Raw genomic sequence first — 72,089 nt, forward strand, 5'->3', positions numbered from 1 at the left:
GTCGAAAATAGGTGTTTCACATACTTGCAGAATGACTACAGAAGATATCTTTATAACTAAAAGTGAAACGCTTGGGATGTAAAATTATCTTTAATTTATTGCAATAATCTTAACAATAAAAAACGAATAATAATTTATATAACAGGTTCTGTGGAAATTACCACGCAAACAAACAACTTTTAATGTTTATTTTTTAAAGCCAAGAATATTGATATTTGAAAGTGCTATGTCGAAGTAGCTGTCGTTAGGCCTGTGATTCGAAAGACAATTATCCATATTATAAGAGTTTGTGTCGGACTAAGGGACACGGAATCTGAATACAATATCCATAAAATGTTGAGATTCATCGTGAACGGCAGAAATAATTTATATAATTCAGTGTTTCATTGTTTGAACAAACAGCACCGCCCGCACAAATTCTATGGAGAAGCTATATGTCGATCTCACACCTTACCAAAATTTAACAAATTTATAATTTCACTATTTCGTATATTTCAGCAAAATATTCCTGGGCACAATTTGTCACTCAGTGAGATAAAAAATTATTGTACCAACTAAGCACTCAAAATTATCTTCTTAACATAACAAGAAGAGAAGCTGTACAAGGAAATAATATGCTCACACTCAGGTAGTTACAGTTGCGCAATAGAAGGAGAAATATCTTTGGTACAAATAACGGATGTAAGATTCACGTTGCACTAGCTGCAGCACAAAAAAAATGTCTGTACTTAACTAAATTATTGTTAACTGTCTTTTCAGCGTGTATGTGGGAACAAATGACTTCTAGATAGAGCTGTTTGTGCATTTTGTTAAGTTCACAGGGAGGAGTCGTCTTGGACATTCAATTCAAAATTCAGTTGTTAAGCCATTGCAAAACGTTGAAGAATGTCTCACTGCTGAGTTTTTTGTACCATTTGATATAGTAACTCACTTAGTGGACGGATGCAAAACTAAATCGCAGGGAGAAAATTAATAACTGTCATCAGCTACAATCAGTGTTTATGACAGAGTGTTGTATCGAGCGATGAAATTAATGTTGAAAATATTACCATCACGTTTGAGATTGTATGAAGTTCATTGCTTCTACGTTAAATTGAATAGCTCGATAACTATGAGAAAGTAATGCTGAGAAAATTGCAGTCACGTTCGAGATGGTAATTATTTGGGCCCACAGTATAAAAAAATGCAGTATATCTCTCACACGAGATAGGGAATCGCGAATACTTTTCAATTAAATGTAATTGTAACTGAACCGAGCACGGTGTGTATTGTAGTATTTGCAGTTCTGCATGCTGTACACTATGTGATCAAAAGTACCCAGACACCCACAAAAACATACATTTTTCGTATAAGGTGCATTGTGGTGCCACCTACTGCCAGGTACTCCGCATCAGCGACCTCAGTAGTCATTAGACATCGCGAGAGAGCAGAATGGAGCGCACCGCGGAATTCACGGACTTCGAACTTGGTCAGGTGATCGGGTTTCACTTGTCATACGCCTGTACTCGAGATTTCCACACTCCTAAACATCCTTAGGTCCACTGTTTCCGATGTGATAGTGAATTGGAAACTTGACGGGACACGTAGGGAAACTCGGGGCGGAACGGGATACTTAATGTTTAACAATTTCTATAAAATAAGGCAACACAAGGAAACACTTCTTAAAGTAATAAAAAAACACCTTGTAGTGTAATCTAATGTACCTTATTTTAAAATCACTTAAAACAATTCATTTTGCACTTTTTACAATTTTTCAAAGAAAGTCTTGCATACTTCCCGTTCCGCCCCACTCACGGGGCAGAATGGGATAAGGGTACTTTTTGTTAAATTATTGCATAAACGTTGAATTTGAATTACGAATATCGTATTAAACTATGACAAAATGTAGTATAACAGGCAATTCAGACTAAGGAATGTGTGATTTGAACAATTAAAGAGTCATTCTTCAAAGTAAGAAAATATTTTAATGTCATTCTGAAAAATGTATAATGCTTAATAACCACCAAACCACGAACTACTAGCTCTTTCGACAATAGTCACAAATCAGTATTTCCTCTTCATCTTCACTGTCTATGCCAGCACATGAATTATGTGGCCACTCTGGCACGCGACCCAGCCCTCATTAGAAACGGAGTAGAAGTCCCCACAGTAGAGACAATCAGTATCCTCTCTCTCTGATTCTCTCTTCTCCATCATCTTCTTCCTTTTATTTTTCTTAAGGTCTTTGATGTCCCCTGTTTTTTTTTTTTTTGGGTGTACAGTTTGATTTTTTTGCCTTAAGTTGCATTGCACCTGTCATCTCTGTCCTGACATTGTTTATATTTGTGCACCCGCCTCCTATCTGTAGGCCTACTTTACGTGCGACAGCATTCTGCAGTTCCTTCTTATAAGGAGAATCTGTTAATACGACGGCTTTTCCTTTTCGTCTTGTAGTCCCTCGAGTAGTTTGACAGATTAGTGGGATTGGAATGACAGCCTCGGGCGATATCTGGAAAGCTGAGTTGTTCGGCGAACATAGCTGGTTGGGAGAGTCTGGCATCCATGAACATTCAGGCTGGGTTTGATTTCTACTTGCATCAAAATATGACGGGGCAGAACAGGACACTATCCCATTCTGACCCGTACCGTTCCGCCCCAAGAGCACTTTTGAGGTTAACAACTTTTACGGAGTGTAATAACCGACGTATTTAAACGCATTAAATAACTAAAGTATAACAAATGCCATGCACTTTAAGGGAATGTGTCATTTTAGGGTATACAATTAACAATCAACAGCTTACCTGGCGTTGAAATTCACCAAACGTTAGAACAACGCAAGCGGTAACGTGGCGGACAACAATTCACTTAAATCTCGCACGTCAAACTAAATCAGAATGCCTGCCCTCACTTCCCTTCCATTCGGAAAAATAGTTACGTGCCCATACAACAGGTTGCAACACTGTCCAGTCTAGAAAAGAGCAATTTCCCATTGTGTCCCGCTATCCCGTTCTGCCCCGAGTTCCCCTACAGCACAAAAGCATACTGGCCGACCTCGTCTGCTGACTGATTGTCACGGCCGACAGTTGTAGAAGGTAGTAATGTGTAATAGGCAGACATCTATACAGACCATCACACATATACTCCAAACTGCATCAAGGTCCACTGCAAGTACTATGACAGTTGGGTGGAAGGTGAGAAAACTTGTATTTCATGGTCGAGCTGCTGCTCATAAGCCACACATCACGCCGATAAATGCCAGACGACGCCTCGCTTCGTGTAAGGAGCGTAAACATTGGACGACTGAACAGTGGAAAAACGTTGTGCGGAGTGACGAATCACGGTACACAATGTGGCAATCCGACGGCAGGGTGTGGGTATGGCGAATGTCCAGTGAACGTCATCTGCCAGCCTGTGTAGTATCGTGTGTAGTGCTAACAGTAAAATTCGGAGGCGGTAAGGTTACGGTGTGGTCGCGTTTTTCATGGAAGGGGCTTGCACCGCTTGTTGTTATGCGTGGCACTACCACAGCACAGGCCTACATTATGTTTTAAGCACCTTCTTGCTTCCCACTGTTGAAGAGCGGTTGGGGGATGGCGATTGCATCTTTCAACACGATCGAGCACCTGTTCATAACGTACGCCCTGTGGCGGAGTTGTTACACAACAGTAACACTTCTGTAATGTACTGGCCTGCACAGAGTCCTGACCTGAATCCTATCGAACACCTTTGGGATACTTTGGAACGCCGACTTCGTGCCAGACCTCACCGACTGACGTCGATACCTCTCCTCAGTGCAGCACTCCGTGAAGAATGGGCTGCCATTCCCCAAGAAACCTTCCAGCACCTGATTGAACGTATTTCGGCGAGAGTGGAAGCTGTCATCAAGGCTAAGGGTGCGCCAACACAACACTGAATTCCAGCATTACCGATGTAGGGCGCCATGAACTTGTAAGTCATTTTCAGTCAGGTCTTCGGATTATTTTGATCTATCATGCTGAAAAGTATCTGAACGTCCTTAGCTGCCTTCCGCCTGATATACATGCAGCCCACATAACTGGAATATTGACTGTAGGCGTTGGGCTCACATCCATATAAAAAAAATCACATCAGTTCGTAATGGCATTTTTAAGTTAAAAAATATGAGCAACTAGCTGTTCACGAATAGCCTACACATTTGTTCCTTCGTGATATATAGGAAGCGCGAGAGATGAGTTTCGAACGGCTCGGAGGTCCACGTGCCATAACCAGTATAGTGAAACTACTAGTGATACGTAGATGATGTTGATGTTTTCAGAGCACCTGAGACTGTGAATCGCGCTTTTTCTAACTGGTTAGTTTATTGATCAGTTTATACAAAAAAAAAACTCGCCACAGGAACGACGGTTAGTAGGGAAAACCCTGTAGAGAACAATAATGATTCGAATTATGATAATCCAGACGTCCTTAAAAATCTCTTACTAGGAAGCAATTTAGAACTTACAAAGGATTACTGAATGATAAAACTCTAATGATGGTGGTAACATCTTTGAAATTTTACTTATTCCAATAGAGAGCGATGGCCCTTGTAGTCTGGTCCCTTCAATCCCACAAACCAACCAACCAACGTATTCCAATAAAACGTAGTTCACAAACGCAATATCGTGGTAGTCACATCACCATTGACTGCCATATAGAACAGTGCCCTCTCGTGGTCCTTTGTGGTAACCATTTTGTATAGCTAAACGACTGTACCGAAAAGAGACAAGAGGACCTGCAAACAAGTTACGGTATGTGGACTGCATACAAGTCAGTTGGAACGCATTTCGGGTTGTTTGAATGCTATTGAGCATGATACTACGTGTCTGGTTAGATGGGATGTGTTTAAATGTTCTCTGTATCTGAAAACTGTAAGCTTAATCACGTCGTTGCATTTAAGGATAAAACAATTTACTCTTACTTCTGAAGAAGACAGCAGTTACGTATCTGTGGGATTTACATGGCCGCAAATTATTTAGCAACTGATATCCTACAAGCTGATTAAAAGCAGACAGTATCTTGTAAACTCGTTAAGGGTACGAGACACATTTATGAACGAAGTTCTACAGCAGTGATACTTTATAAGTGCGTCAATTTTGAAACTACTAGCTATACATACTTTGTAGTGAACAAAAACTTATGCAGTTTGCATTAAGCACGAACAATACCTACGGGGGTCACTGCAAAAGCCATAGCAACTATTTTTTGTCTCGCAAATGGTAACGAATTACAAAAAATTCTAGAATATGCACATGGAAGGTTTGTTCATACTTAAACTTCATATGCAGGGAGATGGATGAACTCGCATACTGCCTTAAAAATGTAGCACGAGAAAAAAGACGAAACAAATTTCGTCGTTTCAAATTTGTTTTACTGACAATTGCAGTTTACACACTACTACAGGGCAGGAACATGGATCTGTGACATCTTAAGGTTTCCTCGAAATAGTCTCCAAACGCTTCCATCATACACTGCCAACGCTGTGGAAGAAGCTGAATGATGTTGGCATTACCATGAGTAAATCGTCAGATCACACGCATCACTGCTGTGGCAATCTTGATGTGTTCGAAAACACGTTCCACGCAATGGCTCTTTCAGTTCTGGTATGCGGTCATAATCGCAAGGTGGTAGGCCTGGCGAATGTGCTGGATGCTCAAATACATCCCCATTCCACGAGTAGATTCCGCACACACGCTGCCATATGGGCTCTCTCGTTAAGTTGAAGAACTAATGCATAAGTCATAGGCTATGATGACCATTAACTCGACAGCAAAGGGATTGCGATGAAATTTCTTTCTGCTTGGTGAACCTGGATGACGCCATTCAGCGGACTGGCTCACAGGCCCTGGTTCAAAATTCCTCCAAGGCGACACTTCTCCCTCTTCGTGACGCTCTAGACGAACACAAGTGCTTGTCCAGTTTAGTTCACTTAGTGCACGAGGCACCACTCGGCAGTAACTTTACGCATGTGTAACTCGTCGCGTAAAATCCCGTATATTGTTGTCTTCTCAATACAAGTATGGCGCTGTGGTTCCTTCAGCGTCCATCTTCTGTCATTCCTCAAGCACTGGGCGGTCTGAGTACGAACACAATCCGTACACACACTGACAGGACGCTCGGATCGGCACATGTCGGCCGTTGCAGCTCTCCCACGCCTGAATGCATCTACCTACCGAGCAACTGTTCAGTACGGTGGAACAGCATTTCCTACTGGTTGCATTGTCGCGCATTCCTTTCACGGTGAACTGCAATCTTTACGTAAGGATTTCGGAATACCAGTGCCTTTATTGGTTTTATACTTACTGACAAGAAAACCTGTCTAAGGGATACACTTCGATTCTGATCTGCTTTGAATAAATTAAAGAGTAGAACAAAAAAGACTTTTTTTATACGTGCTCTTACAGCCGTTAAGGAGACAAAACACGCCCTTGAAAAAAATTGAGTAACATTTCTAGATGGATATCGTTGAAATGGTAACAGATATAAGAAAAACTTCTAATAAACGTTCCATGGTTTTTAGTGTATGATACAATGATGCACCCAGATTTGTCGAAGAAACCATTGTTTCAAAACCACTCCTCCCTCAGTATTTTGTTTTTCATTTCAATAATTGACTAATGGCATTTATTGTTCATTTGGAATATTTTTTGTTTTCAAATTGCCACCCTTTCAGATTCAATTATGTTATGTTTGAAACTGGTTTCGTTACATTATTGTTAATCTGTACAGTAATAAGGAGGCGCAGAATTGTTCGAATCAAAGTAAATGATGGATGCACTTTGATTTTTTGCAACAAGCACCTCGAACAATTTCGATACGACATCATATATGATCGAATTTGGTATTAACGATGTTATACGTGTCCTATTAGTCAGCTGTCGAAATGAAAAATAAATAGTGTCGGAGCGGGGCAGGGAATTTAGAAAAAATAGCTTTTCAACTAATCTGGCACTGTTACAACGTACATTAAAAATGGTAGAACCTATATTTGAAATTCTTCTTACATCTGTTCAACGGTATTCATCCAGAAATAGTACCCTTACTTTTCTTGAAGGGATGTTTATCCCCTTAACGGCCACGTGGGCACGGTAAAAAAATGTGTTTCTAAAATTTTTAAATTAATGTCTGTGAAATCTTATGGGACGTAACTGCTGACGTCATCAGTACCTAAGCTTACACACTACTTAACCTAATTATCCTAAGGACAAACACACACACCCATGCCCGAGGGAGGACTCGAACCTCCGCCAGGACCAGCCGCACAGTCCACGACTGCAGCGCCAAAGACCCCTCGGCTAATCCCGCGCGGGAAAAAATGTGTTTCTTATTTTGCTCTGCACTTAAACATGTCCAAAGCCGATCAAAATCGAAGTGTATCCTATTGTCACGCTAGATTATGAAGACCATACCTCAGACGGTGAGATACGGTGTCGCACAGAATGGAACTGCCATTCTGCCAGAGGCGAGTCAAGATCCTGCGTCAGAAAGCATTACAGAGACTGCGCAGGTGCTGACAGAACAGCGGAAGCCTGACGGACAGGCCGAAGCTGATCCGAGTACAGGGGCCAATCCAACCGCAGTAGTCGGTACGTTGAACGAGACAGACGTAAGTCGGAACACGATACACAATTTAAAACAAGTCAAGCAGCTGAGTAAACTGTTTACGAGTAAACGGATGTGAGGTCGAGCTCAGAGGTGAACTGGGGTTAGATGACGCATGTGTGTCCGTCCACGCAGCTTCAGCTCTGTCTTCAGCTCTATGGCTAATACATTCAGTCACAATGTCTGGCGTGGTCGCCTGGAAGTCTGTCGGCAACATATGTGGCCACATGACCTGCTGTGGCTGAGATATCTGGAGAAAGTGTCAGCCAGGGCAACACTTAACACCCTGTACACCGTGATGGGTGAGGACAGCACGGAAAATATGCAATCTTGCTTTGTCTTACTGAAAGATAACTTCAGGAGACCTTTAAGATAGGGCACAGCCGTAAAATGTAACAGAACAGAAATATCACGCCTAGTACTCAAATGAACGTCTATACCTACGAGAGGAAGTCGTGTTTTGTAGCTAATTACTCCAGTTTCTGCAGCCGTATGATGAAGGCGAATCCAATCTTGCCCTCCTCCCAGCCTCAGCACCGAGATACGTCGATCGTGATCTGTTCCACAGTAAGTAAATTACCACGAGGTAATATCTATGAGCACGAATGCAATTCACTCAACTTACTGAACGGAAGTGGTACGTTATTGTTTCTACATTTGGGCTTTCTCATTGCAAGACAGAAATTGGCTGTCGCCTCTTCTCTCTGCCGAAGCTGCTAGGGAAGAAGTTAAGTTATCTGGGGACTGGGCTCTGGATAGCGATGTTTTGTGGCACGTCTTTTGATGTGAGTTTTATGAGCTGTGTTAAAGATGAGCGTTATCCACGTTTTCGGATACTGCCATTTATTTGACCAGCCAAGACGGTCCGCGGCTAGGAAACCGACATTGTATTTCCTTACGCAAGTATTGGCTTAAAACAATATTTGCAAGTGGCATCTCATCGGATAACTACGATGTCCCCCATGAATGATCACATTTTGAATGAAGGTTAACACAGTGTAATTTGTCTACTTCGTGCCCAGGAGCTATGTCTTCAATACGAGGGTTGGAACTTCGATAATGGCAACTATTTATTTACAGCTCGTACAAAATAGATACGTGTTTCAAAGTCTTACTGATCTTCAGAGTAGTCACCAGCATTGTGTATAACCCGTTGCCAGCTATGTGGAAGTCGTAGGATACTCTTAGCGTTGCCAGTTGTAATGACAGTTCGAGCGGCGGATTTGTAGCAGTTCTGAAGTGAATGCCGTGAAGTCTTTCCTTCAGTTCGAATTGAACTTTCGAGGGCTTAAGTCAGGGGAGTGCAGTAGGTGGTATAGCACTTGGCAACCCCATCAGTTAAACAAATTAGTAACAGCTTATAGAGTGTAGCCGTGTATGGAAGTGGAACATGGAAGATAAATGTTTAGACAAGAAGAAAATAGCTTTAGAAATGTGGTGCTACAGAAGAATGCTGAAGATTAGATAGGTAATCACGTAACTAATGAGGAGGTACTGAATAGAATTGAGAAGAAGAGGAATTTGTGGCACAAGTTGACTAGAAGAAGGGATCAGTTGGTAGGACATGTTCTGTGGCATTAAGGGATCACCAGTTTAATATTAGAGGGCGGCGTGGAGGGTAAAAACCGTTTTCTTTTTTTTTTCTCCATCAGTCTACTGACTGGTTTGATGCGGCCCGCCATGAATTCCTTTCCAGTGCTAACCTCTTCATCTCAGAGTAGCACTTGCAACCTACGTCCTCAATTATTTGCTTGACGAATTCCAATCTCTGTCTTCCTCTACAGTTTTTGCCCTCTACAGCTCCCTCTAGTACCATGGAAGTCATTCCCTCATGTCTTAGCAGATGTCCTATCATCCTGTCCCTTCTCCTTATCAGTGTTTTCCACATATTCCTTTCTTCTCCGATTCTGCGCAGAACCTCCTCATTCCTTACCTTATCAGTCCACCTAATTTTCAACAATCGTCTATAGCACCACATCTCAAATGCTTCGATTCTCTTCTGTTCCGGTTTTCCCACAGTCCATGTTTCACTACCATACAATGCTGTACTCCAGACGTACATCCTCAGAAATTTCTTCCTCAAATTAAGGCCGGTATTTGATATTAGTAGACTTCTCTTGGCCAGAAATGCCTTTTTGCCATAGCGAGTCTGCTTTTGATGTCCTCTTTGCTCCGCCCGTCATTGGTTATTTTACTGCCTAGGTAGCAGAATTCCTTAACTTCATTGACTTCGTGACCATCAATCCTGATGTTAAGTTTCTCGCTGTTCTCATTTCTACTACTTCTCATTACCTTCGTCTTCCTCCGATTTACTCTCAGACAATACTGTGTACTCATTAGACTGTTCATTCCGTTCAGCAGATCATTTAATTCTTCTTCACTTTCACTCAGGATAGCAACGTCATCAGCGAATCGTATCATTGATATCCTTTCACCTTGTATTTTAATTCCACTCCTGAACCTTTCTTTTATTTCCATCATTGCTTCCTCGATGTGCAGATTGAAGAGTAGGAGCGAAAGGCTACAGCCTTGTCTTACACCCTTCTTAATACGAGCACTTCGTTCTTGATCGTCCACTCTTATTATTCCCTCTTGGTTGTTGTACTTATTGTATATGACCCGTCTCTCCCTATAGCTTACCCCTACTTTTTTCAGAATCTCGAACAGCTTGCACCATTTTATATTGTCGAACGCTTTTTCCAGGTCGACAAATCCTATGAAAGTTTCTTGATTTTTCTTTAGCCTTGCTTCCATTATTAGCCGTAACGTCAGAATTGCCTCTCTCGTCCCTTTACTTTTCCTAAAGCCAAACTGATCGTCACCTAGCGCATTCTCAATTTTCTTTTCCATTCTTCTGTATATTATTCTTGTAAGCAGCTTCGGTGCATGAGCTGCTAATATGATTGTGCGATAATTCTCGCACTTGTCAGCTCTTGCCGTCTTCGGAATTGTGTGGATGATGCTTTTCCGAAAGTCAGATGGTATATCGCCAGACTCATATATTCTACACACCAACGTGAATAGTCGTTTTGTTGCCACTTCCCCCAATGATTTTAGAAATTCTGATTTAATGTTATCTATCCCTTCTGCCTCATTTGACCGTATGTCCTCCAAAGCTCTATTAAATTCCGATTCTAATACTGGATCCCCTATCTCTTCTAAATCGACTCCTGTTTCTTCTTCTATCACATCAGACAAATCTTCACCCTCATAGAGGCTTTCAATGTATTCTTTCCACCTATCTGCTCTCTCCTCTGCATTTAACAGTGGAATTCCCGTTGCACTCTTAATGTTACCACCGTTGCTTTTAATGTCACCAAAGGTTGTTTTGACTTTCCTGTATGCTGAGTCTGTCCTTCCGACAATCATAACTTTTTCGATGTCTTCACATTTTTCCTGCAGCCATTTCGTCTTAGCTTCCCTGCACTTCCTATTTATTTCATTTCTCAGCGACTTGTATTTCTGTATTCCTGATTTTCCCGGAACATGTTTGTACTTCCTCCTTTCATCAATCAACTTGTAAAAACCGTAGAGGGAGAAAAAGAGATGAATACACTAAGCAGATTCAGAAGGATGTAGGTTGCAGTAGTCGTTCAGAGATGAAGAACCATGCACAGGATAGGGTAGAGTGGAGAGCTGCATCAATGCAGTCTCTGGAATGAAGACCACAACAACAACAAGTAAAATTTAGTTATTTACTGTCCCAGATGTTGCTGTTTTATATGCCAACAGTGTACTGTCAGATCGACTGCCTAATTCCCCACCATTTACGCAATATTTTGGATAATTGTGTGAAAGTTATCTCTAGGAAAGATTATGTAGTAAGCTAGACTAACATGCGTGAAAAAATGCAGTAACAGTATTGAGAGAAAAGACAAATGTTAACTAAAATGTTTCTTTTATTTGCACATACCTACAACCTTGTGTCCGGGGCAAGTGTAAATAATTCCTGATTCGTTTTATCTCAAAATATACTTGTCAGGACAATAACGAATTTATAGTCGATGTCCATTCTGTTGATATGCTCTATGTACTGAATCATACATACGTTTCAGAGAAAAAGGGAAAGTGTTTGCGATGTGTTAGGTAGTGTGTAGAGGGCTGCTTCTGTCGCCCTTGTCACAGTGCTACCCGTGCAGGCCGGATGCCATATTTCCCGCTCGCTTGTATTTCATAAGCGCCATCACAACAGCGTCGCACGTTTGAATTCCAAGAGGTGTCCTGTCAGTCGTGAAGGAAAAAACTGCCTTGAGTTATCGAGACAACGGCGGCCGGATAAACCAGCGCGCGTCACAAGACTCCGCGCCTGCTAAATGTGCGAGCAGTTCGCATTCATTCTCACCAAGGACGGCACGGCAACCGCTCGCATACATGTATCTGAAGTCTCGTCCCCATCCGTGGCGCGACACAGCAACAGCAGCAGCCAGAGGAGACTTCTGGCAACCTCACGGTTGTGTAAAAGCCTCGTTGAGAGCATCCAGCAAATGCTCATTTTTCTCAACTGCGAAAAAAATGTTTCATGGGATGCAGTTTGCCAACAACTTTGGGGCCATGAAACCTCGTAGATCCAGCCGCATCTGATATTTCTTTTCGGCCCTACAAGTATAGCGATTGCTAATGCATGAGGGAAAAGTATCAGGTAATTGTTTTGTCATGTGAAGTCTGTTCAAAATCGATTCGAACTTTTCTTACCCGACACGTCCTTGCGAGATGTGTTTGACAGAACTATCTCCATCACTAGATTTTAGTTTAACACACTGTTTGTATCTCTGTTAGTTTCTCTGTTATTGCCGTTTCAAAGATAACATCGTGTTCATCGAAAAATTTTGTGGGAAGAGTGCTATAACTTCAAATGTGGTGCAAATTTGGGAAATGCATGTAAGGAAACGTTTGAAATTTTGAAGCCAGATTACATCGACCGTACTCTTGACTCAAGACAATGTTTCTCGGAAATGGCCGTCAATTAATCCTCCATCGCTAATGCCTTCAACATTTACTGATCGTGGACATATCAAAAATCTGGTGCGTGTCGGTAGTTTGGCAGAGAACATGCAGAAGTAGTTGGAATCTTATTTGGTGCACATTATGAGATTTAAACCGAAAAACGTGACATGCATCGGGATGGAGTTACATTTAGACGCCGTTGTGTGACAGAAGAGTCGGAGAAGCATTGAGTGAGAATTGTAGCAAGTAGACGATGATGTAACATTCATCCAAAGGATCATCACAGGAGACGAGAGTTGGGTTTATGATTAGGGCTTAGAGATAAAAGTCCAGTTATCACAGTGGAACGGCTACCGGTTTCCATACCCAGAAAAGGCAATCTGGATCCAACGTGTAAACGGTACTCACAGTTCTGCTCGAATTCGATAGTACCGTATATTTAGAGTCTGTGTCTCAGCGTCAGTCAACCCTCATTACTACACAAGTGCTTTCCATAGGATGTGCAGAAAAATGCATAAACAGGGCTCACAGTTTTGCAGCTCAAGATTACTTGAGAATGACGTCAGTCCTCTCAGCTTTGTCATTTAGCGAGATTTGTGTCAAAAATCGGGTGACTGTTATGGCCACCCACTCTCTTCCCTAGTTCTCGCTTCGCGTGTCATATTGTTGTCTCCAAATTAGAATCAGTGATTTTTTCGGCCGCAGTAAAGGAGAATTTACGACGTCTGCTGAAATGCCTTCTGCGACTGCATGACGAATATGGAAACACTACTGGAACAGGCTTGCAAATAGAGGTAGGGAGTTATGAAAATATGTAAGTTGAATAACGGTGTTATTCAAAAAAGTCCGGTTATTTCGTTAACATACTTCGTAAAAATAATTACTGAAAATATTACACGTCTGTGACGATGCAGAATACGTAAATATCGTGTATGTTTACGGCTTCTGAAATGACAGTGCTCTAGCTACTGTCGGTTATTATCGGTGCTTCACATACGCTGAACGTTTTCATTGTCATGGTCTTTTTTTCAGTGTTTAAACACATTCATTGAGATCGATTGGCTGTCATCACGTATCGTCCGTATGATCAGTGAGTTTAAAAAAATGTACAGGAATAAAAGTATTTTAGTGTAGTTCTACAGTTAGCGTTTCTGCATGTCTCGATGTTGTACAAATAAGATTGTGGCGAAATACTACGCGCAGAGCGCTTGTGCCCATCTGTTCTGCAGCATATGCAACATTTTGCGACCTATCACGCTTTTCTTGTTCATTAGCGATGATTGTTATACCCTCGTTAATGTAAATATGTAGATACACGCGTCTTCCACACTCAACAATACCATACTTGAAGAGTTTGTTTACGTGGCCATCCTCCACAGCAAGCACAGCAGTACTTGTTTTGTAAATAAAAACCGCCTTTCCTTGCTGCACCGTGTTTTATTTCTCACAGACGCGTTTCTCTTTTTTCACTTTAAGGCATCATCAGCGGGATAGTTCTTCACATTTTCCAAACAGGATGAAACACATAAAGGACTCGCAGTAGTTATGTCTTGTAATCGCATTTTTCGATCAAATGTCTATGATTAGTGACAGGAGACCGATTGTACATCACAACAATAAGAGCAAACAAGGTAAGTGGGACGAAAAAAAGTTCGAAACATAAAACATTCTTTTGTTTCGTAAACAGAGCTGTAGTGCCACCCGCAACATGTGACCAGACGAGAGGAAACGCGAAGAACTATCCCACTGATGATAACTTAAAGCGAAAAAGGCGAAACGCGTCTGGGAGAAATACAACACAGTGCAGCAAGAGAAGGAGGTTTCTATTTACAAAACATACAATATTTGTAGTCGTTGAGAATCGTTGTGCATGTTGTCTCAAATTGCAGGCAAACGTTTCCTCGTCATATTTTGAGACTACGAGTATTGCGTTGTATCAGAAAATGTGACTGGGTAGTGGAGGTCTGTATTTCTTAAGAATTTTGTTTTTACTTTGCCAACTGAGATTTCATTAGCAAACAGTCTTCTTTGGAACGCCCGATGTCCTTAAAGTGAGCCTGGTGCCAGATATGAAAAATTGGCCCATCTTGGCCAGCGCTGTGTCAGCAGCGACGACAGCGCGAATCCGTTCCTGCTGAGGACTGAAGACAAATGTAAAGCATAAGCTCTTTTGCTCCGAAACAGAGCTGAGTAAAACGTGATCTCACTCCAACTAACAGCACCGCAGCCTGACAACATTTCTGACCACACCAAATAGAAACATTCAATCCAGCAATGTTCGATTAAATAAAGGTTTGAAATAATAAAATCCTAACCTCAATTAATATTAAATTTGAAGGCAACAACACCCTACGATTAACAAAACATACGTAATACACAAATCACCAAGTTCCCAATTAGTAATAACAGTTGCTACACATCATTGGACACTTTAGCGGCCACTAGCCAAGCTACGCCCAAGCTACTTCTTAAACTAGTGCTCTCTCTTAATATTCTTTAACTTCAAAGGCAATAACATCACTAACATCTAAGGCCTTAGTCATTTATCTTATAATACCACTAAAGTACCACACGCTTGTCCGTTGTTCTCGACTAGGGGGTTAGCCGGTTCGAATCCTCGTGGTGGAAAAAAATTTTCACTGCCGGTATTTGGCCGGCAAGGGAAGGAGAGGCGGTGGCATAAAATTCTTGATCGCCAGGATTTGCGCCAACGTCCTGGTTTAAATACCAAACCTCTTCCCAGTGTCTGCTGGACGGCATGTGATACTGTTCATGCTGCTCCGTCCGCCGCTATTCAAGAGTAGTAGGCTATGTGCCGGCACCGGGTTTCACCCTCTCCCTTCTCTCATCATCATTATCATCATCACCACACACACACACACACACACACACACACACACACTAGTATTACAAGTATTGTGTAATGGAACGTGTTGGAAATAAGCAAAGAAACAAATATCACAAAACTGTCGGGTGATAACGTCTTAAGCTTATCGGGACTAGCCGTAGCTTGATCTAGATTTTCAGAGCAGCAACTTAGCCCTTTGTAACTAGACATGGATTAGCCTGGTCAGCACTAAAAATAGAACCCCAGCAGAGGCAGCAGTTTTGCTAGTAATCCGCACCCTACTCTAATTCATCACTAAAAGAGTTAGAACGGCTCTCACTGTGGGATTTTGTTCCTGGGAGCTCGTAATAGCCACTAGGCGAAACGGACAACCTCGGTAAACAATGCACGTACGTTGTTCCTTAAACTAAAGACTGTGCCGGCCGGGGTGGCCGAGCAGTTCTAGGCGCTACAGTCTGGAACCGCGTGACCGCTACGGTCGAAGGTTCGAATCCTGCCTCGGGCATGGATGTGTGTGATGTCCTTAGGTTAGGTTAGGTTTAAGTAGTTCTAAGTTCTAGGGGACTGATGACCTCAGAAGTTAAGTCCCATAGTGCTCAGAGCCATTTGAAACTAAAGACTCGCCCTTGCGTTCAATAACATAAACAACTGCATGAAGGAAGGTTCACATAAAAGCCAACAAAGTTTAAGAGACAAAACACAAGACGAAAATATTCAAGGCACACAGTGATCAACAGTGTCACTACTTAAAATCGATACTCTGACAGGTGTTCAGTAACTATGTAATACCAAACCAAGACGAGAATTCTCAAGCTAACGCTGACACAAGGCAACATCATGACCAGATAGGCACACGTTGGTTCAATACATACAGCCAACAAGATTAAGACAAATTCATAAGACAGAGGCAGCCAAACTGTTCTCTCGAACACGGTGACCGCGAACTACACATCCTCGGACAGCCCAGACTGGAGTACACCAGACCGAGTGACAATTCAAACAACAGTGGCGCAGCCAGTCTTAATGATGGCAGGCATATTCTACTATAGTTTCTCAAGATTCCACAAAGTTCCTTCCTTCTCCGTCAACAACATCACTAATCTTATCATGCAACGATGATATTGGGAACAACTACAGGATTTTCGTCTGATTCCAAAAAAAAATGTTCAAATGTGTGTGAAATCTTATGGGACTTAACTGCTAAGGTCATCAGTCCCTAAGCTTACACACTACTTATCCTAAATTATCCTAAGCACAAACACACACACCCATACCCGAGGGACGAATTGAACCTCCACCGGGACCAGCCGCACAGTCCATGACTGCAGCGCCCCAGACCGCTCGGCTAATCCCGCACGGCGTCGTCTGATTCCATGAAGTCAACGAACTTATAACAAAATAGCCAATATAAAACACCAGATTGACAAGTTGTTAATAACTGATCCTCCACTTGGTTTGCGTGCTAGGGAAACAAGAAAACGTAATCGTCACGAATCACCTACAACACATCATTGCGGAAACACAAGCAAGCGAGCCAAAACCAATTTCCCAAGAGTGATACATGACTGACTGAGAACACAAACACACACCAAACTCGTTGCAGAACTATTCCGAGATCAGCTTGTCGCCGCCTGCAACAGAAAACTAACACTAACCTACAGCTGACGAAACATTACAGATGCTAACCGACACTTTTGCTATAGAAAGCCATGTGACACCTGAGAGAAACACCTCGAAAGCACTGCCACTTCAAGGAGGATACTTCATAGCGTCTGACTCGGTTTAGATTTCATTGCGCACTGGTACAATCATTGGTGTATGAAATCGGTACAAGAATTCAATCAATTCCACTAGGACAATGATCTCAGTTTACAGCTGATAGTCCAAACCATCAGACAATTTACTATTCGTCCCTGATCATCCAAATATCTCGCGCTTCGCTAGAAGTGATGCCTAAACCGGTCGATAACACACACGCTCACTGGTACAAAAATCGGACCAATTCTTCATGCGATTCGCACGCGAAAAGAAAACGCAAATACACCTTATCACCAACCACGCAACATTGCGGAAACCAATTTCCGAATACGCGATACCAAATTAACTAGGTGCAGACACGCACATTAAACCCACTGCTAAAGCACGCAGACCACAGCTTCCTGGACCATACGACAGGAAGCAAACTAACTAAAGCTGGTAGAATGCAGTGAGTCAAGGCAATACTTTATCCATACGCAAATAAGTAAGCACATCATCGAAACACTCTAACCACTTCTCTACTTTGGAGAATGCTGAATAATATGCAGTTCCACTTCGCTGAACATGACGGCACGATGAGAAACTGTCACAGCAGCATCTAAATAGGTGACTTCACACCTGCGCGAGTTAAGGAGGAAAACTTATCACCACAACCGGTAGAAGAGTTCCATACTGAATTCATCTCTAACAAGTGGTTCAAATGGCTCTGAGCACTATGGGACTTAACATCTGAGGTCATCATTCCCCCAGAACTTAGAACTACTTAAACCTAACTAACCGAAGACATCACACACATCCATGCCCGAGGCAGGATTCGAACATGCGACCGTAGCGGTCGCGCGGTTCAAGACTGAAGCGCGTAGAACCGCTCGGCCACCAGTGGCCGGCAATTCATCTCTACTGTATTTCACAAGAGAGAAGACACCATCTTTGGCGTGCTGCAAGTCTAGGGCGGCGGGAACGGCCACGGGCAATGCCACGTCAGAAGGGAGCACCACGCGTGGTCTACGGCTGGAAAGCCAGGACCTCTTGGTGTAGTGCGGAATATTGCGTGGGTTGTTTGTGTACCATCTCTAGACCATGCTGAAATCATGTCCAAACAACAGGCTTGATATTAGCAATTTCGACGTAAAAACTGCGAAACGAACACTCTGACTTCTACACAAGTAACACATGAAGAACAAATCGTGACACACATTGCCCACCTTCTACTCAAACTGGTTTTTTAACCTGCGGCTCGTGACGTCATTGTTACAGAGTCAAGGGCGTTCGTCACAGAAAGCCGGTTACATTTGCATATAAATCATTTATAGGTTTATGATGCAATCTGGTTGACGAATGACTATTCACTACGTATAGAATTAATTAGTAGTGACACTTCCGCAAGGCTGTGGAGGCCCTGCATTCACTTGCAACACCCCGCACAGAACACAGGCAATATTTCATTCACTTCACTCGTACACTAAATCTAAATGGTGTAGAAAGGCGAAACAGCCATCAATGTGCTCTGGAAAAGCTAAAGAAACCCTAAGAATACATAATCTTTTAATCATCACTAAACCGGAGCTTCTGTATGTAAATCTTTTAAGAGATGGTTAGCTAGCGGACTCGGCTGTTCGACACAGGATGTAAAATTAAACACCTTTCAGCCGTCTAGTTTCCAAATTTGTTTTATTTGGCTACCAGTTCCAGTGTTTTACTACACCACTTAAGGCCCTTGACCAACGTGTAGGAAGATTCTACCGCGGTTCTGATCAAAACAAGGGCCAGAAATACTGGTATTAGTAGACTTTTGCTGTAGCGATCACTTCAACCATACTAGTATTGCTGGCCCCTGTTTTGATCAGAACGGAGGTAGAGCCTTCCTGCTCATTGGTCAGGGGCCTGAAGATGGGATGGTAAAACGTAGAAACGGGTAACCAAATAAAAGAAGTATGCAAACTAGACGGGTGAAAGGTGTTTGACATCCCAAACCAAAGCTTTGTCGGAGATCTCTAACGTGAGACAAAATGTCGCTAATTATGCTTCGCTCCGCGTCGATATGTAATACGTCGAGAAACAGATCACTAGCTGTTCAGTTAATCTGATATGTTTTCTGATGACCTTCTTTATTTCTGACCTAACAAAAATTTGAGATATATGCTTTTTAATCGAATTACTAAACAGTCCTGCCCATACTGGGAGAAACAGAATGTCGATGTAAAGAACTACACAGAAATGTTTTTTAAACAACACAGCGAAATATTTTGTATATTAAACACCGAATTACAGCGATGGGCTTCATCCGGACTCAGCTGCTAATAATAAATTTCTAGTGAAAATGTCTAAACTTACGAAAATATAATTTTGTGATACAGCTGGTTTAAGATTCAAGAAATGGGTTTTATAAGTGGAAGAGACTTGGAGACAGCGGAACGTTTCAAATAGATTATGTAATGGCTAGTCAGAGATTTAAAAATCAGATTTTAAATGGCAAAGCTTGTGAATTTGCGTAACACGTGAGTTACCTGCACATGGATCTAACGAGCCGTAGAAGCCGAAGTGAGGGAAGATCAGTTTGGATCCGGAGAAATGTAGGAACACGTGAAGAAATACTGACCCGATGATTTAAGACAGACTGAAGAAATGCAAATTGAAATTTATACATATGCATATGTAACTGAAATCTTTTGACAGTGTTGACTGGAATACAGTCTTTTAGTAAATTCTGCAGATATCACTGATAAAATTCATGGAGCGAAAGGTTAACTACAGTTTGCACAGAAAACAGATTGCTATGAGTCGAAGAACATCCAAGCGAGGCAGTAGTTAAGATGGAAGTAGGAGCTGTAACCTATTCCCCATTTCATTCTGGCTGTACATAATGCGAGCAGTAAAAAATATTTAGATATTTAGGAAATGAATTCGAGGTCAGAGAGCCGATGACAAGATCAGTGGAATGAAATGGATTACCTCTTAAGAACAGGTTATTATACAAACATCAATAAAATGGAAGAAAAGTACTTGACTGCAGGTGAATTAAATTCGCCGATGCTAAGGGAATTAGTTTAGGAAAGATGATACTAAAAGAAGTAGAAGAGCTTTGCAATTTGGGCAGCAAAATGACTGATGTCCGAATGAAGGTAAATGTAAAATGCCGATTACCAATAACAGGAATGCCATTTGTTGAAAAGGGAAATTTCTTAACACTGGAATGTAGAGGAAAGTGTTAAGTCTTCTTTTGAAAGTATTTGTCTTGGGTGTAGCTATACTGAAAGTGTACGTGGAAGACAAACAGTGTAGGCAAGAGGAAACCAGCGGCTATTGTAATGTCGCTTATAAGAGTACTCAGAAGACTAGATGGGTAAATATTGTCGCTAATGAAGAGGTACTTTATCGAGTTGGTAAGAAAAGCGTGTAATGGCACAAAAAGATTAAAATAAGCGCAAGCTTGTAGGCAACATCCAAAGGCGTCAAGGAATAGACAATTTTGCAATGTAGTGAACTGTGTAAGCGTACGTCTGTGAGCGGTGAATAGTCCAGTGAAACTATCAGAAAAAAAGCCTGTACCTTGCAAAGGGTGGGGTAGAAGATTTTATTTTTTTAAATCGTTCATATTGTTGGAAAGGTTAGAAAACCAAGTTTTGCCAACAAAATTTCTCTTGGGAAAACTTTCTGCAGTCAAAAAACTTCGAAAATTTCGGACTTTTTTCAGTTTTTTCAAAATATCTAAGTTTCATTTGCTCCTATCACTTTGACGTCTATTTTCTTTTTTAAAGAGCACAAAATTCTCTACAAATTTGATAGTCACCATTTTTTTCTACTCCCAGTATCTAAGGCGCTACAGCGCGTCACAATATACCAATTTTTCAAATTTCGAGCGAAGAATAGTTGGCGACAATTTCCACGATGCAAAGTTTCGTAGAAAAGATAAAGTTGTGACTCTCCTTTCTGCGTTCAATTCTGTAAAAGCTGAGAGCACTAAAATTACTCCTGTTGATCCTTTGCCGGCCGGAGTGGCCGTGCGTTTCTAGGCGCTACAGTCTGGAACCGAGCGACCGCTACGGTCGCAGGTTCGAATCCTGCCTCGGGCATAGATATGTGTGATGTCCTTAGGTTAGTTAGGTTTAATTAGTTCTAAGTTCTAGGCGACTGATGGCCTCAGAAGTTAAGTCGCATAGTGCTCAGAGCCATTTGAATCATTTTTTTGTTGATCCTTTAACTCTTTTCCCAAGGATTTGCTTAATGAAACAAAGTGAAGAAGAGTTAAAAGCCTTTCTGAAATATGAACTTGCTCCTTACCCAATGTCCCTATTCTCAGAAAAAGGCATGCAAAAAGGAACAAAATCTTCATTTTACAATGCCTTCGTTCCAGTGGAAAATGTGAAGTCAGGTGGACTGAGTAAATTTTTTGTTATTGATGGAGGGTACCTTATCCACAAAGTGACTTGGACCCGAAATGTTTGCTTCAAGTCAATAGCCCAAAGCTATGTTTCTTACCTGCAATGTCATTTTGGATCTCAATTTGCTATTGTATTTGATGGGTATCCATGTGAGGGATACAAATGTAGCACAAAGAGTGCTGAGAGGATTCGTAGGTCCAAACAACATTCTTCGGTTGACGTTGTGGTTGAATCAGAGATGGTGAACCAAGTCCCTCAGGACAAGGTCTTGTACAACGAACGATACATGATGCGTTTGATCACACTTCTTAAAAAGGAATTTCTGGAGTGTAGCACTGAAGTGTACCAGGCACAAAAAGATGCTGACATTATGATTGTAACATCTGCCATTTCAAGAACCAAAGATTCTGGAAGTATTGTCATAGGAGAAGATGTTGACCTGCTTGTGCTCACGACTGTTTTGGGGCAAGGCATTGAAAACTTATTTTTCCTTAAAGCCAGGAAGAGAAATGCAGAAGACAAGTGGTTTTCCACTGCATCTTACAAGTTTGACAGTGAATATATTCTGTTCACTCACGCCTTTAGCGGATGTGATACAACATCTGCTTTTTTTGGTCAAGCAAAAATTAAGTGCTGCAATATTGTTGCAAAAAATGAACACCTAACCTCAGCGGTTTGCACGTTCAATAAATCACATGGTACCCGTGAAGAAATAATAACTGCAGGAGAACAGGTTACTATTGCATTGTATAGTGGATGTGTCAGCAGTTCCCACACACTAGACCATTTGCGGTACCAGCTATTCGCCAAGTCTGCCACAAAAAGCAAACTGAATCTTGCACGGTTGCCACCTACACAAGATGCTGCACAACATCAATCGTTGCGGACTTACCAACGAGTCCACAGTTGGATGGGAAACTGGGAACCTCCTGAGAAATTGGGCTGGAATCACATTTACCACGGTCCAATACCCGTTATAATGAGCCAAGATCCAGCACCTGAAGCACTTCTTCACATTGTTTCATGCTCATGCAAGCTGAACTGTGGCGGAGCGTGCTCCTGCAGAAAAGTGGGTTTGAAATGTTCTTCAATTTGCAAGAAATGTGTTGGGATCAACTGTGAAAACGTGCCAAAATTTTTATATTCAGACAGTGAAGAAGATGTTATCGAGGATGTTGAGGAAACCGCTGACGAAACCAACGAACTTGTTGAGGCTGACTCGCTGTTTAAAGAAGAGGTCAATCTGGGATCAACTCTATGTACAGACCCTGAATCCGTAACTCAGGGTATTTCTGGTGACACTGAGGAACCTGGCCCATCAAAATGTTGGAAGTGATGCTCATATCTGTCTCAAGTGCGCTTAAGTGCAATATTACAAGTATCACACACCCAGAACTGTCAACATTTTTTAGTAACTGACAATGCATTTTAATTGTAATAAAGCTACTTATTTTTAGTGTCAACTGTGTGGCTTTTATACACAAGAATAATTATCTACCTAATTAGGTTGCCTATTGCAGCTAATAATAGTTCAGTTTCCTGAGACAATTTATTTTGTGTGTGTGTGTGTGTGTGTGTGTGTGTGTGTTTATGTCTCTTAAAGATGTATTTTTATACTTATAGTTTTACAAATACCAGGTCTGAGGTGGCCCATAGTAAACTTCAGGTAATGATGTAATAACCACAATAGTTGGGTGCCCAGCAATCCTCATGTTGCATAAAGAGAAACTGAATACCTGAAAGTGAGGTGGTAAATTCCAACTTATAACATGATGTATAATGTATTTATACTACACAAACAGAAACTGAAAAAATAGTGTTCAAAATTAGGTATCTTGCCACTACGCTCAAAATTTGAAAAATGGGTATTATTTGAGGCGCTGTAGCGCCTTAGATATTGGGAGTAGAAAAAAATGGCAACAATCAAATTTGTTGAGAATTTTGTGCTCTTTAAAAAAGAAACTAGACGTCAAAGCGATAGGAGCAAATGAAACTGAGATACTTTGAAAAAACTGAAAAAAGTCCGAAATTTTCGAAGTTTTTTGATAGCAGAAAGTTTTACCATGCGAAATTTTGTTGGCAAAACTCGGTTTTTCTAATCTTTCCAACCACATGAACGAGTTGAAAAAGTAAGGTCTTCTACCCCACCTTTTGCAAGGTATATCAACTATTTGACTGGACTAGAAGCGGATAACATATTCAAGAGGGGACCAAGTGCTGAATTGAGTAAGAAAGTTCAGATGGATGCAGGATACAGAACGTACTAACGGAAACCTCCAATAACATGACTCCGCCGCTATCACAGGTACTTAAAATGTCTCTGCCATTGTCGTTATTTAATTAAATGCATTCCTTCACTGTATTTTGAATTTCTCATGGTGCATTGCATATGACAGACGGCTTCTTCCAGTCTGCGGTGGTGACTTTACAGCTGCCTCGTTGGCGAGTTCTTCGACTGTAAAAGGAGAATTTTTTTATCATTCATGCTAACGCAACATTCAGTTTCTGCCTAAGTTTTAATCGGCAGTCAAGATGTTGCAGCCAGACGACTCTTTGCCCATATTTTGTGACAGCTCGTTAATTTCGTTTCTGGGAATACCTGTCTTATGGGGGCGTATATTAGTTCTGTAAGCTACAGATATCTTTGATGTTGCGAATCTGAAGTCAGTCATTTCCTTCGTCCACATTACCATGGAAAGAGCGAACGGCTTAGTACAGATTCATGTATTCATGATAATCGCATGCCTTCTTTTATTTTAAAAGTAAGAGAAAATGTTAAGTGTATGCATGCAGAAACATGTCCACTCGGTTACACTGATACTATTCCCTTAGTTGTCGGTTCAACACTGCTTAAGCACGTGGCCGGAACTGTCCACGTTTTTAAACCGCGCCATTTATTTGTGATTCACCCAAGGGATCTGCTATGAAAACCGGTAACACTGCACGTATAATCTGTCCTGAAGACAGAACGCATCCTATACAAATGAGCGCTCTTTTCCATGCAAGATTACTTCCCTAAAGTTTCAAATAGTTCAAATGGCTCTAAGCACTATGGGACCTAACATCTGAGGTCATCAGTCCCCTAGACTTAGAACTACGTAAACCTAACTAACCTATGAACATCACACACATCAATGCCCGAGGCAGGATTCGAACCTGCGACCGTAGGAGCCGCGTGGTTCCGGACTGAAGCGCCTAGAACCGCTCGGTCACAGCGGCCGGCCCTCAAGTTTCCTGCTTCGATACTTTTCCAGATAGCTTTTTTTTTTTCTCGGAGAGCTACAACAAGCGTTTCATTCCTAAATTCCTAACAACTGACGTCAGACTTTTGATATTATGGAGTACCACATAACAAACAATAGTAACAAATATAATATCAATTCCCGAAACCGAAAACAAACAAAATCACAGCGCGCAACGCAACGAACACAGACGACTCAGGACAGATGGTTGCCTGAAAGTCAAGCATGCTGCAAGCGATAAGCACTGTACTACTGAAGGGCGGGGGTGATGTTTTGGCGGCCACGAGCGGTTGCTGCTGCTGCTGCAGGTCTTGCGGGATTGGTTGAATGCGGGGTGCGCCCTACGTATGAGCCTCACTCCACTACTTCCTTCAGAGCTGTCAGTCCTGAAACTGACCTTGAACCTAGTGCTAGAAACATAAAAACCAAATTTACTATAATACTAACAAAAGTGCTTACCAAACGATATTTGGAATTAGATTTTGCCTCGACAACGAAACCCCGTCAGTCCAAAAAGTTTTTAGACTGAGTTAATAAAAAATTTAATGTGATGATTTCTATGCTTCAGGCGTTTTTCATTCCCCCCATTCGAGTAGAACGCACAGAATGTTCACACATCAACGTGAAACTGTCACGAAAGTCCTTCCTTGAGATGTTGTCCAACTTGCGCGCCCCATTGGCTTCAGAGTCGGTTATGTCGTCAAAGCGTTGACCCCCAGTGTGGACTTCAGCACTTTGTCGTTTTATGGTAGCTTCGTGTTGATAACACCAAGTCTTGCCATCCGTCGTGAAATTTTTCCAGAAAACAACTGCCCGTGTTTTCAATTTCAGTCCAGTCGTGGCAGGCGTCCACGCGTCGTATTTTTTGTTCGGGAGTCAGTGTGCGCAGGACAAACTTTGTACAAGCCTGTCTCTTCTTCAAAACATTCCGTGGTATCCTTATAACACTTGATTTACGAATTTTGCTCCATTGCGATTTGTCACATAACAACACTTACCCTCTAAGGCCGCACGTCCGCTACATAACATCGCCCGCTCACAGCTGACTGGCCGGATGCACATCGCTTTACAGTTTTCAGTTCAAGCTGGAACTGTAACTATTGTACTGAGGCCAGGATTCAGTCTGAAATTTCTAGGTGAACGGTGTGTATGAAAATTGTATTTTAACGTTGTCGTCTTAATTAATTGAAATTAATTACAATATTTTATTATGTAGGAACCCGGTCACTTAACTGATATTTATCTACTGCTGATTAGACTCAGATAATTCAGTTACTTCAAAAAAACTGTTTCTAAAAAGCGTCTGAAACCAAAGATTACAACGTTTCCATATTAGCTCATCAAAGCTGTCGTCCATAAATTTTGTCTTACAATGAATAAAATGTGGTTGAACACCACATTATTTTATTAGACATGATCCTACAGGTGGTGGTACGCCGTTGTCTTCTTACGTAACCAGTTACAGAGCGATCTACAGTTTGATGTGGACTGCTAACCAGGGTATAAATCTACAGTATGCACATTGTCAAACGTTTCCTGAGCTGAAACAAGTGGTGAGTGTCACACAAAAGACCTAGAATTAACTGGAGTCCGAACACCAGACCTTTGGAAACACCTAACCACCAAGCCAATCTCTGGTCCGTCCCACGACTCTTGTCTGTCACTTATCACATCTTTCAGCTCTGGTGATGCTTGTTAATCTAAAAAATGCCGAGTTCTCCCGCGATTCGGCTTCCACATTAAACAACAGGCCCTATGCCCACCAGTAATTGGATGTGTAATTCAGTATAAGGTCAGAGAAGCGCTACAAAAAATGGTTCAAATGGCTCTAAGCACTATGGGACTTAACATCTGAGGTCATCAGTCCCCTAGACTTAGAACGACTTAAACCCAACTAACCTAAGGTCATCACACACATCCGTGCCCGAGGCAGGATTCGAACCTGCGACCGTAGCAGCAGCGCGGTTCCGGACTGAAGCGCCTAGAACTGCTCGGCTACAACGGTCGGCAGAAACGCTGCAGCGAAACAGTTCGAATAAGACTTCCTAGGAAGGTACCGTGGTATTCAAACCAGCTCTTCGGCCTAATAACAGGTTTACCTGACTGTCAATAAATTTTAGTAACGGTAGAAGTAATTTCTAAAATAAAACTGAAAACAAAAACACAAGATATATGATAGCAACGAACTGAGCGAATACATTCAAAATTAATGGTATGAAAAGGAATGTGTAATTTCAAACAGTTTTACATTGTACTCGCAAATGTATTCTGTGTCTCCTCACTGATTACCAGTTCCATCCATTTAATCTTCAGCAGTCTTAATAAGCAACACGTTTCAAAAGCTATTCTCTTATTGTACGTCCTGTTTCAATCCATGATACACTTCCTTGTAACGGAACGCTCCAGACAAGTACTTCCAAATAAGATTTACAAATACTTAAATTTATATACAGTGATAACATGCCTCTGCTTCTCAGAAAAAATTTTCTTGCTGCTGTCCATTTGCATCATATAATTTACACGCTTCATTTTCATCGTCGTCAGTTGTGTTGTTGCAAAGTAACAAAACTCGTTTACTATCTTTAGGTTTTCATTTCCTAGTCTGATTGCCTCAAGATTACTTGAGTTAATTCCATTACACTCCAATACCGTTTCCTTGCATCTTTTCTCCAATACACTAGCCACTCTATTCTACTGATCTTCCATGTCTGTTCCCGTTTCCAATGGAACTATTGTCATCAACGAACCTTAACGTTTTTATTTCTACATTACGAATCTCACTGCATTCTTAACTATTGCTCCTCTTTCACATCCAACTCATAACTGCAATCTGGTTTTCGCTCCAGCTGCAGTAACCTTTCGCTCCATGTACACTAAGGTGACAAAAGTCATGAGATACCTCCTAATATTGTGTCTAACCGCTTTTGACCGGCGTAGAGCAGCAACACGACACGGTACGGACTCACCAAGTCGTTGGAAGCCACTGCATAAATATTGAGCCTTGCTGCCTCTATAGCCGTCCATAACTGCGAAGGTGTTGCCGGTGCAAGATGTTGTGAACGAACTGACGTCTCAATTATGCCCCGTAAGTGTTCGATGGAATGCACGCCCGGCAATCTGGGTGGCCAAATTATTCGCTCGAACTGTTCAGAATGTTCGGCAACCAATCACGAACGATTGTGTCCCAGTGACATGACGTCGTGGTTTGGGCACACGAAGTGCATGAATGGCTGCTGCAAATGGTCTCCAACTAACCGAAATGATCCGTTTCCAGTCAATGTTGGGCTCAGACGGACCGGCGTATGCTGTCCATTCCAAGTAAACACAGCCCACACCATTATGGAGCCTCCTCCACCTTGCACAATGCATTGTTCACAACTTGGGTCCATGGCTTCGTGGGTCTGTGCCACTCTCGAAATCTACCACAAATTTGAAAAATACGTGAAGATCAGCCAACCGTTTGCATAGGTAGGCTGATCTTCACATATTTTTCAAATTTGTGTACACGGTTGCTGCAAACGTCAACCTTGTTCAAAGTTGTACCACAAATTCTTAACAACTGAAATCGGACACCATCTGACCAGGCCACGGTTTTCCAGTCGCCCATAGTCCAACCCATATGGTCACGGGTGGAAGAGAGGTACTGTAAGCGATGTCGCGCTGTTAGCAAAGGCACTTACTCGCGTCCGTCGTCTGCTGCCATAGTCCATTAAGCCAGATTTCACCGCACTATCCTGATAGATAAATTCTTCGTATGTCGAATATTGATTTCCCTGGTTATTTAACGCAGTGTTGCTTCTCTGTTAGCACTGAAAACTCTACGCAAAGGCCGCTGCTCTCTGTCGTTAAGTGAAGGCCGTTGGCCACTGCGTTGTCCGTGGTGAAAGATAATGCCTGAAGGTTGGTATTCTAGGCACATTCTTGACCATGTGGACCTCGGAATATTGAGTTCCCTAACGACTTCCGAAATTGAAAGTCCCATGTGTCTAGCTCCAACTACCATTCCGCGTTCATAGTCTTAATTCCCGTCATGCGGTCATAATCACGTCGAACACCTTCTCCCCTGAATGACCTGACTACAAATGACAGCTCCGCCAATGCACTGACCTCTTACAGCTTGTGTACGCGATACTACTGCCATCTGTATATGTGCATATCGCAGTCCTATGACTTTCTGCATCTCAGTTTATTTCGTCAGTGATTAACTTAGAATTTCACAAATTGTACTCCATACGTCGGCTAATTTCTTTTCTAATTAATACGGGTTTGTATTTCTTCAGACTAAACTATGTAGGTGCGACGCGATTCATTTCAGCGTAGTATGTTCCTATGTTACTCCTGAATCCTATATCACCTACCATTTCCGTTTCTACCAGTCGTTCCATTAATGTTCGCACAACAGATTAAGTTTTCACAGCGTTATTTTTAATTCTGCTATAAGCGGCACCTATCTTTCCGATACCCACAAATGTCTTTACAGCTCTGAATTTTTCCTTTCAGTCATCCTTGCACTTAGCGTCAATGTCATTTTCTTCCGCCAGATTATGCTGCTGTATTTTACATTTCCCCCAATCGTCTAGTATCTTAAAACATCTTAGATGATGCCCAAGGATTTTTGCTTTGTCTTTTGTGATTAGGTGGATTTTATTCTTTTGCCTTTACTATTTGACCTCCCATAGCTACGAAGTTATCGTTCTCCTGCTTCAGTTAGTTCTTGCCTAGTGTTCTTATTGGTATTCTCATCGATCTCTGGCTGTTACAACTTATACAAGTACCATATCCTTAATTTGTCATATTTTTTCTATTTCCCTCTGCATTTCTTAATTAATAAAATATGTTCACAGTCCAAAACATAACATAAAAATGTTGTGCGGTTTAAAATTTGGATTCTAACTTTTTATTCTATTACTACGCACTCTCTGTGAACGTCTGCATTCATCAGATGTTTCCAAGAGTTAACAGTGATTAAATTGTTGTCCATTGAACTCGAAGTTTCCCCTATTCGGCTGTTTTGTTCATTTTCCCCCGCCCGGTCCTGTGTGTGCTGAATTTCCTGTTGTATCGTCGCTGTTATTGGTATGCTCAATTTTAAATCTCACCTAATGAACGATCGACAGTGGGCTACAACTCCTACCAGTCTTCTTGGAGGATCCCAGAATTTCCGACCCTGCGAGGTCTTGAAGTCCCTAATCATCAGATGGCGTCGCTCTCACGCTGGACCCTGTTACGGTGTTTCTCAACGTTGTCCGCTGGTTATTTAGCGGCTTACTTGGCGGATTTTGTTGTGAAAACTCCAGCGAGTATTTCTCTGCATTCTTTAACTGTCAATAAGGCTGCAGCTCAGCGACAAGCCCGTTTGCTTGTAACAGGAACGCCGGTAAGCCTTTGATCAAGTGCCCCAGGAGCTCAGGACTCGACAGCATCCCTGTGCTGGCAGTCAGCTGCTAAACAGGACAGTCTTTTCAGAACAAAGCCAACGCTTCATCTCTTCGTCTTCTGTGGACGCTGGGAGAGTCTCACTACGTCCAAGTGTGGTTTAAGTGGAGCCTTTTGCGTTCCTGAGCATCTCGCAATATTACAATTCTCCTATTCTTTTTCGTTCTGTTCTTACTCCTGCTCTGAAATTTCAGTCCCACATGAAACCTTCACCTCCCTTAACATACTGAATAATTTATTTCGTACAATTATACATTTGTTTACTCTCCTCAACAGTAGGGTGTTAATAAGGATTCATATTTGTATTATTTTGAAGGTCCGTCATTTGGTTTCTATCTTGTCTACGATATTAGTTCACTAAGGCTTCTTTAGTAGTTTAAAAGCATTCATACTCACCTATTGACTATCACATAGACCAGGGCTTCCCAACCTTTTCAGCTGGCGGACCCCTTCTTCAGTTGAAAATACATGGCGGACCCCTAGTCGGTCAAGAGCACAGTAAATTTAAATTTCAGAGCGAAACCCATGGGAACTGAAAGCTTCTTAATGCAAATGCCATGTTCCCAATGACCCCCCCCCCCCCCCCCCTCCCGAAGTATCAATAGTCTTTGGTTTAGAGATGAATGAAAACAACTTGAAATTAACGATCCAGTTTGAATTCCCACTGTATCCAGACACTTACTAGTGGATTTACTCCCTTTGTTCAACACACTATTGCCTGATTAAAATTACTTAGTAATTGACATTTCACACGTTGGAGCTGCCTTCCTCCAAGAGCAATCAACGTCACGTCCAAACTGTTCGCTGTTGACAAGCTGCCGCTTGTGGTCTGCTCACTTCCACTGTTTGGCTGATGTTGTGCAAGGAGCGTGCATATTACGTAACAGTCGTGCGTGCGTGCGTGTGTGTGTGTGTGTGTGTGTGTGTGTGTGCGTGTGTGTGTCGTTTTTCGTGAAATCCGAAGAAAAATGTTCAAATGTATGTAAAGTCTATGGGACTTAACTGCTGAGGTCATCAGTCCCTAGTCTTATACACATGCGTTTCCAAAACCGGATTCCGTAAGCCGAGGTCCCAGTTCCGCTTTTGGTTGGTCAGGTAAACACTTCAAAACCGATTCTCGAAATCTGCTTTCATAAAGCCGTTTTCCAGCTCAACAATCGATATTCGTGCCCATGTAAACAACTCGGAAAGTCTAGTTATTTTTACGTCTTTGCTTATCTACTGAACTGCAGCTGTCAGTCCATAGCCGGCAACTAGCAGGCGGCGTTGCAACAGTGTCACTGTCAGTTGGTAGCTGGCAACTGGCAGGCGGCGTGGTAACAGTTTAGCTACAGCTGACAACTTCAACTACTACTATATCGTGGCAGTCAGCCCCGACTGTAAACAAATTAGGAAAACAAACCGACTCTCTTATTTCTAGCCGGCCGCGGTGGCCGAGCGGTTCTAGGCGCTCCAGTCCAGAACCACGCTGCTGCTACGGTCGCAGGTTCGAATCCTGTCTCGGGCATGGATGTGTGTGATGTCCCTAGGTTTAAGTAGTTCTAAGTCTAGGGGACTGATGACCTCAGATGCTGAGTTCCATAGTGCTCAGAACCATTTGAACCATCTTTTTCTTATTTCTATATAGGAAGACAAAGCATTTCACAGAATGTAAGACTTTTTTCTCAAAGGAAACAATTCTGACAGAGGAGGTTTACCTTTTACAAGTTGGCACGTGAAAAGTCCTCATCTGTTTACGCTTGCAGCCAGTTTCCACAATATAGTGCAGAGTAATAGCAAGTAATTGTAATTGAAGTATAGGCAGGCCATATTTTTAATTGAGAGGAGGGAATATATTATAAAGAAAAGAAATTAGCTTTAGAGATCATTTTAATTTTCCTAAAAAAAATATCAATGCCAAAAGAAATCAATTAATAATTATTTTGTAAATGATAGAAACAAAATTGCTACAGAGTTATAGTTCAGGTACGTTCACTGAGCAGCTACGAAGTAAAATGCTTTCTTCTTTACTATAGTTGAGTCTGTAGGAATAATAATGGAATCCTAATGTGATGGTTGAGGGTGCTTCTACTGACAATTTTGAAAAGTTGGGTTCAATTCTTGATGGATGTCTGGTTCCGCATCTAGACAGCTTCGGTACTTAGTTATGTGGGCAGCATAGATCGAGAATCCAGATTCACACATGTATGTTGTGGCAAACGGAAGAAGTACACCTTTTGCCTTTTCAACAAGGAGGTAGTATTTCTTGTTATCCAAACGGATCCAAAGGTGCGAGTAACACACAATGTCAAACCTTGATTTCTACACTCCTGGAAATGGAAAAAAGAACACATTGACACCGGTGTGTCAGACCCACCATACTTGCTCCGGACACTGCGAGAGGGCTGTACAAGCAATGATCACACGCACGGCACAGCGGACACACCAGGAACCGCGGTGTTGGCCGTCGAATGGCGCTAGCTGCGCAGCATTTGTGCACCGCCGCCGTCAGTGTCAGCCAGTTTGCCGTGGCATACGGAGCTCCATCGCAGTCTTTAACACTGGTAGCATGCCGCGACAGCGTGGACGTGAACCGTATGTGCAGTTGACGGACTTTGAGCGAGGGCGTATAGTGGGCATGCGGGAGGCCGGGTGGACGTACCGCCGAATTGCTCAACACGTGGGGCGTGAGGTCTCCACAGCACATCGATGTTGTCGCCAGTGGTCGGCGGAAGGTGCACGTGCCCGTCGACCTGGGACCGGACCGCAGCGACGCACGGATGCACGCCAAGACCGTAGGATCCTACGCAGTGCCGAAGGGGACCGCACCGCCACTTTCCAGCAAATTAGGGACACTGTTGCTCCTGGGGTATCGGCGAGGACCATTCGCAACCGTCTCCATGAAGCTGGGCTACGGTCCCGCACACCGTTAGGCCGTCTTCCGCTCACGCCCCAACATCGTGCAGCCCGCCTCCAGTGGTGTCGCGACAGGCGTGAATGGAGGGACGAATGGAGACGTGTCGTCTTCAGCGATGAGAGTCGCTTCTGCCTTGGTGCCAATGATGGTCGTATGCATGTTTGGCGCCGTGCAGGTGAGCGCCACAATCAGGACTGCATACGACCGAGGCACACAGGGCCAACACCCGGCATCATGGTGTGGGGAGCGATCTCCTACACTGGCCGTACACCACTGGTGATCGTCGAGGGGACACTGAATAGTGCACGGTACATCCAAACCGTCATCGAACCCATCGTTCTACCATTCCTAGACCGGCAAGGGAACTTGCTGTTCCAACAGGACAATGCACGTCCGCATGTATCCCGTGCCACCCAACGTGCTCTAGAAGGTGTAAGTTAACTACCCTGGCCAGCAAGATCTCCGGATCTGTCCCCAATTGAGCATGTTTGGGACTGGATGAAGCGTCGTCTCACGCGGTCTGCACGTCCAGCACGAACGCTGGTCCAACTGAGGCGCCAGGTGGAAATGGCATGGCAAGCCGTTCCACAGGACTACATCCAGCATTTCTACGATCGTCTCCATGGGAGAATAGCAGCCTGCATTGCTGCGAAAGGTGGATATACACTGTACTAGTGCCGACATTGTGCATGCTCTGTTGCCTGTGTCTATGTGCCTGTGGTTCTGTCAGTGTGATCATGTGATGTATCTGACCCCAGGAATGTGTCAATAAAGTTTCCCCTTCCTGGGACAATGAATTCACGGTGTTCTTATTTCAATATCCAGGAGTGTAGGTAGGGTCTGTGCCAATTTCTATCAACAACTCATATTCATTTGATGATAGAATGTTCGGCTTTTTGGATTCAGTGAATGGGTTGACCACCCATTCGTATTCCTGCAGCCTCTCATCTTCAGCTGTTGCGAAATAATGCTCCAACAATGACATCAAGCTTCGGAGATGTTCCAGGATCTGATGAAACAAATTCTTCCCAAGCGCCAATGTTTTGTTTTTCAAAAACTCTTTGAGAAGAGGAAAACACTTGACCTCCCCCTCCTCCACGCTCTCTGTCCAAAAATTGATTTTGCTCTTGAATACTCGAACTTTGCCGATAGCAGTGACCTTTGTTTCACTTTGCCCTTGGAGTGAAATATTCATTTCGTTCATTTTGGAGAAAATATCTGACAAATAGGCAAGTACACACTACCAATTTTCGTCATTAATAAGGTCTGCTAATTTGGTGTTATGCTCCAGAAGGAAAGATAAGACTTCCAGTCTTAATTCGTACAACCGAGAGAGTGCATTCCCACGTGAGAGCCACCTCACTTCTGTGTGGAGAAGCAGGGAACGATGAAGGCTTCCCATATCTTCACACAGTATTGTGAAAAGTCTTGATTTTATGTAGTTAATGATTTGAATGGATTCGTCTAAAACTTCCTTGAACGAAACAGGCATTTGTTTCGTAGCTGAAGTGTATCTGTGGACATCGCAATGACTACTGCTACAATTCTTGGCGATCTCTTTTATTTTCGATATTGCTCCGACTGTAGGAACCATCATAGCTTTTGCACCATCTGTGCACACATCTATGCATTTAGACCATGAAACTTCGTTAGTCCTTAAAAAATCATCCAATAGACGGAATACTGCAGCACCTGTTGTGTTGTCAGGTAGTGGTCTGCACAATAAGAGGTCCTCCTCAAAACATCCAGAACATTCATAACGGACAAAATCCAATAAAATCGCGAATCCTGCAACATCAGTGGGTTCATATATCTGCAGAGAAAATAAATTGTGTTGGATCCTAGAAACAAGAGTGTCTTTCACATCATTTGACATGTCAACAGTGCGTCTCTTGACAGTATTGTTTGATAATGGCACCGAAGATACAAGCTTTACTGCCTTTTCGTCTAGCATGCAAGAAACAATATCATTAACACACGGCTTTATGAGATTTTCTGCAATGGTATGAGCTTTGCCTGTTTTTGCCACTCGATAACTTACCAAGAAAGAAGCTTTTAAAGGATTTTCATTAATTGTTTTTGCATGAGTTTTCATGCAATGCTGAGAAGCAGCTAGTTCAGCACTCTTCCTTTTGAAAAAATCGATGTCATTAGCCTGCAAATACTGGAGAGTACCTTCAAAATGACGGCGCAATTTAACTGGAAGCATTGAACTGTTTGGAAGGACTCGTGCACAAATTACACACTGAGCTTTCCCTCCTTTGTCTCCATAAAGCCCATTTCTAAATAGCGGTCGTTGTACTTACGCTTCTTGGTTATTCCACTGCCACGGGATATTGCAACCAATGGAGTACTTGCAGCGTTTTCACATAATAAATCCGGCTGTGGAGCTTCTTGTGATTGTTCTTCCTTTGGTCGTCCTCCCTCCTCATTCATTTCAACTGGAAACTTCCCTTGTTGTGAAGGCGGTGGAGAAACTGCACCCTTCTTCAATGATCCTGACTACAGCCACCGATCCATGTTAGAAGTAATAAACTCGTCAAAAATCGACTTATGAGATAGGTAGTGCACTGACAAAGCAAGTTTGACATTTAATTATGCCTGGGGCCACATACGTGCCAGCGAGCGTTGTGATTGGTCGACAAACCTCACTCCGTGCATGTGTAGAAGGTTTCAGCGCATCTAGCGCCGTGAGCCAGCGCACAAATGATCCCCGTATTGTTGCGAAACAGTCGAGCAGAGAAGCCGCATTCTCCGACACTAAACTGTGTATGCGTTCACACTTAGGAACCGCAAAGGCTGGTTGAGAATACGACCTGAAGTAAAAGTACATACGTTTTTCACACGAGAAAAATAGTGATAAATTTGAGTTACACATTTTTATTCAATAATTTTACTCATTATTTTACACGATTTGGTGAAAGGTGGCCGCGGACCCCCTAGAAAGAGCTGGCGGACCCCTAAGGGGTCCGCGGACCACACGTTGGGAAGCCCTGACATAGACCATTGCATTACATGAGTTTGATTTTGTGTGGGTAAGCCTGTACTTACCTGACCAGACATTCTGTTTCTCCAGCCATTGAATTCCATTAGCTAGGTTCAACATATCCATTTAATCTTTCAAGTTGTGTAACCTACCTACACGATTATGGGACCTATTATTCCAAGTTTCGACCTAAATAACATCAGATTTGATATTTCTTCTGACGACATTTCCACCGGTGGTCCCCATAAAGAGACTCGATTGGGGAACTAGCTTACCTTCGGAATATTTTACCTAGTTGGATATCATCATCATTAAACTGTGCTGTAAAACTGCCTCCTTCAAGAAATATAGCTGGTGTAAGTGACTAACTTTTACTTGTTGGCTAGTGTTATAGATCAGACCAGAATAGTCAATCATCGAAGTGTTGCACATACATCTATTGAAAGTAGTTCCCGCTCTTGTTTCAGAACTGTAAGTTATTCTGAACTCGCCACAGATACCCCATCGACGTAGATGCACCTACAGTTTAACTATTTGCACTGCATGGTTGCATCTATGGTTTGACTGTCTGTGTTAACATTGTTACATCCACCGTGGCTCCACCTGTAGTTTGGCTCGCTGTTTCGTTAAGGCTCAGAAACAAGCCCACCCCAGTACATTGTATTGTTGGTAAGGGCAGAGAAACAGGGTAGACAGCATATAGTAATATTCTTTTAATATTCTACTGGTTATTTAATCGCTAGGGATTTTCCTCACATTCTGACGGCACACTTCAAGGCTTTTCTAACAAAAAGAAAAAAAACTCCAGCGTCACAGAATTGTGTTGTTTTTTTGGATCTGCCGAGATTCACGTAACAGAATCGTTAGCCATCAGATAGGAAACTGAATACGAAACAGAGCATGAGACATGTATAAATGACTGCGATACAAAATATTTTTATTTCAGAGCTATAAGAATCCGGAAGCAGTGCCAATGTAATTGTTCTAGTGTGTGTGTGTGCGTGTGAACAACGTCTCTTCTGTTCAGGCTACTTCCATTTTTTATGAAACATATAAAAACGAATGTATGTTGCGTTGCTGTGTCCGGACTCCTGCCACAAATTAATTTCATTGGTGGACACACTATTTTCAGCTATGCTTCGTGAAGTATGGTCGTTCAGCTCCACTTTTAACCAAAGCAATTGCAGAGACACGTTAATATCACAAATCTATTATAAACGAGTGAGTGACTGCATATCCTTTGAAACTAGACAAGTAACCTGAGGTCACTGCCAGTAATTGGCCGGTAACGGGAGGAAGGGGGGTGCCATCATGAGTCTTTGCGGCCATCATCAGTCTTTGCGCCAGTATCCTGCGTTAAATTCCAAAACCCCTCCGCAGTGTTTCATGGAGTGGGAGCATGTGACACTGTGACAGTGATTCGTCCGTCGGATGGGCACGTCAAGCTAGGCAGTTCATCTGCTGCTTTTAGGGTGGAGTAGGCTGCTTGCCGGCACTGGGTTTCACCCTCCCCCTTCTCGCATCATCTACAGCACGAACGCAGTTCTATATGCAGTTAACAGACATACGTAATTAAAGAGTTCACGAAGGAAACGTGCCTGCGAGCGCGAAGGACAGGAGAAACCTTTCCAAGTAGTCGGCAGAACCTGTCCTTCGGAGTCTCCCAGCCATTCATGCCTTTCGACTTTACTTTACGTTTTCAGTGGTAGCGTAAACGTAACTGTAATGGGTCTCTGTAGCTGGCAGAAAAAAGACTAGGATGAACAGAAAGCTACAAACACTTCAAGAAGAAAAGGAAATACGTTTGAGACGTAGACCCATCACTGGGGGTCTAGTAAAGTGACTAACCAATAGTCAATACTATGTCAGAGGGAAAAGTGTTCAAAACAGGCAGAAAGATGGAAAGGAAAAAGTGGAAAGAGTAATTGACTCACCTACGGAAACAAGGGTTGAAAACATTCCACTTGGAGATTATCCGATCCAATTAAGAGAGAAGAAGGAAAGTACAGGTAATGGAAGACGAAAGAGTATTCTCTTAAATAAAATGAAGTTCGTGCGTTTTACTTACATGTGTGTTCGATTCTGTGAAGTTTGAACAAAGGCATTAGCACATGAGTGCTATATCAATGACCGTAATATGTATGTTACAGGCAATCCACTGTTGTCTTGTCACAGAGAACACGTGCCTAAAGCTGCACGAGTGCCTGAAGCTGTACGAGTAGCTCAGTAAATGAGCCGAAAGCAGTGCAGTAAATGAGACGATGAAACAAAATAATGAAATTGATATCAACAAAGCAGCTAAGGCCAGCGTAGCCAATACCTGTCATACAGTTGCAATATGTGTCTTATCGTGCTCTAGTCGGTAGTAACAAGGCAAGGAGAGTACACTAGATCAGCTGTATACAATGTCACCCTGATGAATGCTCCTCGAAGTCATGACTGACATATGATACACACTATAGGTATCCGAACAATTTGGGGTGTGTCCAGCCACCGCCTTTATCACGAGTTAAATGCTGGGGATACTTTCAGTGACGTGTCTGAATGTCTGTGGAGGAATGGCAGCTCATTCTTCCTCAAAGCCCAAAATGGAGAAGGTAGTGATATTCTATGCTGGGGTATAAAGCGAAGTCGGCGTTCTAACATATCCCAAATGTGTTCCATTGGGCTGGTGTCGGAACTCTGGGCAGACGAATCCATTTCGGGAATGTCATTTTCTACAAACCATTGCCTCACAGATGATGCTTTATCACGAAGTGCAGTGACATGCTGACATTTACGAAATGTACCTGTAATGTACGCAGAATACAGTGCAATAAAATGCGTTCATACCCTTCCTCTTTCTTAAGTACAATAAGGAGACCACGCGCTGAACGCGGAAAACATCCCAGTACCGTAACACCACCTTGTCTGTACATAACTGTAGGCACAACACATGGTGGCTGGTAACACTCTCTAGATATTCGGTTAACCCAAAACCATTTATCGGATTGCCATGGCGAGTAGTGTGATTCATCACTCCAAATACAGGAAACTAGTTTCAAGTAATCCACTGTCCCGTGGTGTCGCTCTTTCCACCACCTCAAACATCACTTAGCATTGACAAGAGAAACGTGGGGCCCGAGGGGCTGCTCGGCCATTGTATCCCCAATATTTTTACCTCCCTACGCGCAGTCCTAGTGGTAGCTTGACTGTTGGCAGCACTTTGAAGTGAGTCCTGCATCCGATTTCATGCGATTCTTTACAGCCACTCTCTGCAACACTCGACGGCCCCTGTCAGTCTGCACTACGGTCTGCATGATGTAGTTCGCATTTCAGCTTCACATCGCAAACATTCGACTTCTGCAGCTTTAGAAGGAATGAAATTCCGTGATAGATATGTTACCCAGGAGACACCCAATGACTGCACCACGTGTTAAGTCACTGAGCAGTCCTGCCCTGCTTCTCTACAGACAAGACAACAGTCCTGACTCTCGTAACATCTAGTGGTCAATTGCACATTAAAGGTGTGTCCCGATATTATTATCAGATTGTGTACCTCGATGAAGGTAAACTCCAAAAAACTTATGTTGAAACTACCGACACTGACAGAAGCTCACTTTCATAAGTACATATATGTAAGTGGCGTGTGAAGTTGTAAGATTCTCGTCGTCTTTCTCCGTAGTCTCACTAAGACATTCTTGTCCAATGGTGCCCTACTCGGTGGTGTCTGAACTCGTAGTGATGGAAAGATATTAGTAATTAGCGTTTGGAGTTTAGAAGAGGTGATGTTGTTTAGTTCCTGATCACCAGGCCTTGCGTCAGTGTCAGGGATTAAATCACAAATCTCTTCACAGGTCTGTCATGGATTTAGGTCATGTGGCACCGCTGGTGGTGTTCCGTGCGCCAGATAGGGACATTAAGCTCAGCGGTCCCCTCGATACAGTTCAAAAAGAGTCGGTACTACTATTCACTTTCTCACTTCTTTCTCACGGTCATCGGTTTCGCAAACAAATCTAGACTCCACACTTGTCTCAATGACCCACGCTCAGTACCCTCAAGACAACACACATTTCGCAATAGAAAGGCGACACTGTGCGAGAACAAAGAAAAGTAATTTGGCTGTTGGCCTTTCCCCTGCCACAAATTCAGACAACTTCCAATTTTTTCACATTGAAGTGCAACATATAAGGTTATGCACTAAATTCTGTGGTCAGCATCGTAAGGCTGAAAACACTTTTATGGAGGAATCAAAATAAGAAATAACTTCGGCTCTGTTTCCTCGCGCTTACTTCTACGTCGGATGGTATTGGCCACCGATGATCTTCCTGTCATCACAGACGGCGGGTATCATAATCGAGGGAAGGCGTGTGCCCAGTCTGTCTGTAAACCGTGTAACGTTTTTTGTCTGTTATCGTATTTTACACCGTGTGTATCGTGTTTTCTGAGCTAGATGTTTTGGACCTACCCAGATTTTGACAAAATGAGTGTGGAAAACTACCTACAACCACCTTCACGCTGGCTGATTTGCCAGACGAAACTTCGTTAGCACACCCCGCTTATTCGATCCGGGACTGGCTCACGCCTCTGTCTCACAAACTAGTGCGCTACGCGCCAGAGCTAATAGAGCGTCTCAGTAACGCTAAAAACAATTAATACGATTGTGCACGAGACTGGACAACTGCCCGTGTATTTAAGTGCGGCAAGTCGACACAGGATTACGTACAAGTGAAGTCGCAGAAACCGAAGGTTAGTCCCATTAGCGTATTTCGAGTGGGGGATGATTAGATAACGCGCAAAGTGGCGAAGTTAACAAGGATTGAACACCGCTGGCTCCGCTGTGGTTGCGTCACCTGCTCGCTTTGTCGCTGAAGCCGTTGCAAATAGCTTGGCCCCGTCCGCTTTTTGGTGGCCGGTTGGTCGTGCGGCGCTATTGATCGGCGGTCATTGCATGACTGGCGCTTCTGCGACCAAGGACAGCGGCCAGCGTCCTCCACAGCCTGACTGCGCTCTGGTGGGTGTCTGCACCTCGGGCAGTATCTTTGGCAAATGAAAGGTCCTGTCGCGGGCGGGTTGACATGGTATGACGTCATGCTGGGTGGCAAAGATGATAGTGGACGCAGCTTGCTTCAGCCCGCAATGTGTGACGTTATTACAGATCTGGCCACACCGTTCGATTCATTTGCAATTGCTACACGTACACTGAGGTCACAAGTTGTAACGTGCTGTGCTGAATCGTTGTATTAGCGTAACTTAAAGTTCACGTCACAACCGGATATAGTGAAACATTTCCTCACCCAGTAGATAGTACGCAGTGTTCCTGACCTACCTTGCTTTGCTTATTCAATATTGTCTTCTCGGTAGCTGCGTCCGTCTCACCTAAATCACACTGCAATTAAGAAGCCAAGATCCTAGATTATGTTTTCCAAAATCGAAAGTCAAGACCTTATTCATTGTTGAACACTTATGACAACCACAGTGCGATTTATTTGTTATCACTCACACACACAATATTCATGTGACCAGGCCTCTTACACTTAATAATCGTCACATTAGGTAGGTCAAAAACTTCCAGTCTTTAACAATGTTCACAATACGAGTTAAAAGTTCAAAGCCGAATACAATTACACTTTTTTGGCACCGAACGGAAAAGTTAAGCTTCTGTTTCAAGTATTATCACATCACATTCCGGCACCGACTTGCCGCACTTTTGCTCCATGAGAATCTGACCGAGAACTAACGGAGAACTGCACCAGCTCGGACCTTATATAGACGAGTGCTTGAATATTTGACTATTTCTGTTAATATATTATAGTTTATAATTTCCCAGGGTTAAAATGATCCTTTCTAATTGGTTTTGAAGTTAACTATTGGGTTTTATTACTTTAATAACATGAGTGAGCTGTATCAATTTAAATGCGCAGAACTAACTTATGCATCCACAGTGGGAATTCCAGACTTCTAACCACGGCAGCCCTCTTGAACAATAATTTTTACTTATTCCGATTTCCTTAATTCTTAATTAATGCACTTACAAAGTTGAGACTGGAGACATTTTACGTAGAAAAATATAGGTAGCAAAAGTATCAAAACAGATCCAGATCTCGTTTGGTCACAATTGGCACTGAAAGTCATACAGACTACAGATTTCAAGTCTTAATATCTATTTAACTAATATACTTCAGGTTAATTTAAACACTTTGCTGGAATCAGTAAAATTTAGGCTTTCTTTTGGATGCAGTCTTATAGCTGAATTCGATCTATTAGCTCACCCGAATTTTACTTAACATGTATTGTACAATATACGTCATTGTTCATAACTTTTAATAGGATGCATTTCCAATAAAACTAATTAGATCAATACTTTCAGAATATACATTAAAATGAACTGAAATAATACATTTTACTAGGGAAAATTTATTTAAACTATTTCTGAATTCTGTGCTATGAGGCTGAAGGCCACAGAATCTGTAGTCGGAATCTGAGTAGCGAAAATGGAAAAAAAAAATAAAATAAAATAAAAGTTCATTGCTTAACTAAGTTACTGAAGGATTGTAATACCAAAACAGGATAGCAGTAGACAACCCTGCTTCGTTACAAAGTCATGCGATAGCGAAACGCACAAAAACAGATGGAGGTAGTGTCGCGTACACAAGATATAAAAGGACAGTGCATTGGCGGCCGTGTCATTTTTACCGAGGTGATTCATGTGAAAAGGTTTCTTCCGACGGGATTACGGCCCCGCGACGAGAATTGAGACTTTGAACGTGGAATGGTTGTTGGAGCTAGACGCAAAGGACATTCCATTTCGGAAACCGTTAGGGAATTAAATATTCCGAGATCCACGGCGTCAAGAGCGTGCAGAGAATATCACATTTCAGACATTACCTCTCCCCACGGACAATAACCGAAAGCAGCGGCATTTGCGTAGATTTGTTGGTGCTAACAGACAAGCAGTCGTACGTGAAACAGCCGTAGGAATAAACGTGGGATGTAAGACGAACGTATCCGTCACGACAGTACGATGAAATTTGGCGTTAATGGGCAATGGCAGCAGACGATCAACGCGAGCGCCTTTGCTAGCAGCACGACATCGCGCCTTTCCTAGGTTCGTGATCGTATCGGTTGGACGCTAAGAGGACTGGAAAATCTTGGCCTGGTCAGATCAAACCCGATTTCAGTTGCTAAGAGCTGATGATAGCGTCCGGGTTTACATGGAATGGACTGGGTCCTCTGACACAACTCAACTGATCATTGACTGGAAACTGTTATGTTCGGCTAGTTGGAGACCATTTGCAGCTATTCGTGGACTTCTGATTCCCGGAGAACGATGGAATTTTTATGGATGATAGTGCGCCATGCAACCGGCCACAATTGCTCGCAATGCTTTGAAGAAATTTCAGGACAATTCGAGCAAATGAGGGCTGGCAACGACTTCTGGAGTCCATGCCACGTCGGGCTGACGCACTACGCCGGGGAAAAGACGGTCAGACACGGTGCTAGGAGGTATTCAAAGACTTTTGTCTCCGCAGTGTATTGTACTTATATAATACAGTAAGAAGCACAAAAGACAAATTTTTTTTGGCTGTACAGGGAGGGAAATTTAGTACTCAGAGCTGTCTCCTCTGGCAAGAAAAATATCTCTAATCCGTTTGAGTATCGAGAGCAAATGACAGCTGAAATTTCATGCTGCTTCAGTTCTATGCCAGAAAATAGTTCAAACGGCTCTTAGCACTATGGGACTTAACATCTGAGGTCATCAGTCCCCTAGAACTTAGAACTGCTTAAACCTAACTAACCTAAGGACATCACACACATCCATGCCCGAGGCACAATTCGAACCTGTGACCGCAGCGGTCGCGCGGTTCCAGACTGAAGCGCCTAGAACCGCTCGGTCAGACCGGCCGGCCTCTATGCCAGAGCTCGTCAGCTACACTGGATGTTTTCAGTGCATGAAAGATTGTGAGACAACGTCCTGACCAGAACAAGAGTCGAACACCCTCTTTGTCGAGATAGGTCATGAGACTTCGGACAACTGGGGTCGTACATTATCTTGAAAGATAACGTCTGGGAGACTTTGAAGATGCAACACAGCCTCCGGCCTAAACATGTCTGAAGTTACCGGCTATACGAACCAGAAGTGGTTCTAAATCTAACTCCATCTTTCAATTATGGAGTGTGAGGCAGCGGCTGGCCGATTCACTGTAAAAATAATATTCCAACAGCCGTTATAAAAATAACGGCTGTTAGAATATTATTTTTACAAGAAGTGGTTGTGTTGTGTACCCAACAGCACCTCACAACATCATACAAGGTATTGGGTCTGTGTGATAATGGCGGTTGCAATGCGACCACGTTCTTTCTCAGAGCCTCCACAAACGGACACGTCCGTCGTGGTGTTGTACCTTAAAATGGGGACTCTTCCCAAAAGACGACATGGTGGCACCCGTATGTCCTGTAATGTCATCGGTAGCACCAATGACCAGTGTCTCTGCAATATGAAGGGAAGCCGCATTAATAACAGATGAGCTGAGAATCCGTGCTGCTCTAGATGCCGTCGCACTGCCAATGTTATACTTATCTTCAGCAAGAAATCGAAGGTACATGACATGGCCAGACAGTCCAGCACGCCAAAGTGGAATATGTACAAAACTACTGTCCTTTGTGGTGCTAGTCATGTTCTACGTTGTTCTTCTGATCCCACTAATCCTTATTCGCTGAAAGTCATGGGATCCCGACCAAGGCGAGCAGTAATACCGTCGAACCAGAAATCGCAGCTTCGGAAGACCACGATTCTGTCGCTATTGAATTCCTGCACGTGCCGCCAGATGTTTCTGCTTCTTACAGAAGGGATTGGGTTCACCAGTCTTCTGACTAGTTTGATGCGGCTGACCACAGCTTCCTCTCCTGTGCTAAGCTTTGCAACTCAGAGTAGCACTTGCACCAATTACCTCAAGTATTTTTTAGATTTATTCCAGTCTCTACATTCCCCTACTATTCTTCCACTTTGGACCTCCCCCTAGTACCACCGAAATTGTTTTATAATGCCTTAACTCATTCTCTGCCATCCTCACCCTGCTTCTTTCTGCTTATTCCTCATCTTATTTGTACACCTGTTTTCAACATCATTCTACTATAACACATCTCAAACGTTTCGATTCTCTTCTTTTAGAGGTTTGTTGTATTCTATGATTCGCTCCCATCCTATGAAGTACTGTAAATGTACGTTCTTAGAAATTTCCTCCTCAAATTAAGGTAGCTGACGGTAGTAGGCTTCTTTTGGACAGAAACGCCCTCTTTGCCTATGCTAGTCAACTTTTTACGGTGTCCTTTTCTTCTAATTCTTGAACAGTGTTGTAAATGTATACAGGTTTGGGAACGGGGAGAGGCGGTTGTTACATATGCCTCGTGACGACAGGGTGTAGGAGGTCGAGGGGTCGGGATTAGTGTGGGCATCCAGGGCTGCCGTTAAATGACGGTACAGGAAATTAAGTACAATAAAGAGGATGTATTTCAATGTACGGTGTACAAGGGGCGCGCCTAGGGTAGGAAGTTACCAGGTTTAGGCCCGTCTAGGAGGTCGAAGAACTAATTGAAATGGGCAACGGAAGGGGAAGCGGTTCATGTTAACTTACGTTGGTGGCCGGTCATGAAAAGCAGAGCCAGAAGCTCTGCCTTCCAAAAAGACGTCTGTTCTGCTCGAAGTCTGTATCCCGCGCACGCTATTGGCTAAAACCAATGACGTGAATTCGCTAGCAGTTCCAGCAGAGGGCTCAAGGCGTCTCTTGTCAGCAGCTTTAACTGGACAGAACTGCCTCGGTTTTGAAACACAAGCGACTTGTGTTACGTAGGCACGGCGTAAGATACTTGGGGAGAACACTTGTAAAGATCTGACTGGGATCGTACACAAGTGTCCCTAAAATATTCCTTGACTGGCTGCCACCATGTACAGTGTATCTGTTATTACTAAGTGAAAGTTATTTTTCCTCTTCTCTTGTCACTTTCATCGAAACCGTTCTCTGTCGTAACTGTCACTGGTGTCCTTTCCCCTTCTACAGAATCCTAATACTCCAGGATTACCAAATTTTCATTTCCGTTTTCATACTGAGTTACTCCTTCAACGTCCTCACATACTTTTTTCTACATCTTAACATTCTGCGTGTCACATGGCAATATATATACCTGAACTGTTGTTATTGTTGATTTTCTGCTGAGTTTGATAAGAGAAAATCATATTACTAAACTGTTCCCAGAAGCTCGTCCTTTCCCCTACCTTCGCCGGTCGGTGTGGCCGTGCGGTTAAAGGCGCTTCAGTCTGGAACCGCGTGACCGCTACGGCCGCAGGTTCGAATCCTGCCTCGGGCATGGATGTGTGTGATGTCCTTAGGTTAGTTAGGTTTAATTAGTTCGAAGTTCTAGGCGACTGATGACCTCAGAAGTTAAGTCGCATAGTGCTCAGAGCCATTTGAACCAACCCCTACCTTCTTGTTCGTAACAAATCCTACTCCCACCAAAACATTTTCTGCTGCCGTTGACAATAACCTATACTTAACTGCCCAGAACTCATTATCTCCTTTCCGTTTCACTTCACTGAACTCTACTGTATCTAGAAGGATTCTTGCATTTCGATTTTCAGATTCTGTAGTTTGTCTGTTACATTAGATTTCTGACGCTACACATTCCGACTTTTCGTTGGTTATTCAATCTTTTTCTCATGGTAACCCCTCCTCAAGAATATTCCAATATTCGAATAGGAGAATAATCTGGAATATCATGCCAATGGAGGGATCATCACGACACTTTTTTGACAATTACAGGCCACATGTATTACGCATAAATATTATTCGTCTTTAATGCAGTGGTTTCCATTGCCTTCTGCATACTTACGCCATTGATATCTGCTGAGTATTGCTTTCTTACCGGTAACTCCCTACCCCAGGGGCAAGAGGGTGGCCTGAACCTCTTTCCACTCTTCCGTCCTGTTTGATGTGGTCGTTGGCAGATTACGGTGACTCCTTATACCGAAAGTATTGATAATTTATATTCAAACTTTAAGCAGTGGCTATGAACTAAGCCGGGAATCGGGATGTTTTGTTAACTAACCACACACATTAACGCTAGTCTTCTGTGTAAATGATAAAACAATCGATAAGTCGGCCGAAGTGGCCGAGCGGTTAAAGGCGCTACAGTCTGAATCCGCACGACCGCTACGGTCGCAGGTTCGAATCCTGCATCGGGCATGGATGTGTGTGATGTTCTTAGGTTACTTAGGTTTAAGTAGTTCTAAGTTCTAGGAGACTTATGACCACAGCAGTTGAGTCCCATAGTGCTCAGAGCCATTTGAACCATTTCAACCAAACGATAAAATTTAGCAAATCACGTTCGTAATAACGATCACCTGCAATATGCGAACAACCTGAATGAGAAGTTGGCCAAATACAGTAGCCTGACATGTTAGATAAAAGCCATGTGGGATCAGAAGACTATGCACATCGTTCCAGCGCTAATATTGGACGCTGGTTTCATCGCAGTGTAAAATGTCATGAACTTGTAAGACTTTAACTTGGCAACCACAGAAATTAGTAACGTTGGCAGCAGTAATTCTCTCACTGGTTGCAGGAAAAATGAGGTTCACTGCGTCAGGCGATAAGATAGCAGAACTCTCTGGAATTACACTGAGGCGCCAAAGAAACAATTCAAATACAGAGATATGTAAACAGGCTGAATACGGCGCTGCTGTTGGAAACGTCTATCTACGACAACAAATGTCTGGCGCAGTTGGTAGATCGGTTACTGCAGGTTATCAAGATTTAATAGAGTTTGAAAGTGGTGTTATAGTTGGCCCACGAGCCATAAGACACAGCATCTCCGAGGTAGCGATGAAGTGAGTATTTTCCCGTACGACCATTTCACGGGTGTACCGAGTACATCAGGAATCCGGTAAAACATCAAATCTCCAACATCGCGACGGCCGCAAAAAAAAGATCCTGCAAGAATGGGACCAACGACGACTGGAGAGAATCGTTCAACGCGACAGAAGTGTAATACTTTCGCGAATTGCTGCGGACTTCCATGCTGGGCTATCAACAAGTGTGAGCGTGCGAAACGTTCAACGAAATATAATCGATATGGGCTTTCAGAACCGAAGGGCCATTCGTGTACTCATGACGACTGCACGGCACAAAGCTTTACGTCTCGCCTGGGCCCGTTAATATCGACGTTGCACTGTTGATGACTGGAATCTCGTTTCAAATTGTATCGAGCGGATTGACGCGTACGGACATGGAGACAACCTCATGAGTCCATGGATCCTGCAAGTCAGCAGGGAAGCGTTAAAGCTGGTGGAGGCTGTGTAATGTTGTGGGACGTGTGCAGTTGGAGTAACATAAGACCCCTAATACGTCTAGATACGACTCACAGATGCTTAAGCATCCTGTCTGATCTCCTGCATCCATTCATGTCCATTGTGCATTCAGACGGAAATTAACAATTCAGGCAGGGCAATTCGATACCCCACACGACCGTCCGGAATTGCTACAGAGTTGCTCCAGGAGCACTCTTCTGAGTTTAAACACTTCCGCTGGCGACTAGACTTCCCAGAAATGAACATTATAGAGCATATCTGGGATGCCTTGCAACGTGCTGTTCAGAAGTGATCTCCACGCCCTCGAACTCTTACAGATCTATGAACAGCCCTGCAGAATTCATGGTGTCAAATCCCTCCAGCACTACTACAGACGTTAGTCGAGTCCTTGCCACGTCGTGCTGCAGCACTTCTGCGTGCTCGCGGGGGCCCTACACGATACGAGGTAGATGCACCTGTTTCTTTGGCTCTTCAGTGTAACATTAACGCGTGTCGTCTGCCGCACTAGAACTGTGATCGGTGCACACTGATGCAGTTACGTTCACAGTTTCAATCTGTTTTTCGAATTAATTAAAAGGCTTCATTGTACTACAGGTATTTTAAGGGTGAAAATGAAGTGACAAAAGCTAAATGGCATGTAGCGTCCATCCCATAGGGATTGTCAAGCGATTGTACACAAGAATGTTCACCCGTCTAGCTTGGTTGGCGATGATGGGACTTTAAGTGTTTTCTGCATTTCTGTACAAATTCTCCTAACATTTTTGAGGTTAGTGTTTACTTTTTCCGCAGCAGGTTGGGAGAATAACTTTTATTTTTAATCGATACATACCATTAAATTGTTCATCTCAGGCAGTAAACACCGCAGTTTTCTAAAAACGCTTTTATGAGAACCCATACCACATTGAAGGACAGGATGGTGTTATAACTAATCTGGAAATTAAAGATTAAATTATTACGGTCGATTCGAGATAATGTTAAAATGTGGTTGACAGCTAAGAATAATGATGTAAACGATTATTTCAGTACTGAATATCAATAACGGTAACCCTAGGTAGCTTCTCTTAATATCCTACTTTAATTTGTCAACATGGTTTTTTTAACAGATGTTTCATGGTCACACACATTTATGAGTAATGTTTTTCTGAAGGACGCTATAAAACTTGTAAGTGACGCTAACGGGCGTCTTCTCAAACAAGATCCACCACAGCAAATTATTTTTTTGATGCATTGCAGTAAAAGTCAGTAAGTCCTAATTTGTAAATCGATGAACAGTAAAATTAAAGGACGATAAAGCGTTGTGATTGGCAATTAAAGAAAACTTGACGTGATTACTTCAGGTACTTGGAGCAGTTACTGAAGCCTCTGTTCTGTGATTCAGAGACGAAATATAAACCTAACAAGTATGCCTACAGCCTTGACGGCTTCCGTTTGATGGTTCTAGCCTGCTTTGTGACATGGTATTTTTACGCTGATAATGAGGTCGACTTGAGATATCTTAGAGACAGGTAATAAAAATGCTGTCGACATGCAACTGTTCGACTTGTAATAAATTTACGCAGCAACGCCAGCTCTGTAACAGTAACATGGGCGCCAACGTGACACTGTGCAAGCTGGTGGGGCTCCGTAACGTGTGGACCACGTTTACATAGAATGGGCTGGGTCCTCTGGTGCAACAGAACGGATCATTGACTTAAATGGTTATGTTGGGCTACTTGGAGAATATTTGCAGCCATTCACGGACTTCATTTTCCCAAACGACAATGGAATTTCTTTGGACGACAATGTGCCATGTCATCGGGTCACAAGTGTTCGCGATTGGTTTGGAGAACATTCTGCACAAGTCGAGCGAAGGATTTGGTCACCCAGATCGCCCGATATAAATCCCATCAAGCATTTATTGGACATAAGCGAGAGGTCATTTCGTGCACAAAATCCTGCAACGGCAAGACTTTTGCAATTATGCATGGCTACATGGCGGTATGGCTCAATATTTCAGCAGGCGACTTTCAACGACTTGTTGAGTTCACGTTACCGCTGCGCTACGTCGGGCAAAACGAGGTCGAACACGGTATTAGGAAGTATCCCACAACTTTTTCATCTCAGTGTAATGCATATGCGAAAAAGAGTGGGATTAAAATTCAGCGTGAAAGGATACCAGTGATGAGATTTGCTGATGATGTTACTGTACTCGGTGAAAGTGAAAATAATTACAAGATGTGTTTAACATGGACTGAGTGTAAACTGGAAAAAGACGAATGTAATGAGAAGTTACAGAAACGAGAATAAAAGGAAACTTACGAGTAACATCAAAACTGTTAGTCAGGAAGAAGACTTTGGAAGAACTGTCAAAGACGGAAGAAGCAAGGGGGACATAAAACGCAGACTATCACAGGCAAAGAGGGCATTCCTGGGTAAGAGAAGTCTACTGGTATCAAACATAGGTTACTCATGGTGAAAAAATATTCTTCGCTGATGACAGCAATATTATAGTCACTGAGAAAACAAGAGAACTGCTTCTCGCAAATGAAACTCTCAAGGAGGTTTATAATTGGTCAATAAATAATAAAGTGATACTGAACATAAAGAAAACTAATGCCATGAATTTCAGTTTGAAGAGAAAAAATGACAATGTTAAATTAAATGTAGATGGCACCTATATAGACTGTGTAAAAATGCAAAATTTCTAGGAATGAATATTGCTTCTCAGTTGAAGTAGTCTGAACACACAAAGGTACTTGCAAACTTGTAACAGCCAGTGTCTTTTAGTTACATATTATTCATATGTACACTCAATTCTTAGCTATGGCATTCTTTTTTGGGGAACAAACGCACAAAATGTGAACACAATTTTCAAACTCCAGAAAAGACCCATAAGAATAACAACCAAAAGTACTAGTCGAGCTCATTGTAAAGATCTATTCAGAACACTGGGGAATTTAACTGCTCCATGTGAATACATTTACCAGCGAGTTGTACACATCAAAAATAACATTGGTAATTACTGCACGAACAGCTCTGCCCATGACCATGCAACAAGAGATAGACTCAACTCACATTTACCAAGAAAAGATAAACATAAAACTCCAAACAGCATTTTTTACCAAGGAATAAAACTGTACAATAAATTACCAAAGAGTTAAATAAATTGCCAAAATACACTTATTTAAAAAGGCAGCTAAAAAGTACCTGTTACGCAATACATTTTATACATTGAAGGAGTACTAAGCTAAAACAGAGTAGGGGCTTGATGAAAAATGTTATACAAATAAACAATAATAATAATGATTATAAAATATCCAACATTCCACATAACACCTTCACTTTATGTTTTTTCCTTCTTTTTTCCTCTCTAGAAATACTTACCCCCAAGCTATGCATAGCACAATACTAACACTGCATCCTCTTTCTGAGCTCAGCATCTCACTCAATATGGAGGAATGCTGACTCAGTTTTTCAGGATAGCAAATGGGAAGTTGCGGTACAGAAAATGGCCCAGAGATCACCAGTGTGTGTGTGTGTGTGTGTGTGTGTGTGTGTGTGTGTGTGTGTGTGTAGTGAGTGAAGTGTTATTAAACAATGTGTGTACAGTGTGTGCAGTGACTGATAGTGAGATATGAGTGAACAATGTGGCATTACCTTATTTAATAACTTATTTGCAAAAAATGTATTGTATACCAGGAGTAAATCTAATGATTGTCTCTAACTAGAAGTCTGTAAATATACATGGATACAAATTAGCTTATTTTAAATTAATCTAAATTTGTAAATACTTTGACATGTCCTGTATCCTTATAAAAAGAGATCTACGGATGAATAAAGATGCTACTACTACTACTACTACTACTACTACCAGGTATTAATTTGAGGACGATATTTCTGAGAATGTACGTTTGGAGCGCATCATTGTATGGCAGCGAATCATGGACAGTAGAAAAACCTGAAGAGAAGGAATCGAGGCGTTTGAGATGTAGTGCTACAGAAGAATGTTGAAAATGAGGTCAGTCAGAAGAAGGCAAGTTTGAGAACGTCACATATCTCTCCATGAAATATGTTACTTCGGAAGTTTCATTGCTTCAGTGCGAACTATAATAGTTTTTCAGTTGGTAACGTGGAACTGCTCTTCATTTTGTGTTAGTAGTAAACTCACGTTTCCCAGCCACTCAGCTAAATGGCTGCTGTTATAGGTTAGCAGAATACCTAAGGGCGTATGGAGATGTGCAGTAATCATTATACCTCCTTACACATTTTGACAACCTTGTAATGAACGAACCAACTGTAGTCGAATTATCACTGACTTCAGAGGCAGGTGAGTGACCATTTCTCGGTGGCCTACTTCCGTGTGTTGACTGTGGTTAGTCAGTCGAGTGACAGCTATCGTTGGGGCAATATCTGTTTCAGTGTGCTCCGCATTAGACAGGCAATACTTAAATAAAATCTGATACATTAAATGTTGCAGTTTAAGAAAGTGACTGTGACTGATGTACCTGATCTATCTAGACACAGTGCACGTGAACCGTGTGAGAATTGTGCACAGTGCATGGCAGTCGATGTTATTACTGCCATCCTGGAAATCTAATTCCACACAACATCAACAAACCTAAAGGTATACATTTTTATAACTATTTAATCAACCTGTACAAATAACTAGTGAAGGATTACATATGTATATGTTTAAGCTTGATGAAATATATAACACTAAAGAACTGTTTAATGTGTTTAAGAGTGTTGCAAAGACAAAGTATTAATATACAAGTATTGTAGCCAAAGTACAGTTGAGTTGTTATATAGTGAGCATGAAATAAAAGTACGTGACCCAAAGTGGAACACTACTTCACGACAACAATTTTTAAACTTGAAACATTTCATTGTAATTCAAAAACAAAAAGGGTTTGATGAGAGCTTCTATTACCACTATGACGAAGTTACTCTAGCTAACCTGGATGTATCGTATGCGGTGTTCCGAAACTATTCGTTCAAATTAATACAGGAGATAGAGAACATCAAAAGAAATATGTTTCGATGAGGAACATTGGTCTCTGAAGTAACGTTATATTGACAGGAAACATTTTGCTAGAGATGTTGATGCAGGCTGTTGTGTTGGTGTCGCTGACTGGGAATGTGTACTGACATTCAAATCTCCTCTCTTTTCGGACGGTTGGCTGTACTGGTTGAATGCTCCTCTGAATGTTAGACAAAGGATGTTCTTCCAGCATCATCCCATTTCAGCTTTGCTGTGAGGAATCATATGAGAGAGTCATCTTTGGGAATCGATGGATCGCCTGAGGGGAGAGGCCTCTGGCCCTGCCAGCCAGTTCACCTGATCTCACGTGTCAGGATTTCTTCCTTTGGGGGCATTTGAAGCAGCACTTACATGAAACCGTTGTGGAAACAGAAGGAGGCCTCGTCACTGCTCGTACCATTGAGGACATGCCAGGAACCTTCGAAGGGACATGATAGTCAATGGTGCAACGATGTATTGTATGCACGCAGGCCAGTGGTAGCGCATTCAAGCAGTTCCTGTGAATGCCACTACTGTAATTGGCATGCTAAGCTACGTCCTATGTAAATTATCCCTATCATCATAAATTGCCGGCAGGGCCATATGTACCATAACTAAATAGATTTGTTTTGATATTCTCTGCATCTTGTATTAATTTGAACGAATAGTTTCAGAAAACCCTGTGTATTAAACTAATCAATGAAGAACGCTGACTTTTCTTATGAATATATTAAGGCATGCAGTAAGTGCACCAACCAGTTTTCGTATTTTCTCTTTCATTCTCATTAAAAATTCCCACTGAGTAGTCTGTGCTTCGCATTAAATGTGAGATTTTTCTTTCCAAGCATACACGCATAGGCAAGTATGTGCGTTGGTATTTTAGTATTGAGTGTAGCTTATAAGTTCATTGTTGTTCTTCTGCATCCTCCCCATTTTTTTCTGTGTTTCACGTTTATGACACAGATGGGACAGTTTGTTATGAGGGTATGTACGAATCTTACATCATCTCCTTTCAGTTGTGTAACTCGTTTCAGATCACGAATTGAATCGTAATCTTTGAAATAGTTACTTGGTGGAACAACGTTCTACATCTCCATTGTAAAATCAGTTGAGTTGTAGTCATTCGTGATATGTAGTTCAAATTTTCTCATACTTCAGATACCTCATGGGTTTGTAATTAATAGGAGATGTCGATTTCTCGTTGTTGAAGCTTATAATTAGGTTCCTATTTAACAACTGGAACGTGAATCTCCGTACACTTTCCAATTTTACTTTAATTTGGAACTGTTCCAGGAGAATCACTACCATCATAACTTTTGCTATACCATCTAATGACAGCATCAGTAGCAGTAGAAGAACAAGTAAAAAAAAAAAAAAAAAAAAAAAAAAGAAAAGAAAAGAAAAAAGAAAAAAAACTGCAGTTATATCACCTTCCCACATCACTTTTTACAATCTCTGAAAAATCCATCCAGCATTTCTAATGAGTATAGTAGGAGATTTATTTTGTGGTTTACTATTACTTATTATACAATCTTCCACACAGATTTCATCTAAAAGTGAATACGTCAATTGTAGTGGTTACATTGATGTAGTAATTCACATCTGCTAACTCCGTCATTTCACATGTGAAGTTTCCCATTGGAGGCTCATTCTTCAGCTTTTGTGATACTTTCGTAACAAAATCCCTCATCCTTCTGTAAAGACTTATGATCTTTTGTCACCTACTGTAATCCTTTGTAAATGCCTTATCAGAATGTACTTGGTGCTTGGAATGATTTTTATATCGTACCTTGAGCTTGATTTTAAAACAGGTCTTGCTATCCGCTTTTACATTCCTTCAGTTCCTGTAAAGCCGTTCATAATTTTATTTAAAATTAAGGTCATACACGAAATTTCTGGTGCTTCCTTTCTCTCTGATTTTGGTTCATTTTGGTCTTTCTTTCTTCACCATTCTGTTGAAAACCCTGCACTCACAGTTTATTTATTTTTATGATTATTAAAATAGTGGTACATAATAAAATTCTATATAAAATTAGAAGAGGACGTAAATTTTTCTTTAGGAAATGTTGGAATGCTAGTACCAAGGTGCACTGCTTGCTGTCGCGTTACTTGGTTTACTACCTGTGGTTGTTGTGAATTGAGGTCCGACCTAAGAAGGCAGTCGTGAAGCCAGCCTCACATAACATACGCCGACGTACACCAAATGAACGTCCATCACTCACAAGCCTTTATGCTGAGAATGTAAAAAGGCGGAGTACGATTCTTTACTAGCTGTTTGTATATTTTTAAATCCTGGCTGATGTCTGTAATATTGTGACTTCATGCGAGCATAATGGGCACTAGAACAGTTTTGTTTAGCATGCTGGCATGCTCGGTCTCCTCAAACTCAAACTGAAAACTGCATTTTCTGTAGACTTGTTTTTTTATGTCATGCGATCTTGAATTTCTCTTGGCACGTACAATACCCCATCGTTTTTGGGTGTGCATCCGAGACTTTTTGGCTGGCTCTGAGCACTATGGGACTTAACTTCTGAGGCCATCGGACCCCTAGAACTTAGAACTACTTAATCCTAACTAACCTAAAGACATCACACACATCCACGCCCGAGACAGGATTCGAACCTGTGACCGTAGCGGTCGCGCGGCTCCAGACTGTAGCGCCTAGAGCCACTCGGCCACTCCGGCCGAACGAGACTTTTTCTTGTGATGTTTCGTCTATGAACCTTATCGCCATTTTCAAGGCGAGTAAATTACTGAGTTTTGCGAGCTTATTGTGATCGTCATTATACAGTAGAAGCTCTTCTGGGCTACAGACGATTAGAAAATTTTATGACCTACGCGAGCTCCATTGTCAAACCGTGCCTGTTTACGCACTGATATGCCGAAAGAACGTGAATTAAAGCTATGCTGAAAAGTTATATGAGCACGCGTCACAGACAAAACAGTCGACGCAACTGCACCAGTCGGAGGTAGGTTGAACTGGAGTAGGTGGTGAAATGGTTAGCTTACTGTACTCGCATCTGGGCATCGACAATAAGGAGTTTGCTTTTCGATGATTTCCCTAAATCATTCCAGGCAAATACCAAGACAGTTATTTTGAAAGGACGTGATCGATTTCCTTCCTGATCCTTGAAGCAATCCGAGAATGTGCTCCATCCATAATGATGGGACACACAAAGGAGTGGGCATTGATTTAGATGAATGGGGACGGTTGAAAATGCTGGTCCAGCACACATTTTGAACTGTCCCCACTGATCTAAATCAATGCCCACATCCAGCCGAAGTCTGTAATACTTCTGTGTCTTAATTGTTAGTGGCTGCTGGGTCAAACTGGTGACTATTCGTCCGAGCACATCCAAAATAACAGACACCACGTATATCTAATGACTGATCATTAAACACAAATCTTCCTTAGTCCTTCACAGATGGAAATTTTACAATCGACATGTCTAACCAGTTACAGAGCAGTGGCAACTCCTCAGTGCTTAGTAAGTGCTTTACCATTACAGTAATTAAAACTAAGGACAGGTGTGGGAACATCAGGCAACGAAGATTCCTAACAAAACTTCATTGACGAGCAAGGGCGTGAGAAAGTTGCGTAAGTTAGAAACCACTGCCTTATTTGAGTGGGTTATCTATCAGTTGTATTGCCACTGCATTCTTGGCCATAGAATCTCAGTTGGAGAGACGTTGTCAGTATCTTAACTTTTTCGTAATTCATGGCGCTACAGCTGGTGAGCTACACTGACAGGAGGCGGTGTGACCGAGTAGTGGTACTGGATAGCAGGACGATGAGGGCCAGGAAGAAGCGGCTGTCAAAATTAATTCTCTATTTCCAACTTACATTGGGTCTACGGCGTGGAGGAGAGGCGCTCATGGCCCTGCCCCACAGGAGTGGGCAGGTAGCAGGTCAGCTGTCCAGGTGGCTGTAACATGTGCTGGTGCCCCGTCTGCAGCTATGTTGTACGACCAACAGCACCGACATCAGTGGCGCGTACTGGAATCTTGCAGAGGTAGGCCCTCTTCGATGGATGACGGCACCTAGGGAGCGAAGGCGAGTAGCAAGAGACGCACACTGCATGGTCATAGTGTGGCTGCAGTGCCAAGGGTGGGACCCACTCCCTCCAGGCAGCAGTGTGGCTGCTGCTGGAGTGGCTGGAATGCACCGTGGCACCATGTCCAGCGGGTGGACTTAGAGCTGCGCGCAGGTACCGCAACGGGAACTCGAACCCATGGCTGTGGTTGGAAGCTTCATGTCGTCTGCTCGTGTGACGCTGCCCCCGCGTCCTGGTGCTACTGCCGAACCATGAATGAATCTGCTACAAAATCAACTGTTATTTATACCAGATAGCACTGCACTTGTTGTAGTAATGCGCCGCTCTCGGGAATGTACTCGGCAATACCACCAAAACCACAGTGACAGGTGCATTACCGCTGAACTGGGCAGTTACGCTGAGCAAGTGTAGCCCGTCTCGCAATAATTTCCCATGCTTCCTGTCTTAACGCACCTTCCACCAGCTGATAGTGCAATGTTCCATCGCTCTTTCTCACAAATTTTACTCTTAGCCTGGTTGGGGCGCTGCAAAATAGTTGCTTGGAATACAATGTTGAGCCACCACATATTTTTGGGGCTGTAGAAGGTAGGTGTTTGTGTCCACGCATCATTCTGGTACAGTGGGGCCCTTATAGCTCTTACCACACTGGCAAGAAATCTGATAGATTCCACCCTTTCATAAAACGTGATTATCATTCACAGTTCCCAAAGAACAGCTGTTTTGACCATAGAGCGTAAGAACAATTCCTACATACAGAATAAGTCATAGATTTTGCTTCTCTTTCCTCCGCCTTTCGGCCTCTCAGAGATTTCTTTATATGATTTTGTTTATATGATTTTCTTGAATGTCTGTTCCTTCCATAGGTAGTCAGCGTCAAACATTTAAAGGACCCTGTGAATTACATTTTAGGTATCCTCATAGTTTGCGAAGGAAAGTTGCAGCTGGACGCCTGCAAATAGAAACAAGTATTGGTGGGGTTACCATTTCCGCGATTTCCTAGAATCCCACGCACCTTCCGTCGAAATAGAGCAATCAGATATGATGGACAGCTAACCTCTCCCGCTCCGTGGTAAACCTGACACAGCATGAATGGAGCTCAGACGCTCCAAAAACTTTACCAACCTCCAACTGCATAAAAAGAAATTCCTGAAAACGAGTAGACATGTCAGGATATTGAATACACTTATTACAAAATTTACATGTACTAGAAGGCATAAATTTCATTCGTTTAGTTGCACACGAAAATTGTCCGTAAATCAATAATATGATTTGTAAAATGGTTCAAATGGCTCTGAGCACTATGGGACTTAACATCTGAGGTCATCAGTCCCCTAGAACTTAGAACTACTTAAACCTAACTAACCTAAAGACATCACACACATCCATGCCCGAGGCACGATTCGAACCTGGGACCGTAGCGGTCTCGCGGTTCCAGACTGACGCGCCTAGAACCGCTTGGCCACACCGGCCGGCTATGATTTGTAACTGTATAGGAAAAGATGGTATATGTAAACCATGAATGCATGACGTGGATCCACTCGAATGCGACCGCTGTGACTGCACCATTGCACAATTCCGCTTGACGACGCCTTCCATCGATGTAGTACGCTTGCAACACGAGACCTGTAGAGACCAGCGGGAGGACCTATGGAAGAAAGAACTGGGAATTGCAGTGCCCCGGTGTTGTTAAAGAGTGCACAAGGAGAGTTATGTACGAGAGGTATGTATTACACAGCTGGCCATGTAGTGACTGATAAGTTCCACATCGGCATGACAGCTTCGCGTTCGACAAGACTAGAACTGCTACGCAATAGCTAGAGCAGCATTAATAAATATTCCATAAGAGCTTCTAGACGGAAATTTCCCCGGACACCTATGTTGTCGGACACATTTGGTAGACACATTTGGTCAGAGTCCGTTTCAGTAAAATTCATCTGGGTGTTTGACCGATTCATGATGATATAAAGGTACTTAACGCTCCAGATTCTACTGCGGAGGCCTTCATTCGGGTCACTCTGATGAAGTCGCGTTTAGTAACAGCGGAAACGTTTATAGTTTTATCACATATGCGGTCATGCACACAAAAGAATATTACTTAAACATTTGGTGTGGTTCAGTGCTAATACGCTGTTTCCTCGTAAATAACGGGAGTTGCCTTATCTATGAGCAGAAATTCGGTACTACTAATTTTTGACCATGGAAGAAGTAATTGTAGGATGATATCACGACGAATTCAGTGGTTTCGTTTGTCTCTGGTAGCCAGTTGTTACAGCGGATGAGTGTTCATAATATTATAGGTGTCCAGTTTGTGTACTGTACGAAACAGAAGAGGTACACGAAATAGCGAAGTTACAAGACGGCAGATGTAAGCCAGCGATTTTCCCTCTAAGAACTCGTTTTTTCCTTCAAATCACTACTTAGTTTTGAATGTTTTTGTTGTGTTTGTTTTTGGATCTACGACAAATTAAATGTGGTAGCTCTCTGTTACTTGTAATATTATTTGGCTTAGGCATTGAATAATTCCTACTAGCTGTCCATGAGAGAAACGAAGTGTCTGTTTGCTTTTAAAGTTGTAAAAACCTTGAAATCGTCTGCCAGAACAGGTTGAATTCCGGTCAGAAAACGCTGCTAGCTGCCCCGTACATGTATGTGTCATAAACAGGTCAAGGCTCCAGTGCAGCACGTTGTAGCTCTACACTTACTCTGCGTACAGCATCCTAAACCACTGCGACACTCAAGTTATCAGCTGTTACTACAATCAATACCAAGTTCAGTATCATTACAGAAATCTTACGAATCAGCAGGTTGCTTTTGACTGGCAGTAACATTCGACAACGGTTTTAGCAAGTCAGCGCCTCCTAACGCAGTTCCTTTCAGATATATAAAGCCCGTCTACCTTCCTCTAACCTATTGTGTAGAAATTTCACGACTCCGCCTCAGTAGTTTGACAAATGAGGTCGAACTCACCAGCCAATGGCATACTGGAAACTTAAATGACAGTATTGACTCAAGTTCCTAAAATGAACCTATTAGAATGTTAAAGATTCAAGCGGAAATGTTGTATTTGAAACATTTGCGAATGAACTTAGAACGTATCGTCCTTTTTCATTAACAAATTTTAGTTCAATGAATGAAAAATATAGTAACGTCAAAATTTTAGAAAATACTTGTTAATTCAAAATATATTCATATCAAAAATAATTTCGGTGGAAAGTTTCTTAAATAGGTGTCCCGAAGCATTCTCTGACCACGCTAACGGATTTGGCGTTGCTCGGTGGTGCAAAAATTTCACATTTAAGAGGAAATTGACATACTGCGAATTATCTCTAGCAGTATGATTTATAATGGCATACCTTGACTTCAAAAACCATATTCTGGCCGTAGTATCGTCAATCTGACAGCTCCTTAGTGTATCGTAAACTATATTTATGTGTAGTTTACTCAATTCTTGAAAGTACTTAGGTTTGGATACAGAAAGTCTTTTCTTCATTAGGAAGCGTGTTTCTTCCAATACAAAGTACAAATGATTAGCAAATCAGCAAAACAGCTACAACATGGCTGTTAGGAGTCATAATATACTGTCTTGCAACGAGGGTCTATAATTCTATAGTTTTTAAAAATGATTTCGAGTTGCTTCTAGCAGTTACTGTTTTTATTTTACTATTATAATTTCGACAATTTTTCCATTCTCAAGCGTCTACAATAATGTAACATGGGATTAACAGTACGTACAACGAATTTTTCAGCTTGTTAACTTTCTTATAACTACAAAATTTCTGAGATGAAGGTTGACGTTAGGCAAATATTACAACGTAATATGCATGCACTTTAGACAGCAAGGCAGCGATACCAACCAATTATCGATCATGATATCCCGTTTTATGTAATTTAATATTGAATGGATTGTGTGTATCACCAAAGCTGGCACAGGAAACAGCGTGCACTTATAATACATAAGAGCAACTGTCTCAAACAATCGAGAAGATGTATATTTATGAGATCTATTCATTCACTGATTACAAATTGTGGTTGTTCTTTGAAGGCGCTATAAATTATCGTTACTTATGGAGCGCCCATTACCCTTCGTTTCTCTACTCTATGAAGTACCTTTGAAGATTCCTTGATGCTGTAACTGGTCTGTATGACATTATGGGGAGAAATCTGTTTGACTGAGTTCACAAATTGTTTCATTAATTCATACACATTTTTAGTAATGAACTGAGGGCAAGACGTGCTGGCAAGCTCGAAAAATTAAGGTTCATGCAGAAAAATAACACAAGTTTTGGAATGAAATTTTCGCCTTGCAGCGAAGGATGCACTGATATGGGACTAGAGAACTTCCCCGCTAAAGGCAAAGGTCCCCAGTTCGAGTCTCGGTCCGGCACACAGTTTTAATTTGCCAGGCAGTATCAACACAGATTTGATCATACTGTATGTAATTATAATTTTTTTTAAATACGTAGCCAACCTAAGAGCTGGAATGAAAAGTTTAGAAAATGGTTGAAGCACTATGTAATATTTGCTAAGAATGGTTGTACTATAAATAAAAAAACATTATTGCTAACACGAAAGTTACCAGAAATATGGCCCAATTGTCAGTCCATAAAAAAAATATTAGCACAGTTTCTAGGATTATTGCGGAACAAATAAATAGCAAGAAATATGGGGATACTAACAAGACCCAAGACAGTCTTTCCATATGTGAAATCAAGAAGAAATGAACAATAAACAAAGCTATTGCCAGACAGCAGTTGGGGGTGCTGCCGTAGTCATATAAATGAGAATGATTATGTTAGTAAGGCATACTGCTAACAACATGTCCAGATTAATACAGATCCTACCAATAGATTTAATTCGTTAATCAGGAAGGCGCATTGCAGCAAGTCAGTGAACGTTTGGCCATGAATGGACGAGCACCCACACTGCTTGCTCAACCTAAGATCCGTGACACTGAATATCCCATATGATCAATAGTGAATTATGCTGATAACCCTGAATGAAGAAACAGCAAGAAACTTAACATTCTAATGAAATATTAAACTTTTGAAACAGAGTATACCGTTAAAAATTATGTTGTTGTAACTAACCAGATTAAAGGTGTAGGCGGCCGAAGTGGCCGTGCGGTTCTAGGCGCTACAGTCCGGAGCCGAGCGACCGCTACGGTCGCAGGTTCGAATCCTGCCTCGGGCGTGGATGTGTGTGATGTCCTTAGGTTTAATTAGCTCTAAGTTCTAGGCGACTGATGACCTCAGAAGTTAAGTCGCATAGTGCTCAGAGCCATTTGAACCATTAAAGGTGTACCCCTACCTATAGAAGGAAACTCCGTCACATTCAACATGGTAAATCTATTGATTCATGTGCTGACAACAGAAACCACTGAAATTATTAAAAGAACCTACTCAACCAAACAAAAAATTTAGGGAAGCCGAAACTGATGAAATTATTGAGTTACTACGACTGATGTTGTCTTTAGTTATTTTAAATTCCAAAATGATCCACAGCTAGATGGTGCTGCCAAGCGCAGTTGTATCGCTAGCCCACTGGCGGATATTTTCGTAAATCGTATGGAGAAGTAATTCTTTTAAAAATTTACAGATAAGACCAGTAAGATTTTACGAGTATATTACCAAGTGTATTCAAGAGATATTGTTGTTCTCTTTAATGACACGATTGCTGAAAAATAAATATGTTTTCACATTTTAACACTGTACATACAAATATTGTTTTTCGGTGGAAGTAGAAAAAAAGCCGGTTAATTTTTTTAGATTTTATGACAAAGAATGAGAATGGCACCCTTAAACTATGAATGTTTCGGAAACCAACCTACACCGACAACACCATCCGCAACAGATCGTGCCACCCAGAGATACATAAAGCCTTTTTCGCTCCATGGCCAACAGAAGCATTAATGTTGATGTGTCGACAGAAGTGCCGACAGTGTGATTTGAGGGGACCGGAATGCACGCTATAAACACACGAAGGATGGCGTGAGGTCTGAAACAGGATACGTAATGAATGCCATAAAGAAAAGTACGTAGCTTTTGGAATACTTAACTTTAATCCATCTTTGTTGTATACATCGTTCTTGATGAGACATGCTTTATACAATAAGTATCAATTGCTATGTAAGGCTAATGGCGCCTTGCTAGATCGTAGCCACGGACTTAGCTGAAGGCTATTCTAACTATCTGCTCGGCAAAGGAGCGAGGATTCGTCAGTGTAGTCGCTAGCTAAGTCGTCCGTACAACTGGGGCGAGTGCTAGTAAGTCTCTCGAGACCTGCCGTGTGGTGGCGCTCGGTCTGCGATCACTGACAGTGGCGACACGCGGGTCCGACATGTACTAATGGACCGCGGCCGATTTAAAGCTACCACCTAGCAAGTGTGGTGTCTGGCGGTGACACCACAAATGTAGGTTGAAACATCACAGTTATTAGAAACTGCAGTCACAAAAACTGTTCATGGAACACACGAAACGTCAACTCGAATAGATTTCAAGTTCTTTTTATTAAATTCCAAGAATTCCAGAAACAGAAAACCAAACAACATAAGTGGACCACCGTTAACTGCGTTCATGAAGCATTTTATTGAAGTACAAGGACGGTAATACCCTGTCAGCGAATGAGTGATCCCCGTTGTTCCCGCTAATGACCTCAGCAGTTGAGCGCCCTTAAACCCCACCCACCCACCCGTTGTTCCGATCTCAAGGCCGCAGTCATCAAGATGCAAACAGGAGACCGTTGATGAGAGTAATGTTTTCGTACACAAATGTAGGGTGAAACATTAATGAAACCCGCGAACTGCAGGGACGGATTCCTGACTAGAAACAGAGGAAAAAATTTCCTATGAACACGTATCGGGAAATCGATGGTGTGGATGCAACGACTACAAACCGTCTCGGAACACAGTAAAGAACTGCACAGCATCCACGTCACGAAAGATTTTCAAAGTGGTCTCCGTGATAGCAGTTGTTGCACAGGATACGCATAATCGCACTTTGGCTTACACTAGTTTGGCGGTCCACTTGCCCAGAGCTTGTACTAGGATTCGTCTCAGTATCCTGTAGAGTCCGGTCCTACAAATCAGGTGTACACACCGTCCGCTGCCTCCCTCTACGTTCGTCTGTATGAAAGGACCCATGATCACACAAACGCCCAAAAAGGGCTTTAAAGTTGTGTGACATATTTGGTGTCTGTGAGGGTACTTGTTTTGTATGGCCGTGCTGCCTCTCGACTGTTTCCATCTGCTTGGCCGTACTCAAACACCATCTCGGCTTGTTCCCAACGTGAATACCAGACCATTCCGCTGCTTACAGTACGCTGCGTCCACCACACAGCCTGCAACACGCAAGGAACACACGGCACGTCGTCAGAGGAACTGTCATTCGTCAGCGCCATCTACCGAGACAATGATGAATTTCCGTGCTTTTTCCTGCATTCACAGGAATCCGTCCCTGCAGTTTGTTGGTTTTACTACAATTCACTCTGTTGAAACGTCCCCTTAGAAAAATTAATGAATTACTCTGCTGATAAACCTCTTACATTATTTGATTTTCAAACAGCCGAGCAGAACTGAACGTACTCAAACATTTCTCTCTTTACTTATTCTGATCAACACTAAACTGACACACAATATTTTTAGCGCAGCGCAATCTGACTTTTAATAATCCCTACAAAAGAATGGCCCTGACTGACAATAACCTATACCTTTCATGAATCACTTACCTCACAAAAATCTTCGTTACTCGAACTACTGCAATACAGCGAGCGCCAATACTGCCAGCTAAATAAAAGATTCTAATTACTGAAGTCATTAACTACTGATAGGCATAGTTAGCACATGAAAGATTTTGATAAAGAACAAACAATGTATTTACCTTAATAGTGTTCAAAAGTCATAATATATATATCAGTTCATGATATCCAGTATTACAAATTTACTCTTTCTGGCGGACACACGTCCAGATCGTCCGCTCTTAAAATTCTGCCATCTCTCTCCCCATATCCACCACTGCTGGCGGCTCACCTCCAACTGCGCAACGCTACGCGCTGTTAACCGTCAACTGCCCAATACTACAATAGCCAACAACAATGCAAACCAGCCACAGACTGCACACAGCACAGCCAGTGATTTTCATACAGAGTGCTACGTGGCGTTACCAACTAAACAGCCTACTTACACTATATAGGTCCATGAATTCACTTTTGATGACCCCTGTCAACTATTTTTGATGCTGATCGAACGTGTGTTTGGTGACTGAACCTAAATATAATATAAAGGCCAAACAGCGAAAACAATAGAAACGTACGATAGCAGAGCTTGAAGATGACTGCGCCGGTACTGGAAATCATATGCGCTAAGTGAAACTATCAGCCACGCTACACATGGCAAAACATACCGCATATCGGTCACGCTGGCAAAACTTCAGACATCGTTGCCTTCACGCTGTTCGTCAGATAGATTCCTATTAGATGTGCTGCAGATCGGAATAAGTAAGGGATATTTCACATAGCAATAGTGTCGCGTTATCAGCTCAGCAGATGGCGGCGACATGAACGTTCGCTTTCAGACCATTTACTTAGTTCGTAGGCGAGAGAAGGATTGGTACAGTAGAAAGGATGGAGCACCTTCTCCTTAACTAGCGGTCAGCATGTCTGACTGCCATATGGAGCACCCGGATTCATTCCTACCACCACCGGAATTTTCCTCTGTGTAAAGACTAGAACGGGGTACACTGAGCCTCGTGATGTTAGTTGAGGAGCTGTTTGGGTGAGAACTGCCAGCTCCAACGCCTGGGAAGTTGCCAGCTGCCGGGGGAGCGGTGTGCTGCCCCGTCGTACCGCATTCGAGCGACGGTGGTCGGTAGGCAATGAATGGATTTCAAGGGTAGAACAGGAAGGTTATAATGCGCTAATCTCTGGCGCAAGCAATTTACTATTTTGAATTGAGGAGTCACCAAGTCACAGTTCTAGGACGGTAAGATTACAAGATGCGATTAGATGAAGAGATTCTTTTGCACCTAAAAATATCCATCTGCGTGCACTGACGGAAATAAAACCAAAATATATTTAATGAGAGATAATAAAATTTCATGGTATATATCTGTCTAGGTAAAAATCCTGTAGTTCTCAACGTCGCAAGGTCACAGATTACTGTAAGGGCGAGAAAAGCCATTGAAATTGTGAAATGATGGTACCATAATAACTGGAGTAATTGCCAGAATGTTGAATGCAAGCACGTAAACACGCCTGAATCGTGTTGTACAGGTGGTGGATGTCAGAGTGTGGGATGGAGTTCCATTCCTGCCACCCTTGGTCACTCAACGGAGGGACGGCAAACGCTCGTCGTGGATGACTCTGAAGCTGTCGTCGAATGATATCCCATACGTGCTCGATTGGAGACAGATCTGCTGATCGAGCAGGCCAAGGCGACATGTAGACACTGTAGAACACGTTGGGTTACAACAGTGGCGTGTGGGCGAGCGTTATCCTGTTGAAAAACTCCCTGTAATGCTGTTCGTGAATGACAGTGCAACAAGTCGAATCACCAGGCTGACGTACAAATTTGCTTGGAAGGAGAAACAGCATTGGTCGTATTTTTGTTTTTGTTTTATTATCCGCAAAATCGATTTTCGGTCACTTAGTGACCATCCTCAGTGCTGTAATATACAATTTAAATTGGTAGGCACTGGTGTCAACAAGCTCTAATTTTTAATTTAAATTGTATATTACAGCACTGAGGATGGTCACTAAGTGACCGAAAATCGATTTTGCGGATAATAAAACAAAAAAATACGACCAATGCTGTTTCTCCTTCCAAGTATATCCATTATCTGGTCGTGATACACAGAACACTCCATGAAGTCGCCAATCAGTACAAATTTGCAATCAGGATGCGTGGGATAACCATGAATGCTCCTGCTGTTATACGAAATCGCACCCCACCCCGTAACTTCAGGTGTAGATCCAGTGTGCCTAACACACAGACGGTTTGGTTGTAGGCGCTCTCCTGCTCTCCTTGTGAACATCAACGGCGATGTGTGGCACCGAGGCAGAATCAACTTTCATCAGAGAAAACAACAGACCCCCCACCCTCCAACGAGCTCTCGCTTGACACCACTGAGGTTACAAATGGTGGTGGTTTGTGGTCAGTGGAAAGCACTCTACAGGACGTCTGGGTTGGAGCTGTCCTTGAAGTATCCGATTTGTAAGAGTTTGTTGTGTCACTGTGGTGTCAACTGTTACTGGAATAACCACTGCAGACGCAGTATAATGCGTCATAGCCATACGCCGAGTACGGCGGTCTTCGCTCTCGATACTGCCACTTGGACATCTGGAGCCTGATCATCTTGTGACGGTACACTCCCATGACCAACACTGCCAGTTATCATCTACAATGGCTACATTCCTGCGAAGCCTTTCTAGTATATTGCAGAAGCAACATCCAGTTTCTCGTAGCCCTATTACAGGATATGATGATCATTGTATAATCGTGGCTGTAAAGGCTTTCTTGACTAACACCAGCTCACTACGTCCAATCTCAAAGGCAACCAACGCTCACCACCGTTGCAGCGCGTAATAAAGCAAACCAGATTGTCATTGACATTGGCTATTAGCTCCAATTTTATGCGACTGGCGCGAAAGTTGGATAGACGTCATCCTTCAGATATAGAAACATGGTTACCCACTTTTGTTTATCTCGGACAACCCCTTCTTAGGTGTTTCGTCTAGAAGTGCCGATGTCGCGTAGAATCTGTCCCCCTTAGCAAGATGCGAGGTGTCTCCTAGATGTTAGCTGTTTAACATCGTACTGTTGTTTTTATGAAGAACAAACAAGCGTTCCGACACACTGGCCAACATAGGTGGACGCCTCGCTGTGCCAGTTCCTGTGCCAATCGATACAGGCGTTATGACGTGGCGAGGTCGCAGAACGTCCTACAAGAAGACCGTGACACTCGGCGTTTCACGAGCGGCGGAGGAAAAACTGGCGCAGACGAGAGCGTCTTTTGTTGCCACTCGCGCCTTCTTTTCTTGCAGCGCCGGAGCCAATCACGACTGGCCGTCACGTGTGAAGAGCGCCAACGAATTCTGGCGCCGCGCAGCGCCGCCCCCACTGTTACCGCGGCGGCCTCTGCTTCTTCCTCCGCTGGTCGCGCGACGCGATGCGATGCGATGCCCCAACACTTTTGCTGCTCTATTTCTGCAATTCTTTGGCCCTCGATTGCGCGCGGTTGCGAAAGAAAAGGGAGAGAGGGGTCTGCAAACTCTGTGCTGGAGGGCATTCGTTCGCGCGAGGGGCGGTCCGAAGAAAAAGAAGATGAAGTGAGACAGAGACAGAAGAAAAGCTGGCGACGGCCGTGATTGGAAGCGTTCGCAACGCATCAGTTTCGTCTCGGGCGGCGCGCACGGCAGAAATAAAACGCCGCGCGCCTCTGCGCCGCCTTTAAACGTATGAGTCGGCTCGGCCCTTTAAAGGTCAAGGCTGGCCGGCGGACGCGCTCCTGGCGCCGGACTCCGCGTTTCTTCGCACTTTATGTGTAAACACGGCTCCGATTCGCGTGACGCTGCGGCCGCCGGATGGTGCTGCAGAGGAGTGACTTCGCGAAATTAAGACACCAGAGAGCTGCGAATCCGGCCGGATAAAATCAGCCCTTGCGTGGCTCACCTCTGTTTTTTTCGCTATTTATTTATGTGCTTCGTGCACAGTTTTCCCCTTACATTCTGGTGCTCTGTTTTCTAGGTGACATACGGATTAAAGCCTTCTTAATAACTTCTTGTTGAGTGGAAAACACCACTGCAGCTGTATGGTTATTTTATTAATAGAGCACGAGCGTTTTTATAGCTTTAGTTACATCATCAGGTGAATTCCCTAATAGAACTTCTTAAACTTTGTGTTCTGCCTTACGGCAGGTCTTGTCATGGGAGAAGCCTCTTCAGAGAGGTCCACCGCATGAGCGTCTAGAGAAGTGATTCCAGTGGTGGTTTCCCGTTGCCTTCCACTGATGATGATGACAACTCAACACCCAGTCCCTGAGCAGGGAAAATATCCGATCCAGCCGGGAATCGAACCCGGGCCCCTTGGCGTGACAGACTGCCGCGCTGACCACTCAGCTATCGGGACGGACCCTGAATTGAAAGAAACCGTGACATAATATCGGGAGAAACCTTACTCTGTAACGAGTATTTCATCCAACCTTTCAGTGCTGCATAGGAACTCAAAGGTTCAAAAATGGTTCAAATGGCTCTGAGCACTATGGGACTCAACTGCTGTGGTCATTAGTCCCCTAGAACTTAGAACTATTTAAACCTAACTAACCTAAGGACATCACACACATCCATGCCCGAGGCAGGATTCGAACCTGCGACCGTAGCAGTCGGAACACAAAGGCAACGTTCTCAACGTTCTCGGAGAACAAGAGCTTCGTCGTGCCTTAAAGCAGTCTCCTTGTCAGATTCTTCAACACCTACGGTGAACTGAAACATAAATCAGTCTTAGTTAATTTTGATTAACTCAGTGGATAACCCAGCCCATTCACTTGTTTTGCATTGCCTCCATTGTCTACCACCATCTCCCACTCCGTCTCCCTCCTTCCCCCCCCCCCCCCCCCCTCTCCCACCACGCCATTACAATTGATGTTTTATGTTTTTTCCAAAAAAAATTGTCACTTTGATACGGTAGTTCTCCCATGGGACGCCATTTGTGCCTTCCAATACTGTCCAGCTTATATTTTATATTTTATAATGTAGTATCTGACATTGGAATCACATGTGCACCCAGTTCCTAGTATATTTCTCATACTTGAGCCCGCCTTTGGGGGAGGGAGCGGGGTGGGAGCAGACCAAGATTTTGGGTGCGAAGAAATAGCACGCCAGTTGATTTAAAAACATTTTTAAAGCTGCTGGTGTGCTATTTCTTCATATTCGAATTCTTCAAATACAGTTACTGAAAATGATGAACATAAATCTAAATGAGAAGACTGGTCTTTGCGGTGGTCGTGGACGTGTGAGGAGAAATGCTGACGTGATCGGCTGTCGGCGCTGCCAACAGAAACTGCAATGTTTAGCTTTAGTAAGCAATTTTGACACTATAACTGCTAGGTCACTGGCGTAGGCAGAAATGAAAAAAATAGGGAAGTCGACATGAAATGTTCCGGACAGATCCGATATGTGAGGAGACCTAACGACGGTAATAATAAAGGATGGGGCCCCTTCACGCCCACACCAACGTGGTGACCAAACCAAAAGTTCTACTGTCACCTCCGTATAACATGTTAGTTTTTGAATCAGGAGTCACAGGATGCGGGCTGTGATGTTATCCATGCGTCTGGGTAAGATTACACATTAACATGGTCCATCAGGAGATAGAGAGTGGACGAAAGCGATCGAAGGATGGCGGTTGTAAGGGCAGAGGAAAAAAAGTGCCAAGGCAAGAGCCAAGGGAAAAATACCTCTGCGACAGTAGGACGGGTAGTGAGGGCAGTAGCGGCTTGCTATCTGCGACAGTGCATGCAAGGTGTGGTTATGTTAGTTCGAGGTATCGTGCATCGTTACCTTTGTCGTTGTTGGAGCTCGTTGCGGTGCTTGCTGCAGTTACTGCGTCCCTGCAACAGTTCAAGGTCGTTGTAGATTAGTGGGCGATCGGTCATAGATCGGCTCACAGACGGTGTAGGGGGTGTGTGTGGCTGGTTTGCGTGCTGTGTGCAGTACGGTTTACCTGCGGTTGCCTGCTTTTCGGCTGGTCGAACATCTGGGTTTCCAGTAATAACTGTGTTGCAGGGGCTCGCAGGTACTGTCGTGTTAGCGTTCTATGGACCATAGATGTTTAGTTCCTAGCCAGTAATGTCTTTGGTCTGTTATGCTTCCATATATGGTTGAGGTCGTAGTTACCCAGAGAAAGGATAAACGGGTTGCGCGAGTGTCTCGTGTTATTGTACAGTCGTGTGGAGAGTTTTTGGAATACCTGCAAGATAGTATCTAGCCGTTATTCCCGGTGAAGGTCCGCGATGCGTGTGTAGCGCGGAGCGTTGCTTATGATTTTGAGTACTTTGTTCTGTATGAGCTGCAGACGGCGCAGGCGAGTTGGCGCAGCGTATCCCCAGACAGGGGCTGCGTTCGTCATCAGGGGTCTAATAAGTGTCATGTACATGGACCTAGACACCCTCCTGTTCAGTGTGCTACGCCTGTTAAGCATAGGGTAGAGTTGTTTGAGCCTCGCGTTAGCTTTGTTGGTCACGTGTTGATTGTGGTCCCCCCAGAGTAGTTTCCTGTCCAGCCAGACACCGAGGTATTTGACCTTCTCGCGGAAACGTATTGGGCGTGTGTGTAGTGTTATTGGGTTGCGGTGCTGATGTTTGCGCAGTTGCTTTGGTCTTCTAGTGAACAGAACGGCCTCGCACTTGTCGACGTTTACTCTAACACGCCATTTCACCAGCCAAGGCTCCGCCGTTCTGAGTGCAGTCTTTAGTCGTGAGTTAATGGTAGACGGCTTCCAATCTTGCGCAAGGATGGCGGTGTCATCCGCGTAGATTGCTACCGTCGTGTTGTGTGTAGCTGGAGGTCGTTAATGTAGAGGTTAAACAGTAAGGGCCCTAGGATACTTCCTTGGGG

The sequence above is a fragment of the Schistocerca serialis genome, chromosome 1 (genome assembly GCF_023864345.2).
Source record: "Schistocerca serialis cubense isolate TAMUIC-IGC-003099 chromosome 1, iqSchSeri2.2, whole genome shotgun sequence".
Classification (NCBI taxonomy): Eukaryota; Metazoa; Arthropoda; class Insecta; order Orthoptera; family Acrididae; genus Schistocerca; species Schistocerca serialis.